The following is a 72,089-nucleotide window of genomic DNA, read 5'->3' as shown; positions in this document are numbered from 1 at the left end:
ATGATTGTTTATGTGCAGGAAGGTGTCCCTTCCTGCACATAAACAATCACTAATGGTGTTTTGTAAGTCCTATGTGTGCTGCATTGTGCAGCACACATAGAAGTTGGAAATCGTAATTTTTTAATGATTGTTTATGTGCAGGAAGGGACACCTTCCTGCAAATAAACACTCATTCATGGCAATTTGCTGTTTCTATGTGTGCTGCACAATGCAGCACACATGGAAACAGCAAAAACAAGGAGAAATTAAAAATGTCTCCCCATTTTGCCATGTTAAAACCCAGTCTTCCGTTGTCTAAATTTTGGCGCTGCGTCGCTGCCCCATATTTACGCCACCCTTGAAAGTAGGAGGCAGCGTCAGAATAAACAGGTGTTTTGGTGGAATGCCCACCACAATACCCATTGCCCGCTCCTTTCAAGCTAAGTGCAGCTTGAAAGGGGGCCTTATTTACAAGATGACGTTAAGCCACGTTAAGTGGCTCTGATGGGTAAACAACCTTTACAACGAAACTTTTACAACGCGATGCCATTACATCGCGGTCTTTACAACGCAAGTCGTTACAACGACTTGCGCTAGATGGCGCTCTAGGACAAGGAATAGTATAATTTACTATCCATCACCTTCCCTACTGTACGTAGACTGGAGTTGGAATAGTAAATTATACTACTCCTAAGTCCAGCGCCCTCCAACGCAAGTCGTTGTAATGACTTGCGTTGTAAAAACTGCGTTGTAATGTACCGCGATGTAAATGTATGCGTTGTAACGTCATACATCCGCTGTGATGGTTTGCCACCATCGGACGCCGCCGACGCCGCCGACCAACCCAACATGGCCGCCGCCGCCGAGAAACCCGGAAGTGCGGTTGGCGGTCTAGTGAATGAGAGCTGGGTGGACGCGGCAGTTGAAAAGGACTGGTGGCGTCGAGAGAGTCGTCGGATGTTGCGGAGTGGTTTGCGGGAGAGGAGGACGCCGAGCAACCCAAAGGTGAGGACGAGCGAGGAGCGCAAATCCAAAGGAGCAAGACATCAGCTTCAACAGCGGAGGACGGACCACACGGGACCCATACACCGGTCGGGTGGAAGAAGAGAAAGAGCACGACTGCTCAAGGAGCACTGCCCTCGGGACCACTGTTCTCCCCAACGGCGAGGAGGCTGGGTCTCCCATCACCACGGCCCAGGAGGGTCGTGGGAGCAGGCAAGTGCCGGGTGCATGTTCCGGGCTGGTTAAGGGGCTGTGGGCATGCCTAAAGGGGCACCAGTGAGAGAGCACTATCGTTCCCTGAGCACTAAAACACGCCACACATTCGGCTCTGGTGATGGTGCACATTTTTCCACTTCACCTATGTTTTAGGCCTGTGACAGAAAACAGTAGCCTGTGCCCTCTTTTCTTTCTTTTTTTTGCTTTCTGGGTCAACGCTTGCCTGACTGAGAGGAGGAACCTGGGACCAGGTGAACCAAAGAAGCCCTCAGTTGTGGACCCTACAAAAAGCAACAAACCAGTTGTTCCCTCTGTTTGCACACTAGAAGACCTCTTGCCCTATGTGACATTAACATACTGCGAGTAATAAAAACCGCTTTGTAGTGTCATACTAGTTTTCCACTAAAGGGGGCGGGCAAGGAGATAGCCCCGGAGGCCCCAACCACAGTGGCTTAAAGTGCCTTGTAAATATGGCGAAGGGATTATCGCCACAGGAACATCACAAAAAGTGATGTTCATTTGGCGATAAGCCCTTGTAAATATCCACCATACAGTCTCCTGTGTTAGAGACTATATGGATTTTCATCTGCTCCTACTGAACAATCATCCCATTAGTTTTAAATTGTCTGAACTGCCGAATAACTTGCTTGCATTGCCAGCTTTGTTTTTGTGGAACCAAAGCTCATTCTGGGGTAAATTCTCAGATTAAACTAGTCATTAACTTTGAACATTGTAGCTGCCACTGTGCAGATTAAAATATTTTCTTTCACACAGTGGTCTGAAATGTTGACAACGAATCTCCAGCAACTCTTAACTTCAGATCTATGATATTGGCAAGAATATGCTGCAGAAGAGATGATTTAGCATTCACAAGGATTTTGTGTAGACAAGAGAGGCAATGTGAGTCAATTAAATAGTATTTGACTCTGGCTTGTCAATATGAGTTAAATATTGGGTCGTGGAGGACATGATGGTGTTGCACGGATTCTGCTGGTAACTCAGGGCGACAAGATGTCAGAGTGTAGGGACTGAGTCTCTCTACAATGTCAGTGCTTGTCGGCCCAATCCTGGCTAGCTCACAATGCCTCACCTGAACTCCTAACCTTCCCAGAGTAACAGATGATTTCGGCTACCTCGAACACGACCTTCTAGTCCCCAAGGGAGCCATGGAAACACAGTTACTCCCTTTTTGTTAATCACTTATTTCACTCATGCATGCCTGTAGTAAACAGAAGAAAGACAAAAAGAAAGTTTAGAATACATTTATTGACTCTATCATAGTCTTATATGTACCAAATGTGCTGCGATCATTAGGCATAAGCAGCTAAACAGAGTAGTTAGCATTACTAACAGACTGTATAGGTCAAATATCCCAACCATGGCAAATTAGATATCAGTCTAGGTCTACCCATACTATGTAAGCACAGGGGTATATTCTCTGGGATTGGCATAGGACCCCTTGCCTAGTGTATGTAGTTAAGTGGTCCACATTACGAGTGTAAGCTTAGTTTACGCAGGGCTTCATGTCAGGCACTGCTGTTGTTCCAGAACTGTCCTTTCTGCTGGAATACTCTTCTCTTGCACCCAAGTGGATGAAACACAGTTTATACAATAAAACTATTGTGCTGGAGATGCAGCTGTGCGGCCGTGTTATGTCTAAATGTCAGAAGCTGTTGCTGAACAAGCAAAGAAAACAGTACACTATGTTGTTATGTATTCCCAGCAACTGTGTACAAAATGTGTAGATGAAATCCCAAGAAGAGTCCCTGAATAACAAACAACATGTACAGTGTTTCTCAAAATAATATCGCAAAAACAAATGTGTTATATATGACTTTGCAAAGAGTGCAGAGGCAGCCTAAAATGTCTAAAACGGAGAACTAAGGGAGAACCAAAGTGGGCCCAGAAGGGAAATCACTCCAATTGAATGCTTGTTCTATGCAGTTTAGTAGAAAAGATTGAAGCCTTTTGGCCCTCAGAGTTTAAATTGTTATCTGGGATCTTATTTGAATTTTTGTTTGACACCTGCTTAAGGCCAATCACATGACTGCTGTCATGCATTGTAGGAAATCTTTGGAGACTGTGGCCCAGATTTATTAAGCCTTTACATTGCCATTGAAATGCAGGGCAACTCAGATGCTTATTTAGGATTTACACTGCCTTGCAACACCTGATTTGCATGGCTTTGTAAAGAAAAGTAACCCAATACAGCGGTTTGTGCTGCGTTGCATTACATTTCTTAGAGGTAGGTGTTCCGTGGGTGGAATAATTATGCTAACTGCAGAGAGGCCTAATGAGGAGAAATATGTTTATTTCTCCTCATTACTTCCTCTTTCTACTTGTGATGTATTTTGCATCATGCATATAAAGAGGAAAATTAAACTGTGGATTGCTTTTATGCAGGAAGGTATCCCTTCCTGTACCAAAACTATCCTGGCAATAATGCAGTCTCCCTTGCAGCATGGCTCAAGGGTACCTGCTTTGGTGGTATGCTGCCCCAAGGGTGCCAGCAATGGGAGCGAGCTAAAGCATGCCATATCTTTGTAAATATGGTTCTCTAGAGCTCTCTCCCACTTGCCTTGCTGCTCTGCATTGCATACATTCTTAGTATAACTGTCCCCAGGTGTCAGAGGAATTGACATAGCTTGTACCAATGTCTTGGCTTCAATTCAGCAAGGTGGTTGATGCAAACCTTGCTGCTCGACCGTTGCTACATGGCGATGGCATGGATGTATTAAGTGGATCAGCAGTTTGCATAGCTAACTGCAAACCTACTGATAAATTGCTATTTTTCGAGTTTCCTAAGGACGTGCCCCAGATTGTAAACTGTTGTGATTGTGAAAGTATTCTTCCACTTTGCTTGTTGTGGGTAAAGCATGCGTACAATTACGCATGAAGAGACAGAACGGGGCTCAGATTGCCATGATTCCCCCAGAGCAGTTGGCTACCACCGCTCACACAAGATTGCCGAAAGATAACTGTTGACTGTCACTTAGACCGGATTCGTTCTTGATGGTTGAGTTTCTAGGTGCTGTGGTGGCTACAGTTGTAGTGATTGACTTGCTATGAGACAGAATGCTTGATGGACCATATTTGCGAATTTATTTTACAGAGGCGGAGAGATGGGCCTGCTAATTCAAGCATGAGTGCAACTATTGATGGTTTAGGTTTAAGTGGAAGCCTCAGGTCTACTGTCACACAGTGAGCACACATAAATGGTTTAGCCAGGGTGTGCTCAAAGACCAAACAGTTTTCAGAAAGGGTGTTGAGTGTGGGGCATTTAGATCTCCGTAATCAGTAAGTGGTTGAACAATTATGAGTATTCAAGTTGAGCATCCTAGGACTGTAATTTATAAATGTATTGCCCACAAATGCCCAAGGGACTATATTCTCATAATTGACGGGAGAAATATCAAATAAGGTTTGTTTTATGCTCCAACTATACATTGTCTATCAATGCAAAGTCCACTGAGTTCATTCAGTCTTAATTTTTACATGAAATAAATCGCAACGCTTGGCTTCCCATGTAGTGTAAGCTAAAGAACTGCAAAGAAATCACTGCCTGTACTAAGTGTCACAAGCATAGCAACCTCCTCCTCCGAGCCTTCGCTGTACCTTATGTTGCTGGTTTCTTCTTTTCTGCCATGCTGTATTCCTGGAGTGAATCTGACTCAGTCTATAACTCTCAACATCTCAAGTGGCTCTGCAATTCCACTACCTAAATGTTCTCCTGTGCCACAGTAGTCTCTCATCAAATCGGTTTGGAGCCACTTTAAAAGCTGGGAAAAGAAGGGGTCCACCTGATATCTCCTGGAACCCTCCACAGTGGGAGAAATCCCCAAAGAACTCTCGTTGGCGCCATGTGGTGCCATGAAAGTGGTCCATCGCCTGGCTTGTCTCAGGTGTTTCGGCCCTCCATTGATCCACAGATGAACAGAAATCTACACCATAATCCTCTTCACATGGGAAAGGGGGTGATAATTATTCTTGTTGAATAGAAGAGAGTTGTCTGCTACTTTGAGGGACTTTGTCCAGCACAGTGGTCTGAGCTCAGATTGGCAAACCAGTAAGATGCTATTCTTAGTGGTCTGATCCTGCAGTTGGGTGGCAACTGTTTTCTCTGAGATTTTTCTGATAAAGGGGGAGCTGGATGATGGGTCAGTGGTTGGCAATTTTGCTTAGGTCCAGAGTTCATGGGTAACTCAGTCACAAGCATTGAGAAAGTAGCATGGATTTCCTACTTTTTTGGGCATCTCTTTTGTTCTCTGCTGTTGAAAAGGGAGTCATAATAGATTATGATTGTCAAAATGTTGCCTGTAATAAATATCATGTCTTAAATATTCCCTACAAAAACATCGCCTCAATGTAGTTAAAATCGAAAAATCTGCACACAAACGCCCAGTGTTTTTGTAAACGATATTTACCAACACACTATTTATGTCAGGTGATATTTCTGTGTGTGAGATATATGATTTACATGGGATTCCGACTTAAAACCTTAAAGCACAAAGCTTGTTTTGCGCTGGAAAATTGCCTGAAAGTAATGGAAAGCAGCGCAACATACACGTAACAGCTCATGACTGAGGAAAAACACTATCTATTAACAATAGTTGACAGGGTATTGCACCAAAAAATAATACCACTTTAAAGCAGGTGTAAAAAAGAGGAATGCTTTTATTTCTCCAAACTTTTCTCACTTTGCATGTGTGCTGCACTGTACAGCACACATCGGAAAGTGGAGATGTTTAAAAGTTAGTCAAAACATAGGTTTTTGTGCTGAAAGGATACACTTCCAGTACAAAAACGTTGGTAGACATGCCACAGACACCTCTGCGCTATGGTGTAAAGGTATGTATGTGGCTGCTAGGCAGCCTAATTGTGCAGTAGCAATAGGGACAGAGCAGAATAGTGCCATATCTAAGCAAATATGGCACTTTCCTGCTGTCTCTCTCTCTCTCATAAAATGCAGCGCAGATATTTTGGTTGCTGCGTTGTGTGACACCTTTGTAAATCTGGGCCTTCATTTTCCAGACTGTCGGCTTAAAATCTTTATCAAAGGTTGAAGAAAAGTTGACAAAAGAACAATGCACTGGCAAGGCCCTCAGGCCAACACCTTGTGAGTCCAAGCTAGATAAAGCCACCGTATTGTGCTTGATCCATATTGCTGATTTAAAGCCCTTTACTAAAGTAATATCTGCTCTGTCTTCTATTCAGGCCATAGGTGATCTCATATCACGCGGACAGAGTTTACCCCTACTGCTTAACAAAAGTAAAGGTCTTCACTATTTTGCGGCCCTACATATAAAACACATACATATTAAACATTCAGGTTTTTACAATTGACTAAAGAAATTCATACAACCGTAATCAGTTACCTGCGAAGTTAAATCAGTCCCATGTAAGCCATGTGACTTCTGAATTATTTATTGACATATTCGCCTTTTAGGGATCATTATGGTGAGTTATGAAAGTAATCAAGGAGAGACACATGGTTATGAGGGTCGTCAATCATTGGAGATGTGATGCTCCATCAAGGTATCTATGATTAATTTCATAATGTAATTCTTAGAGTGAGATATTACAATAGGAATTAAAGACAAAAAATGCCCATACTGGCACATCAGGCATAAGAATCCACACTACACCATTCTGTTTGATGCTCTAACAGGCGTCTATAAGAATTGATAGGGCGCCTGCGGAGTAGCACGTTCTCCATTTGATTTGAAGCCAATGACGATTTCACTTGTAATTGGCGAATTATGAATGTGGGTCCAATTATTCATTAAATCAGACAGATAGTGACATCAGATTTTGTTTGCTATAGACAATTTAAGTTCAAGGACACTGGGCAGAACTGATTCTGCACCCTAGTTCTATTGCTCATGATAGCAGTAGAAGGCAATGAATTTGTCATACAGTCTGAAAAGAAGGCTTCCACCCAAGTCTCAAACTTCTCAGTAAAAAAAGGTCCTTCCTAGGAAGAGCTGCAATGTGCAGACGCAGAATCTCATCTGTTGGCTGATTTAGGATAACCAAGACCAGAGGAGGAGAGGGTCTCTCAAGATGCTGCTGTTAAACACACCAAGGCATGACTTTGTTGAAAACTGTAGTGTGGTGGGCTAGGCGTATGGCAGAAAGTCTTTAGATAAGCAGACAAATGCATAATGCGTTAGAAAGCTAGGAATAGTAATTTGGGCATTGCAATTAAAATGCCTTTGACAAAATTAGCACCCTTCTCTAATACACTCTTGAGTTGTGTGAACCTGTATTGTGAGTAAAGCCTGATTCTTAGATATCTGCAATGTTCAAAATAATTAATAAGGTGGCATTTAAATCTAGAGCTTGCATCTAGTTTTGTACTTTGAGGGCCAGATTTTCCACACAAGGGGCAGCAAGGACGACTCAAAACCTAAGTGAGCTTTATCAAGCCACACAAGGACACCTTGAGTGTCTCTGCATGGCTTGATAAATCTAGAATAACACAAGGCTGCTCAAATGCCTGCCTTGTGTTACTCTGTGGCAGGGAGGGATTTCAGGGGTGGCACATGGGTGTTCCCACTCATCCACTCATGGATTTTGGCGCACTCCCAGATTTACCATTAGTGGTAGACCTAAGATTGCATCAAAATACTGCGCCTCCACAGGAGAGGCGAAAAGAGGAGAAATACATGTATTTCTTCTTGTTTTTTCCTCTTTCTATATGTGCTGCATTCTGCAACACACACAGAAAGATGAAAATGCCTCTGAGCATTGTTTTTGTGCATGAAGGTGTTCCTTCCTGCACAAAAACAATCCTGCCTACAACTCAGGTCCCCTTGCACCATGATGCAAGGCTGCCTGCATCGGCGCCACCAGTCAAAAGTGCACCAGTACTAGGAAAGGACAGGAATGCACCATATAATGGTAAATACGATGCAGTGTTGGCTTGCTGCGTTGCGCTGAGTGAAAGAATTATACATTTCCCCCTAAGCCTTTTAGATTTTTGGTCTGCGTTGCTTGCTCGGGCTTCAACTACAAAAGTGTTGCAGGCGGTGGATAAGGATGTACTTTTATTGGTGCATATTCATAAAGAACATCATCGTAAATGTGATCGAGTTAGTCAATACTTATTCCGGTGGACCATTGTGGTTATGCACCAGTACCAAAGACAAAGGGGAAGATTTACAAGAAACTAACTCAGCGCTGTGCTGCAAGTAATTTTGCTGCACCGTGCTGCGTTAGTTTCGAAGCACAGGGATGCGACATATTTACAACAATATGTCGCATCTCTGTGCTACCCCCTGCACTGGCGCACAAACTGCTGTCATGTGTCTGTCCAGGCACCCTTGCATCATGGTGAAAGGATTCCTGCGTCATGGGGAGATTGTTTTTGTGCAGGAAGGGGCACCTTCCTGCACAAAAACAATCAATTGAGATGATTTCCTCTTCCAATGCGTGCTGTAGAATGCAGCACACATTGAAAGAGGAAAGAAACGAGTTCCTCGTTCCACCTGTCTACGCCACCCCTAAGATTTTGTAGCATTCTGATGCATTTCCAGATTTACAATTGCTCATAAATCTGGAAATGAATTAGTGGACATGGGTGTTGCGAGGAAACACCACCAGCAGCACCCATGTCACGCCCCTAACACGCAAAGTGTTGCATGAAAATAGGTGATATTTACAAGCACAAGTAAAGTCATGCAAGGTGGCTTTACCTGTGCTTGTAAATATCACTCTTTTTCTAAAGACAGTGGTCCCCAGACAAAAAGTAGGTGAAAGACAATAAATATAGACTTAATCTATACTATATTGAAGAAATCTGTCCAGCCAGACAGCTATTTAATATGCAATCAATCCAATATTTACAAAAAGTAAACAAGAAGCAGTTTCAGTGGGACACAAGCCTGCATCCAACTTTAGCAAGAAAGATGTACAACTTAAAGTGAAGGGTTCAGGCAAGGGAAAATGTTTGCTTTCAGCATATTTCTCATAGGAAAAGCAAATTATACAGTAAGTTCAATTACACAAAGGTCCCTGACCAATTACGAATTGGGTCTCCTTGTCTTTTTATAATATGTAAATATCACTCAGCAGGGTGCGTCACGCAACGTGGCGCAACGGCGGCACAAGTGGCTTGTAAATCTGCCCCAAAGTTACTGTAAGCCAACTTTCTCAGCTCTCTTTGTTCGATGGGAAGACTGCCCATTGTCTGTCACGTCAGACGTTTTCAAAAAGAACATCCCTCACTCTCAGCAACTTACAACTGCAATGCTCACTATTAGTCTGAAGCTTATTAGTGTCCACCTTCACGAATAGCCAGAAAACAGCCCTGTTCTGGGAGGTCTTCCCCTTTTGAAAGATCCCCACCATATGAGGGAAGAACCCTGTTAGGCATCGCTTGGTACAGACACACCCTTTAATGGGAACAGACCCAATGACTCTGAGTTACTGCTTCACCTTCCATGATGGATAATGAATCACTGAAGAGATAGCCATCTTGCTGTAAATAATTCTAGTATCTCCCTAAACACTCTATCTCTGTCAATGTGCATTAACATGCAATCATGCCCCAGATTTCACTGCGCGCAGACATGGGCTGGACTGGCCGTAGCGGGCACCGGGCAATCCCCCGGTGCGCCGCACGGGTGGGGGCTGGTTTTGGGCCCCTGGGGACCGTTTTTGTTACAGGGCCTTTTAAAATCGGCCCTGTCACATAATCGGCCGAAAACCGGCCCGGGCAAAGAGCACCCGCGAGGGGGGGGGGGGGGGGGAAGGGGGGGGGGTGGCCAAGCACTTTGCCAGGGCCGGTTTTGGTTCCCAGTCCGGCCCTGATGCAGACTACTGGAAGGGTCTCATAAACCCAGTTGAGTAAGAAGGAAGTATCCCAGTCTGGCGAGGTCACGGAGCACATCTTATAACTTTGCTTTTATCCCGGAGCTCCCGTCTCCCTCAATTAGATGTTTTGAACTCCTTTTGGAGCTGTTCTCTCTCAAACCAATGGTATTATTATAGTCTAGTAGCTCTCTCTCATTCCACAGATTGCCTTCTCCTCCTCTTGGATTCAGCTCCCCACCTCAGCACACTTAGACCAAGGTGCTCCCCCAGTAGACTTGCCTTTCAGTACTTACGCAGGTTGTATCCTTTTCCTTCCCTTCCTTGTCCCCAATATTTGATCTCGCCGGACTAGGATACTTCCTTCTTACTATCCTTTTCTTCCTTCCATGTAGCACTCATTAAACGTAACCTGGTCCTGAAGATGACCTTAATTGAATACAGGTCGAAATGCTGTAGACCTTTTAGTGCAACTTTGGACGCAATTTTTGTGGTTTACCAAAATCATTTACCTTCTGTAAACTCCTTTTTTATAATGAATTGGAACAACAAAAAGTTTCTTGTATATATTGGCTATCTTTTTCTTTTTGCGCTATATATTTGCTGTTTTTCACTTGTCGCTTGCGCCGTTCACCTTATTTTTCACAAGCACAAATGTGCACAAGACTGTACGGGTTACACGTACATTTAATGTAATAGAGTGTTGTCATTGCATCTTTCCACCTTGTCTAAATACAGACCACTCCTTGCATTTGTTGCAACAACCATTGGTGCATCCATGTCTTCTTCTTCTGCAATTTATGTGCATGCTTTCTGAAACTGTCTTTAAATAGTACTTGTTGAGACCTTATTTGCTGTACCAGATTTCACTGAAGCTGAATCGCAAGATCTTCAGAAATACCTGCATCCAATCCAATGCTACCCCCTAGATTTTGGCCAACATCATGAAATGAAAGGGGCCTATTAGGACATGTTAAGAGCTGAACTTACACTTCCTTCCACCAAGGCAACGTCATTTTACCAAACTCAGTGCCCACCACCAACAGCAGTCATCATCCAGCATTTGGTCACCTCTTCTGCTCACCACCGAAAAAAAGTTTTTCACAGCTTCCTTCCCAAAGATCTAAGAAGGACAATGGCAAATTCTGTTTCATTAGAACACCCGCCCAAACACATCTCACTTCCCAGATCTCCCTCATTCTGCTCAACATGTGCCTTCTACCAACACCTTCTTGCATAACCCCCACTATATCATGCTCCTACTTGCAACACAAATACTCCCATCAACCACATAAACACCCCATAACCCCATGTTCACCTACTCCAAATAGCCTCCTCAACAAATATGTCACTACAACAAACACACAGCAACCATGCTGAAAACACTCTTCATTTCATGCTGCTCCTTGATCAATCTGCAATCTTACATGCAGCAGCTACAACAGGCTTCATCACCACACATAGAATTACGCGCAAATTCATCACACAGGCTTGGTTCCCAAATTTCTTTACACGCGTTCTCTACTTATTGGCCCCCAACGAACGCAGCGTTCAGCACATTAACCAACACAACATGACAGGAGGAGTCATCATTGCCATCATCAGATCATCATTGGACTACACACTTCTACCACAACCATACAACAGTCCCTTTAAGCTCCTCTCCTGCCACGTCTCATTCTATTCAGATCCCATCCATAAATGCCACCTTCTCCTCAGAGATGTCCCACCTCAGCAGCACAGACTCAATCAGATCTGAAATAAAACCTTACTCTGTGACTTCAACTCTGCAGGTACCTCAAGAACCAATACCACAAAGAAAGCCTTCCCAGTCTCTTTGAAACACTCACATGGTTCTATCCAAGAAGCTTGAACTTCCTTCTAAATCAGAGCAGGCAAGCTCCACCATACCTGTACTTGATGAAAGATGTGTAATGCCTCCTTCATAAACAACACCACACCCACTTGCAATCCACTGGAAGATGGACACCAGCTGAAGATCTCCTTCTTCTGCCTGCATTCCTTCACACAGTCACTACCGCTTTACCTCTCTCCTCAGCTAATCATACTTAACTACCTTGCTTTGCAGGTAGGTTCATGCTGCGTAAATCAATGCATATCAAAGACAGTTCAAACACTGACAAGTTGGCAGGTGGTGACACGCTGACACAATACCAAACGACAACATAAACAAATACACAGTGATCAGGGAGAAATCAACAACACAATGCTCTATGTTTTAGGCAGAAAACCATCATCCAATCTATATTACTGAATGAGAAGCAATAGCTTTTACTTATTTGATGGTCCATGTTATTGTTGTTATACCACTTATTATTATTCTTCTTCCTGGTATTAATATTGTTATTATACTACATTTGTAGAGTTTTCTATACACACATGGTGATCCTTGGTAGCTGGTGCAAGGTACTCTTGCTCGAGCCTTGTGTTTAATAGATACAGCATGTGGTTCCGGACTGCACTCATGCCAGCGTGAAACTGAGGCACTTAGACACAATTAAGATGTGCTACTGTGTCACTACCAACTTCGCATCTGGCCTGACACCAGGACCATGGCAGTATCAAACCAGAATCCAAGGCCCTAACCATCACCTAGTGTTATGTCCGTCCAGATGGTTTCCAAGGATGAGGCCCAGCAAATATGTTGCTAAGATGGTTGAAATCACGCATATCACTAGGGGAGCACACATATGAGCCATGGTTATGTTGTGCCACTAAAAAATGATTCCCATAAACAAGCCAACACCTAGTTCAGACTGTTTATTGTCTCATTCGAATTTCTATTTGCTGCTTGACATTTATTTGCCTCTCTTCCCTGAACCAGTTTTTTTGTGTTTCGGTTTTATGTGCCATGTTAGTTAAGCTTTACAGATATACTAGTAGTGGATATTAATGATTTGATACATTAATTCAGCAAACAAAATCATATTTTGCTAGCTTTCATGATCAGATGTCAGTTCATCAGGCTGTGAGCCATTCAGGGTTTGACATCATTGAGCAGAACCTTTATTCTCCACAAGTCTTACCTCAGTTTCTTTAAACCCTTTTTATGTACAGGAAAGGTTAGAAATTGCAGCCAGTCACGGCTGGCTGATGGTTACAGTGAGAAGTATTTTCCCTTTACAACTCTCACCACCGTGGAAGGACACAGCGATGAAGAATGCAGAGCCCATTTTCCATATGCTACATCCTAAAGAAGAGTGATCAATGTTAGCAGCATTATCTGGGTTCATGGAAGACATTCAATCAGCCGCCTATATAAGTCATCCATAAAACAGGAATGCGCAGCACACACTGGAGTAGGTGGAGGAATATGGAGCAAGAGAGGTCCTAGGGCACACACATAGTGTGGGCACTCTTGGGTTCCCCTCTAAAAGGCTGGTGCATCTAGGGCAGGGTCAGCTTCCTGCTGTCTTCGCTTCTGTGCCTGCCACAATCCAGACATGACATTGAGGGGTAGCCAGCCACTTTGGTGTGCCAGGTTATAACCCTAGATATAAAGTCTAACTGGCAAAATGAATTCTGTGGCTACCAAATGGGTTTATTAGGTGGCAAGTCATCTTAGTTTAGCAGATTTAGGGGGATATTTACAATAAAATGTCGGAGAGCTGTGTTACTCCAAAATTGGTAACTCCATGCTCCGACACTTTCAAACTCAGGGATGAGCTGTATTTACAAAAATATGGCACACCCCTAGGTTTTCCCTAGGGCTGGCACTAAAAAATCTGTTGTAAGGGTGCCTGCGCTGCTGGGGGGATTGTCTTCTTGCAAATAAACAATCTTTAACAGTGATTTGCTGTTTCTATGTGTGTATCCTCGTAGCGCCATCCCAAGAACAGGCTTTAGCTGGTCTTAGTTTTTGGCCCTACCCCATCATTGTAAATATGGGGCAGTGTCAAAAAGCAATGGGTGTTGGTGTGGACACCCACAGCAACACCCATTGCTTGCCCCTTTGCCGCAGCAGGCTGCTGTGTTAAGGGCCATATTTACTAGGTGATGTTAAGCCACGCTTAGTGGCTCAATGCCACCTTATAAATATGAGATAGAGAGCAATGCCACAAGAGCGTCAGAAAAAGTGATGCTCCAGTGGCGTTAGGGCTTGTAAATATGCCCCTTAGTTTACCAAAAACGTGGTGAGTGCTAAATGTTGTTGGTATGATCAACGTGGACAGCCTTACCCTACTCTAATGTGATGCATACGTTACGATGTGCTTATGCAATGGCTCAGGTGGGTATTGTACTCACTGGGGTGCAATGAGCTTGTTAAGTGCTATGTTTATTTGGAATGCACAAACACTCAGAACTAGTGGTGGTTAAGGTACATTCCGATTAGGTTTAACTCTTTTGAAAGTATGTATGGAGCATTGTTGACATTGGGTGGTGATTCCATCAGCATCAAATGCAATGAGTGAGTTTGTGTAGCCTGCCATGGCATGATGGGCATGACACTGGCTACTGTAGTGTCAGGATGTGGTGGCATAATTGTATTGCCAGGATAGGAACATGCTAAAGTTGTGTGTTCCAATGTACTCATAGATGTGCAAACTGTATTGGGAAACATATTTGTTGAGATGCGAATGGCTGAATGTGCAAACACTGTGTCTATTTGGCTTGGGTTGGCATATGTGCACAAAGCCCCCACTATTTGAATGTGACTGGAGGGCTACCACAAAGGAATGTCTGTCTCACATAATTATGTAACATCACAGTCACACACAATAACTGTGGGAGATTTCTTTTGTATTTAGAGGCACCGCACCAGTTTGCACCAGCTGATATCCTTTTGTGCATGATGTCCTCCTAGCAGCTCTGTGTCTATCACAGTTTTACATACAACAGGCAACATTGCCATTAATGACGCCGTTTCCGGGGTCCTGCTTCCTAATAGCTAATCCTGCTCAATTCATGGGATTGTGCCCACTGTAGGGATGTGTGGCGTGGATATTTAGCAGAAAGGATATAGCTGAACATTAAAGGATGGATTATGCGTCACCCCGCAGACGGCGCCTCCCCTTCTGCAGAGAAATTCTTCTTGTTGAAAAAGCAGGAGGAATTCCTGTACAGAATTGGGCCTGGAATTGGAAAGAAGCATCTGGTTATCCGGGGCCTAGCGAGTCAGCTTCCTCCCTGGTGCAAAACAGTTGTAAATTCCCAGTGCAGGGTGAAATGATGAGCTGGGAGTGGTGATTCCAGCCCATTGAATTCCGAGACCCCTGTCCTGTGCAACTTGTAATCGGAGCAGATGGAGCGGTTCATGAGGTCTGGGATGACTGCTTGTCGAAGGCAGATGGTGTGATGACCTGGTGATATGTTCCTGCAACTGGCTTCGATGCACTGCTTAATACATGTGTGCACGCGATGTTATTCTGCCGTGCCTTGGTTTGCGTCTGTTTTTCCCACCATGAATGACTGCCCGTCTAAACCTCTGAAAAGGAACGCGTGCGTGGTGGAATCGGCGCAATTGGTATAGGGAAATGCCGTAAACACCCATCTCTTTTCCAGAGGTATGAGGGGAGGAATGTCTTCCCATGACATGTAGTCTTGCACAATGCACGGGGAAGAAAGTTGGACGAGAAGGATCGATCGGCAACTGCCCTGGACAGTGAGGGGTTCTGATCTGCTGCCAATGCCGGGTGCTTTTAGGAGTGGGTGCCCACGTACTCAGCAGGGGTGTGTGTGTGTGTGTGGTGTGTGTATGTGTGTGTTACGCCTCTATTCTTGTTGCATGCGTACTAGTGTAGATTCTATTATAGACTCATCAAATGAATCTTGCAGGTAACGAAAAGTGTTTTCATTCCACTGCCTATGCGTTCTCTATTTATTTGAGTACATGCAGTTCAATGCGTTTTATCCAGTTGCTTGTCTCTTTCGCATACGCTGTGACACTCCATGTCTTTTTCCCCCTCTATTCTTTCTCTAAAAGTGGCTGCTAGATTCAGAGGGCTCTTAAGTGAAAAGAAAATAACTATATCCGGGTTGCATCATAATAACTAAAAGAATCCAAGAAGTAGTCGAGGCAGTCATCCATTCCCATGGAGCACGGAGGGCGCCTATTATGCAGTCATAACTGTATTCTCATTATAATATGACATGTTTCAAATAGTTGTGGCAAGGGACCTAACGCAGGTGAAAAACAATCATGTCATTTTCTCCCTACGAAAGCAAATCAGAATTGTCGTGTTTTCATGCCAGTTTACTAATTCTGACAGACTTTGTGCTCTGGGAGCGGCTACTTGTGGTTCGTGGTGCTGTCTGAAATCCAAGCAATAAATAAATAAATACAGCTTGCAATGGTAGCGACTGAATATAATCCATGTGCTGCGAAGTATGACCTATAATGGCACATCTCTGAGACGTGAGATGAAATCCACAAGGAAGTAGGCCAGGCTATTTTTAAAGTTTATTGCTCTGCTAACTTCCGCACTTCCTCTGACGGGAAATGCCATATTGAGGTCATCATTGGCGTGACACACATATTCATCATGATTAGGTTAGAAGACTTCGATGCTTATATTTTAAGACTCATTTCTGTATGTGATCACCTAATAAATATGTATACCAAAGGCATCACTACCAGTGGCCTATCCGTGGATGCGATAATTATTGCTTCTGTTAAAAATAAAACCCGATGTTCCGGGGATCGCATATGTAACAGCTGCATTAATTATCGGCTATGGCAAGTCCTCCTCTGTAAAACGGGACAGAACCTGCCTCTTTAGTACTTACTGCAGCAAAATCCGCATGTCCCGGTATTTTACAGGCATTTTGGGGTATATCAACAAGGGCTTTATCTCTGCTTTTTTGGCTTTAAAAGCCAAAAAAGCAGAGATAAAACTAGCGCCCTATCAACAACAGGGTGCTAACACGCAAATTTGCATGTTAGCACCCTTTTACTCTACGCTTCCCCTTGCATCTCTAATGAGATGCAAAGGGGGCGTTCCAGAGTAAAATAATAGGAGAAATGTCGCTAAGCGACATTTCTCCTATTATCAAGAATGTCGCTAACCCTGTTAGAGACAAAAAAAGCAGCGCTAACCGCGGTTAACGCTGCTTTTTTACGTCTGCTAATTTTCAGACTTAGCCATGATATCCTATGGAAGGAGGATATCATGGCTAAGTTTGCCTGTCCCTATCAACAAGGTAAAGTGTGATTATCGCTGGGTTTCCAGCGATAATCTCACGTTAGCCTGTTAGCGTGTAGATTTTTATCGCTATTGAGATAAGCGTTGCTAATAGCACGCTATCTCAGCGATAAAAATCGGCGCTAGCCGGCGATAATTATCCTCACGCTAAGTGCGCTGAGCGATAATTATCGCCGGTTGTTGTTGATATGCCCCTTTGTTCTCTGCAAATTTACCTAGGGAAATTGCAGGGTGCCGTGTTTGTGGTAAAGCTCAGAATTGTTATATATGTGGTAAAAGGAGTTGCCGTACATTTTGTAGACCACGCATAAGTATTGTAACACAATTGGTGGAGTATAGTGGAGCAGCACAATATAGGCTCACCCTTACACGCCATAGAAACACAATATTTACATGCACTTATCACCATATACTCTGTGGTGCACATGCATCAAAAAAGTCAAAAGTGATTCTTAAATTGTGATTTTTAAGGAAACGCAATTAAAGAACCGCTATTGCCTGTGCATGTAGGAATCACAAAAAAATTAGATTCCTACACATTCCTTAATTGCGACTAGCAAATTGTGACTCGCAACTAAAGAATTGCTTCCCATTCCTTCCTATGGGCCTAGAGGCCCATTGGAATGAATGGGAATTACATGCACAATTTGCGAGTACCCAACAGGTACTCTCAAATTGCGCATGCAATTTTAAGGGTGCAAGGGTGCCAAGAGGACACCCTGTTCCACCCCTGAAATTTCAATTTATCCACATTTTGCGCACACACATACCTCAAGGGCATGTGTGTGTATGTAACATGGGACTTTGAAAAGAAATCGCAAATTACTATCAACGTTAGATTGACGGTAATTTGCGATTCCTATTTGCGAAATCGCAAATGTGTACTGTTTAATGCATTGCATTTAATGAATCACAATTTGCGATTCCTTAAATGCAATCACAATTTAAGTAATCGCAAATTTAGCGATTACTTACATTGCAATTTTTGCATTTGGGATAATGCATCCCAATGCAAAAATACCGGTCGCAAAGGGGCAGATTCTGCAAATCTGACCGTTTATGACCGGTTTTAATGTTGGTGCATGTGGCCCTGTGTTCTTTAACTTTATTAACGTGGAGTGAAGCATTCAAATATACTCCTGAAATGTATTCACTGTAGAAACTAGAGATTTATAATCATAAGCATATTAATGTTTAGCTTAATCATGAAGAAATGCAATTCTCACTTGTATTTACACTCAAGTTTCAAGTTGTATTGCATTTGTTGAAAGTGCATTGCATATGTAACCAAGAATTCATTTATCTATGTTTACATTTATTCGTGTTGCATTTATTTTGAAGTTATACGTTCGTATATAAGCATGCATTCGAGGTGCACATTGCAAATGATTAAACTAGCTTAGCATAACTAGACCTATTTCTTATCATGGAATATATTTTGTTTGCTCTGCATGTTTCCCTTTTGCAGGTATGGTTTAAAGGCTTCATTAGCTAGAGAAAGGAGTATTGTGTATTAGTGATAAGGAGGCATGTGAGAGAACATCTTGGCAGAGATGTGGAGAGCTAACGAGCTGAAGAAGCTTCTTATTTATTGCATATCGGGAACAGTGGTACCCTCAATCTCATTGTGAGGGTCCAGGTTTTGTGGGATGCGAAAATCTGGAAATGTTGCCATCAAACAGTGTGAAGTTCAACACCATTGGTTCTTGTAGGAGTGGTGCGAGATATGGCCTATGACAAGAGTTTTGTGTGTTTTAATTAAGGTATGCACTGTTACCTGGAATGCAGACTTGAACCCAAAGATATCGGACATTTTGTGTCTAGGTTTGTGATGGGAATGAGGCTTGAAACAGCATGTTGATTCAGCAGCACTTGATCTGTTGGTAGAATAGGTCAATTGATGACATTTTGAGATATGCTAAATATCGTAGTGATGAATTGGAAATGAAGCAGAAAAGACTGAAAGAGAAATTGATGGTGGCACAGATGAGAGCCACACAGAGAGGGAATCTGAGTCAGCCTTTTGCAGGGAACCTTTGGTCTATAACAGCAAGTAACTCCTGTGATGCAAGGTGGGAATGGGTTCCCACAGTAAGGTAGAAGTTGTGGCATTCTGAATGACTCAAGTACTGAGGGCCCGATTCACTGAACTAACTTAAGACAAAATCCTAAACTTAGTACCATTTTGGTATTCACAGAAGGCACTTACTCATTTTGGTATTCACAGAAGGCACTTACTCATTTCGGTATTCACAGAAGTTAGGAGTCCTAACTTTAGGACTCCTAAATGCCTTCTGTGAATACCGAAAGTCTTAAAGTTAGGATTTTTCTCAGTTTAGTAGTAGTATAGTTAGGACTCCTAACTTTAGGACTCCTAAATGCCTTCTGTGAGTACCGAAAGTCTTAAAATTAGGATTTTTCTCAATTTAGTAGTAGTAAAGTTAGGAGTCCTAACTTTAGGACTCCTAAACTGAGAAAAATCCTAATTTTAAGACTTTCGGTATTCACAGAAGGCATTTAGGAGTCCTAAATTTAGGACTACAAACTTCTGTGAATACCGAAATGAGTAAGTGTCTTCTGTGAATACCAAAATGAGTAAGTGCCTTCTGTGAATACGAAAATGGTAGTAAGTTTAGGATTTTGTCTTAAGTTAGTTCTGTGAATCGGGCCCAACGATTGTTCTGGCAACTTTGAAGAGAATGGATCCTTTTCATTATTACAAGTTGGGGCATTGGAAGCAGGAATGTTGTCTTAATCGTAGTAACCAGATTCAGAATTCAAGTTTTACACTTCCCCAGGGTAATAACCCCACAGAGTCACGAAATGTACAGAGACCAAGAATGTAGAATTTTAATGTGCTCCAAGCTCCAGTGATGCAGGTTCCACAAGCCTCGATGCCACAGCAAAATACAAATGCTCCCAGATTTTATTCAATATAAGTCCCAAATGTAAATCAGAATTCTTAACAAAATCACAGTGTGTTTCAACAGATTTCTATAATTAAAGCATTTGAGGATTATGGTTCTGACCAGTCATTATTACGGTGCCTGAGGGGGGAGGAAGATTTCGTTCTTGGCACAGTTTTAGGTAGACCAGAGTGATCAATTAGTGGAAGGTGAGGTGAATAGCCACCCGTATCATTTTTGATTGTTACTGGTGGTACCCACTTTTCTGTTAGAACAGTGGAAGTTCCAAACCTACCCTGCTTGGGAAGAATAATCTAAGTTGAAGGAGTGCACAAACAAACAAATGACAAACCCAGTAGCAGAAGAAGTACCTGGTAAAATAGTGTCCTTTGAGAAGAATCACCCTGTGAATCTATTAGGCCATGATCTGTTGTGCAAACGGAATTGCACCATCTACTGTACCCCAAAAGGTGTGGAGTTTCAGGCTTATGATGGAGATGTTGCCTTCACATTGGCAAGGCATCATCCATACATTATATCATATCCCCTGATGACAATTGATGAATTACCACTAGATCTTAAAGATACTGTAAAACTAGAAGTCTAGGACTTTTCAGGAAAAGACATAGGTCTCATCAAAGGAATACAAATAAAACCCAATGTTGAGTACTCAAGAACCTCACAATATAATTTGACTCATGAAACTATAGCTGGGATCACTCCAGTCATTGACTCAATGATACAGAAATGCATTTTGAAAGAGATAATGGGGAGTCCATGCAATTCACACATAATGGGCTTGTGAAAGCCTAGTGGTAAGTACTGTGTAGTCCAAGTACAGGGAAAAATAAACATAATCGTTGTTCCTTGTTGTCCCATGGTACCAAATCCAGCTGTGATTTTATTTCAGATTCTATGTGAGGCTGAGTGGTTCACTGTCATTGATTTGTGCCAAGCCTTCTTTTCCTTACCATTGCATGAGGACAGCTAGTTCCTCTTTGCATTTCAGTTCCTGAATTGTGTTTTGGCATGGTGCAGAGTCCCACAAGGGTATACATAGAGTCAGTCAATCTTTAATCAGATTCTCAAAAATAATCTTGAGTCCTTAACCATGCCCTGTCTCTCAGTTTTAGTGCTGTATTTTGATGACCTGTTAGTTGCGTAGAACACTCAAGAAACTTGCAAACAATTGGCTTGTTGAACCATTTGGTTGAGGATGGACATAAAGTATCCCTGATTAAGTTGTAGTATTGTCAAAAATAAGTCCTGTATCACGTACATCACATTGAGAAGGGAGCAAGGTATGTGTTACAGGAAAGAATCTCATTGATTCTGAACATGAATCCACCAACTACTTAGAAGAAAGTCAGGATGTGCTTGGCAATGGTGTGCTACTGTTGCCAGTGGATTCACAGGTTTTCCCTAGTGGCCAAGCCTTTGCAGAGGCAGACACACAAGCGATGGGTCTGATCCAGTACCTCAGGATAACAGCTCTTCGGTTGCCTTCGTAGAGTTGAGAGAAAATCTCTGTTGTGCCCCAGCACTAAGAATGCTGATTATAACAATGCATTTGCGCTTTTCTGAAGTGAGAGGGAGGGATGTGCTCTCTCAGTGATTACACAGCTTCATAGAAACGCCTTAAGGTCAGTGACCTATTTCTCGGTTACCCTTGATCTCGTGCCTGCAGTGCTTCCTGGATGCCTTAAAGCTGTGGCAGTGATGGATGCCAGCATAGAATGGTGTGAAAGTATTGTGATGGGTCATCCACTTACTGTGTTCGTCCCCACTCTGTTGAAAGATTGTTGACCCGTACCCAACATTTAACAAACAGCCATCTGGCCAGATTTGAGCATATCATACTGGCAGTGGACAATGTTACATTAAAAAGGTGTGCCACCTTGAACCCTACCATGCTGTTACCTGTACCCAAATCTGAGGGTGAGGATGGAGGAGTAAAGAATGACTGTCTTAATGTCACTAAACAATATACTAAGCCAAGACGAGCCGGGTCTGGTGGTTTAGTGGACTAATGCATCCACTGCATGGGCCTGTGTGCGACCTCATGTTTACAGGTTCAAATCCCGGCGGGTCTACAATAATAATAATAATCCACATTTTGTAAAGCGCGAACAATTACCCGTAAGGGTCTCTAGGCGCTGGGGGCCGTAAGGAAGATTAAGCAAGCTATTGCCCAGAGTCACATGGTGCTGGGCTAGTCTGCTGCCGGCGATCAAACCCAGATTCCAGAGGCAGTCACCCTGGCCGCGGTGCCACACCTCCTCCCTACCCAGCCTTTCATCCTTTCTGGGGTCGAAAAAATGAGTACTATTGAGTTGGGTAACAATAAACATCTGTTATTCAGCACCAAGATGCCCCTTTGGGGGTGAACGTGTACTTCACAAATACACATAGTATGTTATATTCAAGACAAGCCTCTGCCTGAGTCCAACTTTGTGCTGTTTGTTGATGAATACTGTCTAAGAGACAAAGAAGTAAAATTGAGCGTAATCAAAGCCTCCTGGCTTCAAGGAGTCTGTTCTGCACAAGTGGCTGAATTGATCACTCTTACTAGGGCGTGCTGTTATTTGTACAGCTGAAAGTGATGATAGTCAGTAGGGCTTTGATGTTCACGATTTCAGACAGTTGTGGTCACAGAGCGTTTCATGACCTCTTCAGGTTCCCTCATACGCAATCTTGAAGATGTGAGGAGACTACTTGAACATTGCAGTTGCCTGCCAAAATTGCAGTTGTGAAAGTTTCTGCTCATCGTAGTTGAGATGACTATGTGACAGTCAGCAACAGGGATGCTGACGAGATCTCACAATACTGTCCTCATGGAGCTTGTACATTTAATGGTGAATACAGTAATGAAGGGGAAGATGAGACCAATCCAAACCTTTGTTAATGACAGCTGACACATGGGCGGAGGTCAAGAGATGATGAGAATTCAGTGTCATGAGATGGCAGATCTGTGTTGGCAGGTAGTCTGTTACCCCCAATGGTGAGACATTACCATGGCCCAGCTCACATTGGTAGGGATGCTATGGTCAGACAGTTCCGACAAATGTGGCCCCAGATTTAGATTGATGACTGTAGGGTTGTGTCACAGATGTGTTGTACATCAACAGATGAACGAAGGGAAAAGAACTGCAGTGACACTGAGCCACAAAGTAAGAGCAAGTGGTCTCTTCAATAGGATGCAGTTGGATTTTATCGAAAAATGCCTGTATGCAATGGGCTAAGATACGTCCTACTGACTGCATGCCTCTTTTCACATTGGGTCGAAGCCTTCCCGACCAGAATAAATGACAGTCTTACCGTAGCTAAATTGCTGTTGAGGGAGCTCATGACACGGTTTGGTTTCCCGACTTCGCTGAAGCCAGACTAAGGGACTAATTTTAATAATGAGGTCCAGAAGATGTTCTGTGCAGCATTGCAAGTGGAACAATGACTACATTGTACTTATTGGCCTGAGACTTCAGAGATCACAGAGCAAGTAAATGGTGCACTGAAAGGCAAGCTAGCTAAAGTGTGTGCTTTGACATCTTTAAAGTGGCCTGATGCATTGCCTTCTGTGTTGATGAGTATCCACAGCGTTCCTGATCGGATGACAGGATTGTCCCTTCATGAAATCTTCATGGGCATAGCGATGAGACTGCCAGCAGTGCCTGAAAATGTGCTTGTGAACATTACAGATGACATGATTCTTGATTACTACCAAGTCACTTTAGTAACAGACTGCGGTGAAGTGTGGAGGTCTCCCTAACTGGATGTATGCCATCCATACTCGCAGAGTCAAGTATGTGCTTGATGATGTGACACCACCTCTACCAAAAGTGCTAGTGGTTACAGAACCAAATTGGGAGCAGGTCAGACAAGCTGGTGGGGCCCAAGGAGAGTCTGAATCAGCATGTTTGGCCTGAGGGGGGTCTGGATGAGTCCACAATTGAAGTAGAGGCTGGAGAGTCTCGTCCTGTTGTGTTGCCTTAACCAGATTCAGACCCTGACGAACGGCCTAGTGATGCATTAACAGTAGTGGGAGCTAAAGAATGTTGGCTACAAAGGCAAGAGAGAGAGAGAGAGAGAGAGAGAGAGAGAGAGAGAGAGAGAGAGAGAGCAAGGTTGCCAGCGGAACGTGTGCCACCAACCATTCCAGAGGATTCTGACTTAAGTGAGAGTGAGGGAGGAGGGACTGCACTCAGGAGATCAAAAGAGCTAGAGGTCCCCATCGAAGGTACTTTTCACCTGATTGGACATACTTTGCCACCAATAAGGCGGGATACGTTTTTTGAAGTTTTGGATTCTGAGAATAACAGTGCGGATCCAACTGAGCCTCCTTGAACTGAACATTGTGGCTGAACTGTGTTTTGAATTTACATTGTCACTAAATAAAGTCATCCGATTTATCATTGAAATGATCTCGCATTGAATTTGAACTATGTGCCTACTAGAGACAAATAAATAGACTTTGTTGGGTGTTCTAAGAAGATCACCTAGGCCCGAGTCTGCTGAAAGAGCGCAAGGGTGTCATTTAGAAGAATACGGAGTAGGGCTAAAAAAAGATTCACAAAGACTTTGTAAATAGTTTCATTTCACATTGTTGAACTTTGTTCTGCCATTTGCACAGGTGGACACTGACAGAGAAGACTCTGGTTGTGCTACTTTCCACCCAATGGTCTGGCTTTAGAGAAGTTATGGAAACTAATAATAAAATAACCATAACAACCATAGGAGGCGTAGTCTGAGCATTTTATCACTGCCAACCAGTGCTAAAGTGCATGTACTCTCTCCCTAAACAGGATTTGATTGACTTATCCACAATTGGCATACTTAATTAACCTATAAGTCCCTAGTAGAGCGCACAACATGTGCCCTTGTCCTGTAAATTAAACACTACTAGTAGCCCTGAAGCACTGATTGTGCCACTCACACAAGTAGCACTTTAAACATGTCTCAGGCCTGCCAGTTAAGAGACTATGTGTGGTGCTCACTGCCATGTCGACTTGGTTTTTAAAACCCTTTGCCAAGCTTTAACCTCCCCTTTTATTACATGTAAGTCAGTCCTAAGGTAGAATCTTGGTAGCCCATAGGCCAGGGTGCTGTGCAATCAAAAGGTAGGACATATGCTTTTGGTTTTGCATGTCCTGGTAGTGAAAAACACCTACATTCAATTTTTTACTACTGTGAGGCCTACCCCTCCCATTGGTTAACATTGAGAATTCCTTATTACACTTATAAGCTGTAACTCTTAATTGAGAAGGAGTAATCTGTCATTTTTCATATCATTGGAATGGTAATGATAAATCCTCTTTACTGGTAAAGTTGAATTTGTCATGACCCTTTTGAAAATGCCACATTTAGAAATATGCCGTTCTTCTGCTCTTAGCCATGTGTGACTACAGCCTGTCTACGATACACGTCTGGGTGGGTGACAGCTGGACTTTGTGCATTCCCTCTAGACAGCCACACACAAAGGGAGCTTAGCTGTGACTGAGTGGTCATCCACGTCCTGATGGGGCATCCTGGGCAGGATGGGAGGGAGGAGCTGACACTTACACCTGAATAAGTGGTGTCCTATCCCCATACAAAGGGCCCTCTTTAATGTGTCTGTAGCCAGAGCTGGGAGGGAGGGCCTCTGTGCCCTTCAAATCCCTTCTTTATAGTCACCCCCACTTCAGAGGCATCACTGGATATACGGACTGGATTTCTGATCCAACCATGTCAGTACACTACTGAACCTGTGAAGAACTCTGCTAGGAGGAAAGACTGCTGTGCTGCTACAAGGACTGCCACTCTGATGGACTGCTGCTCTGGAAGAATTGCTTTTCTGTTGTGCTGGCCTGCTGCCTGCTACCCTCTGCCCTGCTGAGGAAGTTCTAGACCCATCTCACATGAACCCATCGTGACTCCAAGGGCATTCTTGCTTGCCCCCTGTTATAAGTTTCAGGGACACCAAAGACTTCTCATCAACCTTCAACAGCACGTTGACTTTGCTTGCTGTACGTCTTGCCCTGTCAAGTGTTGCCAAGCCAGTCCTGGACCCTTGGAAGTGAGTATAAAGTGCTGCAACTGCCAGAATCCATGCATTGACGATGATGCGTCGATCGGAACCGGCACATCTGCCTCAACGCCTTTGCATCGCTGCTACTGCATGGACTGCAGTTATTGCATCGCTGACTGCACAGCACATCGGTTCCAGTTTCTGATGCTTCTCTGACTTTGTGCGGCTCGGTGCTCACGCATGGCCTGCAGCCCATGGGCTCGATCGTCTCCTTGCTTCCGCATCTTAACACCGTTGATGACGGATCTAAGGTACTTTGCAGTGGGCCAAGGCTGCTCCCTGGATCTGACCTGCACTCCATTGTGGTTAGCCTGAACTTTTGGATTTAACCCAGTCTAGCTGACCTGATAGCCCCAGTTAGAGCTTTAATCTTTTAAGCATTACAATCTCATTTGATCTTTAATAATTCATCACTCCAGGTATACTAATTGGATTTTTTTCATTTTGGTTAAAATGCAACCTGTTGTTCTAAGCCGGTGTGGAGCACTGTTTTGAAGTGTTGCACAATTACTTTACACATTGCCTCTTAAATTAAGCCTGACTGTTCTGACCCAAGCTACCAGAGGGTGAACACAGGCTAATTTATGGTGTGCATCTGACTTACCCTGACTAGGACTGTGAATGTGGTTCCTGCTTGGATATGGTGCATACCTTTGCCAACCAGAAACTCAATTTGTAATAGCGATATACAGTTGTTGATCTCACTGCAAGGTTACTCTAAAAACAAAAAACTCCTCTAATGTGTCCATGCTGGAAAATGAATAAAATACTGTTCTCAGCAGGTAGGAGGTTCATAAAATAATGATTGATTGCATGAATGCACATGTTAATAGCAAGCAAGAACAAAGGTTTTGAGTATATAAATACAAATGAGGGGGCGTGGTCTCGCGCCACGAGAAGATGGCGGCTAGGTGCTAAGCTCCGCTCGAACGCGGAGCCTTTCACGGAAATATAGCCTGCAATCGGTCCTCGGAGACCTTCGGACGCCGGATTTGAGATGCTGAAGGGTCGGAGCGACGATTGAGGTCGTTCCGACCTTGGTTACTGCATTTTCGGAGCCGGCGGTTGTGGCGGTGATTCTTTCTTCATCAATGGCTGCCATTTTGTGCCGCTCGCATACTAGTACCAGATGGGAGGTAATCCGGCGTTTTTTACTATAAACGCGCGGCAACAGCTTTTTTTATTGGTATTTACATGCAGTATGGCAAATCCTTATCTGCAAGTTTAACTCCACTATGCCCTGCAACAGCTGGTGAATCTGGTTTGCCTTTCCTCACCTCATCTTCAAATTTCAACATGTATTTTTTTAATTTAATTATGGATTTCCCTCAGAGGTGTTGATATTTGCATTTTTTTTTGTCCCATTCTCTGATTCTCTGACTTTTTTACTTAGCATGTGCTTGCTTTAATCTTTTTGTCGCATTCATGTCACACTTCCTAGCCTCTTGATGGTTTGACATCTTCCTTAAAACTGTTACGTTGTTTTTCATGGATATCTGTCATTTATTATCGGAGTGCTGACGGAAGGTGACGCTCTTTCATTTTTCTTTTTTTCACTGCACATGCTTTCTTTTCTTCTGGAGCCGCGTTGAGTGGTGATGTGTTTTCATTAGCTTATGGGCAGGCAGAGGTCTTTATTGAAAATCATTTCTCGACCTCCGTATCATTTCAAGATGGCTAATAAAGCTCCAATTTCGGTCAGAGCCTCGTCCTCAGGTACCAAACCCAAGAGAGCCAAAAATGACCCTCCCTCACCCATATTATCCTCTCAAAATCCTGTTCTTGATACTATCTTGGATGAGGTGAGGGGTCTTAAATCTTTCATGACCGCGACTAACGAAAAGCTCCAACAAATTGAGGATAGATGGATTAGTATGGAAGCTAAGGTGTTAGATATGGAGCAACGCATTAGTGATGTACATGATGTTGCTACTAAAATCCCGATTTTGGAACAGGAAATTCAACGTCTCAAGCTTCACACTGAGGACCTTGAAAATCGTAATCGACGCAACAACCTGCGCCTTTATGGTCTGCCAGAAAATCTTGAGGGGCCGGATATGCTTCTCTTCCTAAAGAAATTCCTGACAGAACTTTTAGGCCTTTCACCTGAACCTTCATTAAATATTCAACGTGCTCATAGACTTGGATGTTTTCAACCTAATGCTTCCAAACCTAGAGGTATCATCATGTTGTTTTTGGAGTTTACTGATTTAATGCGAGTCCTCTCGGCAGCCAAAGCAAAACGTCACCTTAAATGGTCGGGACATAACATCTTTATATCACAAGACTTGTCTAATGCTACCAATGCAAGAAGGAAGGAATTTCTGGCTCTTCGTCCTCAAATGAGACAGTTGAATATTCGTTATGGCGTCCTCCATCCGTGTTTGTGTAAAATTACTCATGAAGGCTCCACTCAATCTTTTGATGACCCTCTCAAACTGAAATCGTTTCTTCAGAACCTATCTACTCTTTCTGCAACTGGCTCTTCCTTTCCTCTTTAATGTTTTTGTCTCTTTCAACTTTCTCTTTTAGTATGGCTGTTTATAATCTTTCTATTTCTATATCTTCCTCTGTCGTTTCATCTCTCCTTGGTGCTGTTACGCCCCATGCATCTGTTATTGTTGTTTTCTTTTAGATATGGATATCTTTCCTTGATCTATCTTCTTTTCCTTCCATTTCTATTTCTTCTTTCTTTTTTTGCTTTTTTGTATTTTCCTCGTACATGTTTCTTCATTTTTTCAAGATTCTGCTGTTTGCTGCATGTGTCCATTGGTACTGTTTGTTGTTATATTGTATATTTCTCCTATTCTTCTTATTTTTGGCGTTTCTTTCTTTTTAGCTGTATCCCTGAAGTGTATCACCTCCTTACATGTTTTGCCCCTCCGTTCCTCCATCATGTGTAATTTTGTCACGTGGAATGTTCGTGGTCTTGGAAATCCCGTCAAAAGACAGAAGGTACTTTCTCATTTATCTAAATTAAATTCTCAAATAGCTTTCATTCAAGAAACACATTGTACTGAAGCGGAATCACTTAAGTTAAAGAGACAATGGGTGGGTCAAGTTGTGTATTCTCCTGCTTCTAGTAAAAAAGGGGGTGTTGCTATAGTGTTTCACAAGTCACTGTCTGTACAAATTTTATCTACGCAAAATGATGTTGACGGACGATGGGTAATGGCCAGGGTTGTTGTGCAGGGTAGGGATGTAGTCTTATTGAATATTTATGGTCCGGTCAAAACAGATCCCAAATTTTGGCATAGCATTAAGATTTTACTTTCCTCCATTGACTGTCCTAATATTGTTATTGCTGGTGATTTTAATCAGTGGATTGATCCCTTTTCTGACAGACAATCTAAATGTAAGTTTCGTCCAGACAGATCCCACAAGGCTTTCCAATCCGCCATTGCCTCTCGTCCATTATTTGATGTCTGGAAGACTTGTAACCCTGAATCTCTTGAGTTTACCTTTTTTTCCAATGTTCACCAAACACGGTCCAGGATTGATTATATTCTAGTTAGTAAACCCCTACTCCCATCTATTCAGTCATCGGAGATTGGGTCAATTTTTATCTCTGATCATGCACCAGTCCTTACTATTCTTACTATAACCGTACACCCCTAAATTCAGCCGCTGGAAGCTTAATAATATTATATTATCGGATACTATTTTAATTACAGAAGCCACTACCTTTATTAATGAGTTTTTTAGGTTTAACAATCCCATTGAAACCTCTATTTCCAATAATTGGGATGCCTTTAAGGCCTCTTTTCGGGCATTTACCATTTCTTATGTTCCTAAGAAGAAGAAAGTTGCTCGTAATAAATATTCAGCTTTAGTACAGCAGCTTAAATTACTGGAGCATAATTATTTCACCTCCATATCACCCTCGGTACTTCATGAGTTGATTAAGGCCAAATCTGAACTTAACAAACTTGCGACAGTTGAGGCCTGCAATATTCTCCTTAAAGTTAAATCTAAAGATCATGGTGGTCAAAATAAAGCTGGTAAGATGTTAGCCAACTACTTAAAAATTAAATCTAAACGTAAAAATATTGGTCCCATCTTAAATGAATCCACTAAATACTTTGCGTCCTCAGATGAAGACATTGCTAATATTTTTCATGAATATTATGAATCACTTTATTCTGATGACACAAATCCTTCTAATCAAAATTTGGATATTTTTTTTAAGGGCCTTCCCTCTCCTCCATCTTTGCCCAATGAATTCAACTCGTTGGAGGGTGAGATTACTGCCCAAAAGTTAACTAATGCCATCAAATCTTTAAAAAAATCAAAAGCACCAGGACCAGGTGGCTTTTCGGTTGAATTCTATTCTACCTTTGCATCCATTTTTGTTCCTAAACTTTTGACACTTTTTAATTCCTTTATTGATGATGCTAGGGCCTCTGGATCTTTTATGGATGCTTTAATAATTCTTATCCCTAAACCTGACAAAGATCATTCCCTGTGTAAAAATTATCGCCCTATTTCATTAATTAATTTCGATTGTAAGATATTTGCTAAGATTATTGCTACTCGTCTTGAAAGTCTTGTTCCATTATTAGTCAAGACTGACCAAGTTGGATTTGTTAAGGGTAGATTAGCTGCAGATAATGCTCGAATGTTTGCCAATATTGTTTCTCTTGCGAAAAAATTCCAATCTCCTCTTGCAGCGTTGTCTCTAGATGCCGAAAAGGCTTTTGACCGTATTAATTGGCAATTTATGTTTAGAACCCTCCAATGGTTTGGTTTTGGTCCGACGTTCATTTCCTATATTAAAATATTATATTCCTATCCACGGGCCTGTATTTTTGTAAACAATCATTTTTCCAAATCGTTTTCTTTATCTCGAGGTACACGTCAGGGTTGTCCCCTTTCCCCCTTGTTATTTGTTCTTTGCCTTGAACCATTCCTTGAGCGCGTTTGTGTTAATTCTCATATATCTGGCTTCACCCTTAATTCTTTAGAAACTAAATTATCGGCATATGCTGATGATATATTAGTATATATGTCTAATCCTCCTATTTCCCTTCCCCCTTTCTTGGATGAGGTTCGGTTGTACTCCAGTATTTCTGGATATAAGTTAAACCTCTCTAAGACAGAAGTTCTACCTCTGAATTCGCTATGTTATCAATATATGTTTAATGACACTAATTTTACTTGGTGCCCTACAAAAATTAAATATCTTGGTATTTGGTTTTCTGCTTCTCTGCCTACCACAATGAGATATACGTTTACTGCTTTAATAACTAAAATTCAATCTCTGCTCCTTGTTTGGACCCCCCTCTATGTCTCCTGGTGGGGTAGGTTAGATACTATCAAAATGATGATTGTACCCCATGTCCTCTATGCTTTGTCTATGTTGCCTATTCGAATTCCCTTTTCATATTTTGCACAAATTAATTCTATTTGTATGAAATTTTTATGGAATAAGAAGCACCCACGTATTGCCCTTACAAAACTTAAACGCCCTAAGTCTGAAGGTGGAGTACGTTTTCCCGACTTTAAAGCATATCATTCAGCCTTTCTAATTAAACAATCCTTTGCTTTATCTTTTGATTTTGCTGATACCCCTATACCTAAATGGATTGTTTTTGAACGCTCCTCTTTAAAGGATTTTTCTTTTCAGAATGTAATGTATATGTCTAATTGTACGTTCATCTCTAATAACCCTATTTTAAAATATTCCCAAAATTTAATGTATAATACATTCATCAATGGTTTAACTCCTTTTCAATGTTTTTTATCCTCTACTATTTGGTATAATACATTTCTCAAATATAAGGGTAAATCATTCTACTACAAACATTGGAAGGAGAAGGGTATTATTTTTGTACATCAATTAATTTTCCAACACTCTGTTATTCCCTTCCTTGATTTGCAATCACGTTTTCATTTACCCGATACTTCTCTTAATGAATATCTTTTAATTTCCACTGCTTTGCAATTACAGTTAGCCTCCTTTGACCTTCGTGCTACCCTACCGTCTCTTACTCCTCCAACACCTTTATACAGTCAATTTCCAGTGCATAGACCTAAAGCCGCTTTTGTTTATAAACTATTGTTGTTGCATATAAATGAAAGACCTAAATCTCCTATTGAACTTGCATGGGAAATAGATTTGTCCCTTTCATTCTCTATCTCTGTTTGGGATAAATTATGGTCTAAGTTATTTAAAGTTTCTGCGGCTGCTCGTATAACCCAATCTTTGTATTTTATTTACAATAGAGTTGTTATTACCCCTGTTTGTATATCCAAGTTCTCCCCTTCCTCGTCTCCACTATGCTGGTCTTGTTCCAAGCATACTGGCACTTTGAGACATCTAATATATGATTGTTCCAATGTTTTGACTTTTTGGGAATCTGTTTGGTCTACTTGCATGAGTATTTTTAAATGTAATCTTACATTATCATTTTATAATGTTTTTCTAGGTTCCTCGTCACCTGATGTAGATAACTCCACTTCTATTTCTTTACTGTTTGATCTTTTTATTGCATTGGCATTTAAAGTTATTTTATCATCTTGGAAAGACAATTCGAAAATATCCTCGTTGTTGTGGTGGAATTTTATTTGTGATGAACATAGGATTGCCAATGTCTCTTCTTCTGTCCTCTCTCAAAAAATTAACTCTGATCTTCTCTGGTTACCTTTTACATCTTATCTTTCTACACATGCGCCTATGCCCTAAATCGCGTTGTTATTATTATCTTATGTGGTCTTAGGACATTCTCTATTTATCTATTTATTTATTTATTTTTCTTGTTTCTCTCCTCTTTTATTTTTCTTTCCCCTTTCCTACCTCTTTGTCTTTTCTTTTTCTCATTTATGGTATTTCTATATTAATTGACTTTTTGCAATTTGTATATACGATTTTTTATTTTGTGAATGATTGTATTTTTTTTATGTTTGTTTTTTCTTGAAAACTCAATAAAATTCGTAAACAAAAAAAAAAAAATACAAATGAGATGTTAAGGTTCTCATTGTAGACCATAAAGGAGGTTGATGGAGGAAACACAACTTCCCAGGATCGAAAAACACATTGAGACAAGTTATAGAGCACTACCATTGTCAGTAAGAATAATCAATTTGTCAACTGATACAATGCATTCTTTCTACTGTAACTCACCTGTGTTTTCCATTTATGTGGTATCCTTTGAGTATATATTGAGTATATACTCAAATGTTCAAAATTAAAGAGGCATTAAAGTGGTGATTTTTTTTAAATTCATATATTTAAGGTTACATCAATTGCCAGATACAATTTTGTGCTCTGCAAGCAGAGGTCTTCCGACACAACCCTTTTTTGAGCTCACTATCTCACACTGTTTCCAGTTTCCCTGTCTGCCTCATCTCCATTACAGTGCATCATATTTTTTTAGCCCCTCTTTCTCTGTGTCCAAGATCTGTGGTTTTGTTCCCATCATTCTCTCCATGCACGTGTCCCTCTCTAGCATTACTTTCTCTCTTTATTTCCATATCCCACATAGGTTTTTCTGCTAGTGTTTCATTCTGTCCCATCCCTCATAGTGTTAGATAAATCTGAAGTGAATGCACTGTGGACGTTAGACTGACAATGAAATCTCAATCACACTCCGACATTGATTCTTAAACGCACATTTACAGCAGAATAGAGAAGCGTGTCGTTAAGCAAACAATGCTAACACCAGGCTTCTCCATTCTGAAAATGCAGGGATGTACCTTATTCACAAGAATGCAGCTCACCCCTGTGTTTCCCATAGTGCAGGCGCAGAGTTCAGCTGCCTAGCACCTATGCAGGCACACTTGCACCCTAGTGCAAGGATGTCTGCGTAGGGGAGAACAGTGTTTATGTGCCGGAAGGTCCCCCTTCCTGCACATAAACAATCTTTAAATGCTGTTTTGTAACTTCTTAGTGTGCTGCTTACTATAGCACACATAGAAGTTGCAAAACAAGATTTTTTTTTTTAATGATTGTTTATGTGCAGGGAGGTGGACCTTCCTGCATAATCATAGACAATTTGCTGTTTCTAAAGGTGCTGCACAAGGCAGCTCACATGGAAACAGCAAAAAAGAGGCAAAATGAAGCATTTCTCCTCGTTTTGCCGGTTTAAGACTCGGTTTTCCCTGGTCTTAATTTTGGCGCTGCCTCCTATTTATGCTGCCCTTGTAAATAGGGGGCAGCGTCTAAATCAATGGGTGTTGTGGTGGTATGCCCACCACAATACAATGGAAAATATATCCCCCACGTGACAATGTAAAAACCTTTTAAAGTGCTAAATCCTCTTACTCCTCATACCTCATTCATACAGCAAACTCACGTCACGATTAGGATTTTTTTCCATTGTATTGTAGTTAACCCTGTCCCCTACTGTTGTAAGGGTAGCTCTCAAATTATGTGAATGGAATGTTCACCACAACATCCTTTGCCATCCCCTTTCACGCTAAATACAACGTGAAAGGGTGCCTTATTTACAAGGCAGCGTTAAGCCACGATAAGTGGCTTAAAGCTGCCTTGTAAATAAGGCGAGGCCCCTTTCGCCATCACAACGTCTCTGAAAGTGACATTGTGGTGGTGATAGGGGCTTGTAAATATGCCCCTTAATTTGCACTACAAGACAGGTTGGGGGAAACCATGTGCAGTTTTGGTACACTTCTTCCTGCTCCCAGGCCGTTTTAGACTTGTAAGTGACCTGTGCTCACACTTCTGCGGCAGAAGACTAGTAGTCCTTGGAAAGGACAAGAGAGGGAGGTCCCAAAGAGAAGTGCAAAAGCACAAATGTTAGCGCTGGAAAAGAGAGGACGTGTTCTCACCAAACTAACTGCTCACCTCACCTGCACTTACAGAAGACAGTATCCTGGACAGCGCTCTTACAGTTTTTACTGAGGGATAAAGAGCGAATTTTAGTGATCTGTGCCCTTGTTTCTCCATTCATTGGCTACCTTTTGTCAAGCAAGTTCTGGAGGCTCGGAATAGCTGCTCAACAGAATTTCAGAACAGCATCAGACGTAATGCCTGATTTTGAGTTTGTATGGCTAGTACTTTGTATCCAATGTGATGGGTATCCCGCCCATCATATCAAAAGTGCCATCAGATATAATGTGCTTGAAATAAGGGGGACATCTTATTGTTCAAGTTCAGACACAGCATTTGTTTGACAAACTCTAAATCGGTCCCTTAGCCTTAAAGAAATGTGAAGCTTGTCGGTTCTTGCTCAGAAAGAACCACAACAAGGCTGACCCAGGTCTGAGTCAATGGGAATCCTTCTGAAGTTGGAATGGAGCACAGGCTTGTGTTCACAGTCTTTGGAAGTTACACAGCCAGGCCCAGGTTTACTAACGCTTTGTGTCGAGTTTTCATTACTTTTGTAGCACAAACCTGACACAAAGTGTTATGCTGGTTTTTACTATCCAACGCAAATGAGAATTTGCATTGGATAGTTTCCCAAAGTAACACAAAGTTGTGCCATGAGCTACTTTACTTTACTTTTCATCAAGGGATGTTCCATGGGTGGTACATGAGCATTCCCATTCAACCATCCATGGATTTTGACACAAATCGATACCTTCAAACATTTGCTGGCAGTTATTTGCGCCAAAATCTTATGGCTCCTTGAGGCAGGCACAACAAGGAGAAATATTTTAATTTCTCCTCTTTTTTCCGACTTTCATATGTGCTGCATTGTACAGCACACATACAAAGCAGGGGAAGTATTAAAGCTTAGCTTTTGTACTGGAAGGGCCACCTTCCAGTACAAAAACGATTCCTTACAGAACGCATACAGCCTTGAACAATGTCGTGAGAGTGTATGTATTGGCACATGGCAGCCTAAAGTATGCTGGTGCAGGGAGAGAGGAAAACAGCATCATATCTTAGTGGATTTGGCGCTGTTCTGCTCTTCCCTTTCGTACAGTACAGCAACAATTTACGTGGTTTTTCCTAAACCTGGGCCCCACCCACTGACAACTAGTGTCACTGAAGCGAAACATTTAAAACCTCAACCAAGCATGTTGACAGGTAGACACAGGTGCAATGACTTAAAGAGAACCCCTTGAGCTAGTAAGCGTGCATCTGAAAAAAGAGTTTCTGAATATTATGAAATGACATATGCAATGAACAAAGCGACATAATAACTTTTTTAATAGCAATCTTTTTCAATTTTGAGATATGCTGCACTCATGAAATATCATTAGGAGATACATGCAAGTCTGTTAACAAGGTCGTATATATACAAATAAAGTCTTAATCAGTTAAGTGAAAGCAATTAAACTTAACAACGAAAATAGGAAATTCTCCCATCTATCGGGCATCCTGTACCAATTAAATTTCTCAAGCTTGTCCATTCATATTGCATTTAAATTTCGTAATACACGTTACATATTCAGTTGAAAGCCCAGATGAGACATTGTTCAATTTAAAAAAAAAACTAATTTTGAAAACAGGTTCTCTTGACATTTCATAACTTTATCTGTGAAGTAATTCAGGTGCCCTTTTGGAAAGTAAATATTTCAAATGTTGACTTATTTTATTCTGTTCCTTTTAGAGCGCTTACCTTTCAATCTCACATTTGCTCAACTGTGTTCATCTTTATTGAACATCCCCAGTAGCACTTCCCTAAGACCTTTGTGAATGCTGGGAAAACATTTATACGAAGGAAATATTAATAACATCAACACAAGAAATCACTGCATTTTGATTTTGACCTCAAAAGAGTGCACAATATTTAACTGAGGATTTTGCTACTCACTAGATGGGAATTACTTTGCTTTTGTAAGTTCAAAAGGTTTAAGAAGCAGAAGAAAGAGCTATAGAGGGCAGGCTCACCCTCAAACCCTTCTCAGTGCAAAGGAACTGTTTACAATGAGGCATCAACCACCCAACTCATTAAGCTGAAGGGCATGGGAAGTGGCTTTGCATCGCACTCCAAACAGTAGTGAATGCAGGGCAGATGCCTGCATGGGACAACGGACATCTATCTCAGCATATACCTTTGCAGTGTGCTGGTATTACGACTCCTGTTCCTTCAAAAGACAGACATCACATTGCCACAATACGTGGCACTTTGTGAATTTGATCTCTGGGAGATAATAAAGGGGCATGGATGGGCACAGGGTGGAATAATACTTGTTATAATAGGGGTTCACCCCTGCCCGGGGAGCTGCTCCAGCACCCCTATCTGGGGACAGCCCTTCTTCAGGAGTACGGTCGGGTGGACGGGTGGGTGGACGGGTGGATGGGTGGATGGTTCCCCTGCCAGAGCACAACTGATTTTGAGTCACACTCCAGACTGTTGGGGTAGCCCACCATGCCCACTCAGTGTTAGAGGGGCGAAGTGCCACTTATGGAGCTAGGATGTGCATGGTGCTGTAGATGCACTAGTTTTCTGATGCCGCACAATGCATTTTATAGTCTGATTTTAGGGGGCAGTTCCTTAAGGAGAAGGGACAGGGCAGGTTTTGGTGCCATACGTCTCGCAGGTGCAGAGAAGAACCCATTTTTACAGTGAGAGATCAGGACATCCTCTTATCAAGGGGTCTTGGGGGCGGTGTGCTGGTTTCTGTCCCTCCCCCGTTTGAGAGTGCCCTCGCTGAATGGCACAGAAGGGCACAACGTCCTTTTTCTGGGGTCATGCATCTGTTTTACAATGCATGTAAGTCAGTATCAGGAACAAAAGGAGTATCACCGAACTTGGTAAAGTGTGCATGAGATGCCCTTTGCACTGTACATTGCGTTTAGCAATCGTTATTATCATTTTGTACCACTACTACCACAGCCCAGCTCATACAGATACCAGCCATGGTGGTGACAGAGGTAATAACAGAATTAATATAATAATATCAATTACAATAATAACAATAACAACAAAAACAGCAATAATAATAATACTATCCAATCTGCCGGGCACAGGGTCGAACCATTGGTACCATGTCTTTTACGGATTTTAGCTTTCATCGTGGCACAAGCTGTCAGAAATAATTTACTTTGTATCTATTTTGATTAACTCTCCATATTATCATTAAATATGCATTCTGTTTGGAAAGGCTGTAAACCTCTCCAAGAGCCACCATTCTTGCACACGGCCTGGTGGGACAGGGGCTCACCCTGGGCTGATTTTTCACGCCCCAACGGCCCCTCCTCCCTTTCAGTATGCACCTCTCAGCTGTTTGTCTTTTGTATTTTTTCTTGTGTGTTTGTGAACCTAAAGGAAAAGTGTGTGGACTTGAGCTCGCTCTACACCCTCATACATGACATGCTTCTCATGGGCGGTGGGATGAGGGGCTTGGGGGCGTCTGCCTGCCCATCTCCTGCCCTATAGAAGCACATAGGGTAACAGCTGTAGCCTGCTGTCAGGGGCCACTTCCCTTTAATTCCATTCACAACCCCGGTGCCCGTGACATGTTCCAGAATGAATATGCGCTAGGACCAAAGCGCCCATTTCTTTTTTATGTTTAATGACATCATTCGTTTGTTTGTCCAACTTCCAGTAAAGTGTGTCACAGAAGTATGAGAAGGTGGAAGGAGGAGGCCTGGACTGGGACTGCGAGAGTCACCAGAGCCCTTGCAAAAGGCCTGTGGCTTAATGTAGGGGTGGAAAAAGTATAAAAGCCATTCACACCTCTAAAGCAGCCCTAGTAATTCAATACAGGGTGCAAGGTATGCAATGCCTTAGAGCTGAGAAAAGATTCACCTTTTTAGGTGTAGGTAGAACATAATGTTTGGTGTTGCTTTTCATTATAAATTGTATTTTCTGCTTTTTTAAAGAATTTAAACCTACCATGGGTACTCGCCTGGCACTAAAGAGGCCATGGTGCAAGTCATACAGGCCCCTCCAGGTGCCTGGAGACAGAAATCCGAACCATGTGCATATTTTACCCACACCTCGGATAAGGCTGCGTATGCATACACACACTTCCCTCTGCTAGTTGAGATGCCCCCTCCCCATCTAAACTGCCTGCAGATATCACCAGGACACTGCACCATTGGAGTGGGCAAGGGAAGTCACTTCACTCCACTTCACTTAACTCCATTTCACTCCGTAGATATGTCAGAGCCCCATAACACCTTTCACGTTTAGCCGCGCATTTTAGCAACACAAGGTGCTGTCCTCACCATGCACTACCCACTGTAAGACTACGGACGGACAGATAGAACATAGGCAGAAGGAGGCTCCAGAGCTAATGAGCGGAAATCTGAGGGGGCCACTATTATTTGCTAGGGTTCTCCCAATGCTTCAATCCTAGGCCACCTTACACAATAGCAATCCCATCCACTTACAGATACCTCTCACAATATGTTCAGCCATGGGATTGGTTTATATGCTACTAGGAAGTGATAATGACATCCGAAGATCAGCAATGCAGAGAATCTGAATCTTAGGGGTGGGTGCTGGTAAACTCCACTACATGGTGATGGATGGACTTTTTGCCGAACTCCGCTATCCAAGTAGCATGCAGATTTGTAAACTCTGCTAACTCCGCCAGGGTACTGGAGTTTATAACCCACTCCTAATCTCAGATCAATCAAATATTCCCTTGATACATTCAATACTTGAAATTCTGTTGTATGTCCATTCAGGTGCAGAATACCTTTTTAGTGTCTGTTGATCTTCTTCTGTGTCATTTACACTGCTTGACTCAGTCTCCTCAGAATTAATGGGTGGTATGTGATCAACTGACACACTTGATCTCAATTTTGTTGCCAATCAGCATTGTGGGTTACTCTTCTTGATCCTGTACGTGTCTCTTCACCCGGATCATCAATTTGTTCTGATGTTGTCTCAACTGTTTTCTCAGGTTGAGATAGATCTGGTCTCTTCTCCAGAAACTTCAATGTCACTTTGTGAAATCACAGGAAGTTGGATTGGTGCAACTGCTTGTAGTCCTTTACTCCTTTCTTGCTGTTATTTCTCAATTGGTATTGCTCCCTGCAATTGACTAGCTTGTGGTGATTCTGTCACCTGTGTCCTTGGTTTTGTCTCAAAGAACACTATTTATTCATAAGTGCTTCTTACTCTCTGGGTGTGTGATGCAAGTACCCAGTTTGGTACTCTGGCATACTTAACAGCAGTGTCTGTGATGACAATCACCTGGAAGGGGCGTTTCCATCTAGGCTCCAAACATGAATTTCGCACATCCTTCTTGATCAACACCTAGTCACCAGGAATAAGGTGGTGATACTGCTCTTTGTGTAGATTTAAGGTAGTAGCTTCAAACTGGTGAGAGACAGAACGCACCACTTCAGCCAATCCTTTGCAGTAATTGAATATCATGTAATCTGTGATGTTCAAAAATGCATTTGCAGGTACAGCAGGCAGTCTCATTGCACAATCCAGCAATATCTAATGAGGAGATAACCCTGTCTTCCTGTCAAGAATACTTCAGAGACTCAGCAACACCAAAGACAAAGCATCTGGCCATTTCAGTGATGTTGAGGCACAAACTTTTGCCAACCAAGGCTTTATTGTTCTATGTAGCTGTTCAACAATTCCAGAGACTTCTGGTCAATAGAAACAGTGTAAATTCGGCCCAATCTGTAATGCTGCATAAAGCATCCTTAGTACCTCATTGTTGAAATGAGTCCCATGATCTGACTCCAGAGAAATCGGTAATCCGTACCTACGTATCAACTCTTGCAACAGCAATTTTGCTACAGTGAGACTTTCATTTCTCCGTGTTGGGTAGGCTTTCCACCCACCGAGAGAAAATGCACACTTTAATCAGGACGTATCTCAACCCATTGCAAACAGGCATTTCAATAAAGTCCATCTGCATTCTGCTGAAGGGACCTCCTGATCTCCCTATATAACTTAATGTTACTGGTGATCTTTTCCCCACTGTCATCGGTTGACATGCGACACATCGATGGCACAGTTCTTCTGCAAGCATCCTAAATCTATGGCTGAACCATTTCTGCCTGAATAATCTCACCATTGCATCTCTTCCTAGATTTGTTGAGCCATGAAAATGTGTCATAGGCAATAATAAACTGTCTGGCAACACTGTTTTTTCATCTGCTGACATCCAAATGTTAGTTACATTTTCTCACATCCTGCTTTAATCCAACCCTCCTATTCTGCTTCTGAAACATTTTCGTGCAATGTCTCGAGCTCTTCCAATGTATCAGCTATTAAGAACAACATATGAAAACTGTTTCCTCTTTAAATTCGTTTGTGTAAGTCACGTTAAATGTGCATGCCACAAGAGCACAATATTTGATATTTATTAATTTATAAAGCGCCTGAATCACCCCATCAGGGGTATCTCCGTGCTGTGACTGCTACCATCAGCCAGGAAGACACACATGAGAACAAAGAGGTTTTTAGCAGCTTTCTAAATTTCAGGTAGTCAGGGCATTGATGTAAATGAATGGGGAGTTGGTTCCAGTAGAGAGGGGTTAGGTGGGAGAAAGCTTTACCACCCAAGCAAGCTTTTTTAAATCGTAGGGTTTTAAAGTAATGATTTTGACCCTGACCGAAGGGACCTGGAAGGCAGGTACCTAACAAATTTGTCTGATAGGTTGCTGGGACCTAGGTCATGTAGAGATTTATAAACAATACAGCAGATCTTAAATGTAATCCTCTTCCACAATGGAAGCGAATGCAGGTGTTGTAAAAGGGGTAGGGAGGCTGTTCTAGGAGGGGCATTGGCAACTAGGCGGGCCGCAGTGTTCTGGACTACCCGCAATTTATTTAAGGAGACTTTGTTGGCTGAGATCAGCAGGGTATTGCTGTAGTCCAGGCGGCTTAACACTGATGCCTGGATCAGAGTTTTCTGCGTGGAAGAGGGTAAGAAGGGGAAGGCTCTTCGGAGTAGACTGAGTGTGTAAAAGCATGCCCCCACAGTGGTGGTGACATGCTCTCCCAGTGTTAGTTTCTGATCTATGCGGACTCCCAAGTTATTGACCACCTTTTTCGGAATAGGAGTGGGGCCCAATTCCTCTGGCCACCAGCATGGAGTCCACCTCACCACCGCTTCCCAAAACAGCATAATCTCCAATGTTCCTGCACTAAGCTGGAGGAAGTTGTCACTCATCCAATCAGCAATCACTTCATACCCTCCGAAAAGGTGGCCTGAGTATTGGGATTAGTTTTGTCAAAGGAAAGTAGGAGCTGAGTATCATCAGCATAGGAGATTGGAATGAATCCTAAATTCCTCAGTCATCCCGACAAGGGAGTAACATAAATGTTGAATAAAGTAGGGCTCAGGCAAGAGCCCTGAGGTACTCCCTTGGTCACTCTTGTGGCCGTGGAGCAAAAAGGGGCCAGATTAATCATCTGGGTTCTATCAGACAGAAAGTTTGAAAACCATATCAGCACATTCCCTTGGAGGCCGATGTCCCGGAGTCTCCTAAGAAGAGTCTGGTGGGAAATGGTGTTGAAGGCTGCAGATAGGTCAAGCAGTACCAAAAGCACTGCTTGAACATTGTCCAAAGATATTCTGATGTTATCGGTTACTCCTACCAGGGCAGACTCTGTTCTGTGTCTGGCCCAAAAGCCCGATTGAGAGACATCTAGATATTTCGAGGCTTTGACAAATTTGGATAGGTGTTTGTTAATATGGTTTTCCAGAAGCTTGCTTTGAAGGGGGGGCAGAGAAATGGGGCGATAGTTGGATACATCATCCATGGGAGCTTTAAGATATTTCCGGATGGGAATAATCTGAGCTGCTTTCCATTTAAGAAGGAGCCTGCCTTCCTTCATAGAGCTGTTGAGAATGGAGCGAATAGGGGCAGCTAGTTGCTTGGAAAGCAGGGAGGTGGTCCTAGTGATGATAACATCTAATAGAGACCCAGATTTAACTTTCTTTAGTAGTGATTCTACCTATTCGGGCGTAAGTAACAGGATGTTCCCCAATATCAAGGTATTTGATATAGTCGGTGAATAATCTATTTTAGGACCTTTCTGTGAGCCACTGGCCACAGTGATTTTATTAAGATTGTATCGATTTTCTGGGTAAAGTGATTTGCTATGTTATCACATAAGGTTTGGGATGGGGCCTCTTTGTTGTCACACGCCTTTGGGTTTGTGAGAGATTTTAGGATCTGGTACATGCTTCTAGGGGTATTCCCTGCTTGTTCAAGTTGCTGCGCAATGTAAATTTTGCGAGCAGTTTTTAAGTTATTATGGTATTGAGTCAACGCTTCTTTATATATTTCTTTGTCCTGTTGGTCATGTGTGAGGCACCATTGCCTTTCAAGTTTTTTACAGTGACCTTTTTCTGTCCGGAGGTGGGGAGAATACCAAGTTGTCTGGGGGTGTCTGGTAGAGTGTGGACACTGGTTCAGGGGGGCTAGCTGATCAAGTGTGGTTTTTATGATAGTATTGAAGCAGGCCAGGCAATCCTCCACACTATCAGAGTCAGGATACCGGGATAGCGGAATTAAATCCTGAAACTGGTCAGGCTTAAGTTTGTGCCATTGTCTATACCACCTGGTGGGGTGAGAATTAGGGGCAATGGAATCCGTGGGGCTACAAAGTTGAAATTCAGTCAATGACCATGTCAGGGGGCAAGTTGCTCCACAAAGAATGTTCAGGGAGTTGGTTAGAATTAAATCCAATGTATGCCCTGCAGAGTGAGAGGGGCCGTCATTGATCTTGATAAGGTCAAGTGTGACCAGGTTTGCCAGATATGAGGAGGAGTCTTGATTAGCAGTATTTTCACTGTGTATATTAAAATCTCCTAGAAGTAAGAAATGTCTAGTCGAGATGACATGCGGGGAGATAAGTTCCATCTGGTGGGAGGAGAAATCTGACAGTGGGTCCGGGGGTCGTTATACAAGAGCTCCTTTCCAGCTATGTTGCGGATGTAAGTCTATTCTAAAGACTAGGATTTCCAGAGTATCATTACACAATTGATCTAAAACGGAGATTTTGATAGAATCTTTATGGATGATAGCTATACCTCCCCCCACCCTGCATGGTCTGTCAAGTTTTTGAATGCAATATCCTTCTGGAAGTGCCACTGCAATTGCAGGGTTTGAACTGGGTTTAATCCAGGTTTCAGTCAGCAACCCAATATGGGGGTGTTTGGAAGAAAACAGGTCCCAAATTTTGACTGTGTGTTTGGGCAAGGATCTAACATTGACCGGGAAGCAGTTCCAGCCTTCGTTATCATGAAGGGTCCGGGAGGAGCCATTCTTTTTGTTAGTATAGTGGCTTTGGCTATTTCTCTGACCAAGTTTTATACCATTGGTCGGGGAGTGTTCTGGTTCCATCCTCTGGAGTATATTACCAGGATTTGAGGGAAAACCGGCAAGGGTTCTGGCTCCTGGCGACGTCCAGGTGCGGACGGGCACAATCGGGCTTGCCTTAGGCACGCCCGCTGCGCGCGTCTGCTGCGTGTCAAGCCAGGCATCAGTTTATCTTGTGAGGTGGGCAGCTAGACTGCTAACCTCAATTCCAGTTTCTACCGGAAGTGCCCCTGGGTCACTTCCGCAAACTTGAACTCCTGCCACTCAAACAGGGAAAATCTGTGGTGGACCGGGGAGAAACGCTGTCAGTTCACAAACAACTGGTAACAGTTTAAAATACATAAAAGCAGTAATGGAAACAGCTAAGCACAAAGTTACAATACTTAATAGTTGGAGCCCTTAACAAGAGCACTTCACTAGCTGCAGTACCGAGCGTACTGATCTGAGAATACTTGGTTGTCTCTAGCGCGTTCGCTGTGCGTTGAGCCAGGCATCAGTTTATGTAGTGAGGTGGGCAGCTAGACTGCTAACCTCAATTCCGGTTTCTACCGGAAGTGCCCCTGGGTCACTTCCGCCAGTGTGAACTCCCTCCACTCAACGGGAAAAACTTGTGGTGGACTGAGGAGGAAGGCTGTCAGTGCACAAACAACAGGTGAGAGTTTAAAATAGATAAAAGCAGTAAAGGAAACGGCTCAGCACAAAGTTACAATACTTAATAGTTGGAGCCTTTAACCCATTTACCGCGGCGCAAATTCCGCCGCGGTGCGGGGCGTTCGATTGAGTTGGCGAGGCCGCATCGGCCAACGGACGTGCGCAGCACTACTGAGGTAGTGCTCGCGTTGGCTGACAGGTGCCCTTAAAGGGTTAACAAGATCACTTCACGAGCTGCAGTACCGAGCGTACTGATCTGAGAATGCCTGGTTGTCTCTAGCGCGTCTGCTGCGCATCGAGCCAGGCATCAGTTTATGTAGTGAGGTGGGCAGCTAGACTGCTAACCTCAATTCCGGTTTCTGCCGGAAGTGCCCCTGGGTCACTTCCGCAAGCGTAAACTCCCTCCACTCAAACGGGAAAAACCCGCGGTGGACCTGGGAGGAAGGCTGTCAGTGCACAAACAACAGGTGAGAGTTTAAAATAGATAAAAGCAGTCATGGAAACAGCTAAGCACAAAGTTAAAATACTTAATAATTGGAGCCCTTAACAAGAGCACTTCACGAGCTGCAGTACAGAGCGTACTGATCTGAGAATGCTTGGCTGTCTCTAGCGCGTCCCAATACTGTGCAACTTTGTCCACATATCTGTTTCCAACGGTGACATATCTATTGCCACATTCTGTGAGCTGTCATTTAACTACTACGATTTATGTTGGCATTTGCAATGCTTCAAGCACTTTCCTTACATGTTACTTATTCCTAATGGGTGCACCGCAAGAGGTCATGAAACCTCTTTGTGATCATAACTGTCCAAGATCATGGACTACACCAAAGCCATATTGGCTATCAATAAATACAGTCACTCTTAATTGGGCTTTAATATTTCTCAGACATGAGCCATTAACAAAAATTACATAATCAGGTTCAATCAAAGTTTTGTTTTTTATGACTGGCCTTGGCTTGGTGCATAAATCTGTGACATCTAGACAATCATGTTCAGCTTCATCTCCATTGAAGTCCTCAATCACAGGTAAAAAAGTTAACGGGTTCAAAATTTGCCATTGTTTTAGAATGATATTTTCAGCAGCAAGGATCTGTTGCTCATGGTTTCTAAGTCTGCTGTTTGTCATGTACTGGGTTTTTGTTCCAGTGAGCAATATTTCTACAAAATGTGGGACCATAATAGTTAAAGGATGTCGCATCACTATGTGCCCAACCCTCTTAATACTGACACCGACCCCAGCTGCTGATTTAGGGCAACTGGGCAGTCCTGTGGCTACAGGGTCAATGGTAATCGAAAAAGGAGCCACAGGTCTTTGTGTATCTGAGTAAACACTGAGAGAACGCAGCCCTCGCTCTCGCTGCAAAATAATGTGAACATCATACTGTAATTAGGCATTCCTAGTGTTGGGGCATGATAGAGACTTTCTCCCAGCTCTATAAAAGCTTTAAAATACTTGTTGATCCGTGGAAGAGAATCATGCATATCTTTGTGTGTCAGCCTTAGTAAAGGCTTAGGGCCTCATGTAGGTGGGCTTGCATTTACCACTTGATAAATACCGAATCATACCGATTCGGTATTTATGAAGTGGTAAATGCAATGTAGGTAATGAGTCGGTAAATATTACCGATTCGGAACAATTCGGCAATTACCGAATCGGTATTTACCGATTCGGTAATGAGGCATACCTTCCCATTGATGGGAAGGTATGCCTCATTACCGAATCGGTAAATACCGATTCGGTAATGGGGGAGAACATGCAAGGGTGGCAGGGTGTCACATTGACACCCTGTTGCACCCCTGATTCGGCCATGTGTGCACATGTGGCACACATACATGCCCTAAGGGCATGTATGTCTGCCACATTGCACACTTCTAAGCGCTATGAAATGCTTTTACACATCCATTCTTTATTTACCACCAACTATTAGTTGTGGTTTGTATCCACAGTTGCCAACCATATCCAAAAACATTCAGCCTTCTCTCTCTGTTCTGGGTGGTTCATCTAGAGGATGTCTCCACTCTCTCTTGTGGCATCTTTCTCATTCCTTTCTCAATGACGTTCTCAATGGACTTCTCTTAGACAGTATTGCAGTTTACCTGGAGACACCTTATGTCCATTCCCAGGCAGGTGATTTAATAGCGCAATTGTATCCTGGCTGCAAGCTTTTCATGTATTTGAAGCCACATGCAGGTCATCGATATTCTGCACAAGAACTGATCTGTAAGGCATCTGCAAAGATTCAAGATTCTTTTTCAAGATGTGAATAAATATTGATGGGCTCTCTGTATACCATCGTGGAACTCGGCACCATGCCAAAGCCTTCTCTCGGAATACAAAAGAGAGGAAGAGCTAGCTGTCCTCATGCAATGTAATAAAAAAGAAGGCCTTGCACAAGTCCACAACAGTAAACCATATTGCAGTGCATGGAAATTGGACAAGGAATTGGTACCACGGAACAACATGGGACAACAATGCCGTTAATCTTTTGAATGTCTTGTATAATCGGTGTTTACCATTAGGTTTTTGCAAACTCATGATCGGAGACCTGCAAGGGCTTCCAACAATTTCTTTTAGAATCCCTTTCCTCAGCATGTCTTCAATTACTGGTGTTATTCCTGCAACTGTCTCTGGGGTCAAATTGCATGGTAGTGTTCTCAGATATCTAGCATCAGCTTTTACTGTGATTCAGTCAGGTTCTATACCTTTAATCAGTCCGAACCCTTTCCCTGTAAAGCCCCATACTTCTGGGTTCACTGTCTCTTTTAAATCAGAAGTTAAGTCATCAACTGCTCTCACTGGGTATGAGCCTACAGCTTTTTTCTTGTCAGGGCATTTTAAATTCAACATCGCAACAGGTCCTCCCTAATAGGTTTACATGACAAGAATTACAGACAAAGAATTGATGATTTCCCTCAAATAAACCTATTTTACAGGGGCCTTTTCTGAAACTGGGGTTGTTATCTTTTTTTTCCAACTCATACAACTTAGATCTTTTTTCCTGAGAGGGGTAGGTATGGGACTTCTGCTGTTCTAACAGTGGATTGGGTTGCTTTGGTGACGATCAAAAATGACACTTGGTGGCCATTAACTTATTCTGCAGATGGTCCACTCTGGTATACCTCTAAAACTGGCCATGTGCGAAATATTCCTCCCCCTCAGGCACTGTCATTGGGATTGTTGGAACCTAAATTGTCAATATCTTGCATTGGGTACTGTTGAAATTGATTCTGATTCTGAAATAGGTTTGGATTGTCCTTCGGCATCTGATTCACATTAAATCTAGGAATTCCCATATTCTGTGAGACCATCAGGGCTTGTGAAACTTGCATCATTAGAACCTGTTTCTGTATTGACACTTGCATTTGCTGAATACACTCTTGATTTCCTCCTGGCATTTACAAATTTCCATTCATTTCATCTGGGTTCAGTCTACACTCCCTCTACCAATTCCCAATTTTACTACAAAAAATGACAAGGGTCTTTATCTTCAGCGTTGCAACATCTTTGCCAGCATTTGGATAAATGGGAACACCTCTGCCTCTACCTTGTGAAACACCGACTACTTCCTGAACACCTTGACCCTGCAAACCAACACCTCACATTCCACAAGAGTTTCCTGCAAACAACTAATTGTGAAAACCTTTCTGAGCCAAACCCCTCTGAGCAAACATACATTTTTCCTTGAGCCTTTTCAGTTTCATATCTTACCCATCGCTGCAATATTTTGCATACCTCAGGATCTCATCTATTAGTTTTGTCTGAGAGCAAATCACACTTTGTTGTATGTGCATACTGATCTCTGGTCATAATCCAAGTGCAAATTGCGACACAAAAAATCTCATATCACTCTTGTTGGGATATTTATGTCCACTGTGTTGTTGAAACACTTGAAGCAACCACTCATAGTAGGCATGCACTGATTCTTTTGAATCGTGTGAGGATCTTTTTATCTTTACCCAATCAATATCCTTTTGTGGAACCTTAACTTTCAGAAATGTAATCACCTCATCGTATTTATTCATTACCACGAGATGAGATTCAGCCATTGTACAGCAAATGTATATGCGGCCCAGAAATCACTTGGCACTACAATATCAAAGAATGTATTCAAATCAGTCCACAGCATGTTCGAAATTTTAACATATCTGTCAACTTGTGTATACCGCTGTAAAAGCTTTTGTCTCAATTTTCAGAAAATTATTCATAAATGCTGTGAAATAGCCTCCCCTCCAAAATACATGAACATCTCCTTCACCTGGTATTTCTCTCAACAGAAAAGCTGAGGCTTCTCTTCATCTAGGGAACCTGACGGTGGCTTATTATTTGCATCAGCTGATTCAAATTGTTTCTTTTTTTCCTCATGCTTCTTTTGCCAATTTGCCCTCTAATTTCTCAAAATCACTATGAATGCATTTGACTAATTCAGTAATGTGTAATTGCATTCCTGCAGAACACATTGTCTCAATCACCCAATGTACCCTCAAACGTTTCTGCAATGAGACACTTTTTGAAAGATCTACTTCATATTTTTGGGCTAATTTAGTTAGTTTATCAAGAGTAACTGTAGCACACCTAGTAATTTATTTGCTCAAATATATCAGCTTTTTTTCTTGGTACTGACTTACATGCTCAAGATCTAATCATCCTCTGATTATTTCTTCCAGCTCTATTTTAACCTCAGAACATTAAGCAGTCCTTCCTTCTCTGTCTCTTGTGCAGTGGGAGCCTGATTTTCTGATTTTGTGCCTTTTTATTCTCTACTGTTTCTTCAAACTATGGGGAAAAATCCATAATCAAATAGGTTATTTGCACCTTGTGTTATTGGGGTCATAAAGACAATCCTTCTCCTTCCCCTCAATGACTGAAAAGTCTGAGGTTGTGTCCACCAACAATTTGCGATTTCTTTGATGTTGGGATAAATCCTGTAACAGGTGCTCCACCAACTGCTCCTTGAACTACTGTATTTGAAACAATATTTATTGGAGCAGCTGTTATGCGAATCTTTAATAGCTGTGCCGTTACGACCCTAGTAATAGGTGCCAGCATAGTTACAATAGAAGCAGCAACACCTGGAGGTATCACTGTAGTAACATTCTCAACCTGGGATGGCACAACATTTGATACTGTACAATAGGCTGTGTCATCTGTTCTGGCATTTCGATCCGAATTAGGGTCTGCAAAGGCTGTAGCCACTGTCGCATTAGTTGTCAAAGCACCCTCAGTGTTTGTTACCAGGGCTACATAAGATGGTGGACGCTCTGCTAACAATTCATCCAAAATTGCATACCCTGAATCACTATCGATATCTGATCTCTTTCCATCTTTTTCATCTTCATATTCCTGATTTTTATACTTTTTCAACTTCACAAATTTTCGCAGTAGTAATGGCTGAGTACCGTCTAGTCCCCTAAACTATGGCTTTCATCCACCTCTGTTGTTCCTCATCCCATCGAGCATCTGCATATTTATCCACTGCTATTTTAGATCTATTCTGGTATCTCTCTCTCTCTCCATATGATGTTCTGTTTTCTCCCAAGCATTTAATGCTTCATACTGTGTAGGTCTAGGTAGTAGCTTCATTTCATATAACTTTTCCCTCGATCTTTCAATAATTCAAATGTACTATTTCTTGGAAAACTCAATGGACCCTATTTTTCTGTGATCTTGCACCATTGACGAAGGCATAAAAATGTATGCAACCCCATATTCGTTGTGATGTAATGTGCTGGTGTACCCTCTGGTGGTGCCTCACTTTCCAATACTGGAATTGTTACATCCCCTCTCAGAAAACTCTAACAACTTCTAAACCATTTCATTTTTACAATAAGTGTTCAAAAATGTACTCAATTCAGTGTCAATCAAATCTCTTTCTCCATCCTGCTATAGCTTTTAGTATTTAATAACTAGTTAACCAATCTCAATGCAGCACGTGCACAGCAATTGACCTATGCCAGTGCGGCACTCAGTGTCATCATCAACCAGTAGCAGCACGATAGTACACCAACCAATCAATCTCAGCATGAAACACTATGGCGTATGATCTCACTCCTTGCAGTGGTTCACCATCCTTTACATTGCTCTCGCACACAATTCTAGAACTCTTAGCAAACGTAAATAAGCATATGTGTCTGACTCTGCACCCTGCGCCACCAGAGCATCATAAAAAGTGACATACCGGTGGCTCAAGAGGCATGAAAGTAAGCCCCAGTGTGCTTTATTTGTATTCATGTTTTGAATACATAATTACCTGTCACTCTCAATCATCCCTTTATCATTCACATGTGGATAGCGATTCAGCCTCTACCTGAGGGTTTGCAATGATTATTCGTTCAGTGTTGAGCAATCTACAGAATTACAGAGTTTGGTAAGAGTTAAATGGTTTTATTATTCAAATATTTAGTAAATCATCTTTATTAAGGTCACAAGTAAAATCCATTAGCTTTAGTCATTAGAATCTTATTAGAAATCAATATTCAATCAAATAGCAATCATTAAATCTCATTAATGTATGTGCATAAAGCACAGTCCATAAAGCAAAGAATCCCTATCCTAGAAATGGGGAAACACAGGTGTCAGTCAGAACCCATAAAGAGTTCCAACTCAAGAGAGGGGGAGAATTCATAAAGCATAAAGCTTCAGCATTAATAATAATAATGAAATACAGTAATGATTCCGTAAAGGTCAAAGCAAAACTTTGCACAAACAGAGGTTCAATAAAATCAGTAGAGTCTCAAAGCAGTGTGGAATTGAGATAAAGAGTGGTAGTGTCAGGGGTAGAGAGGTCTCAGTGAATAAGGTGAACCCACTTGCAGAACACGCACTAGTATAGTCAAATGAAAATATTGTTTCAATCTTTATGTTGCTTCTTTTCTCTTCTGTCAACCAATTGGCTTCCGATGCACTCATGGGAACAGGATCACTTCCTGTCTTCTCACAGGAATACAATATGCCACAGACAGCATTGTCGAGTGACATATTTCTTATCAAATGCAATGTGAACTCTCTAGGAGTTTCACTCCATTTATTCACTTCAGAAATGCTGCATCTTCATATGCGAACCTCTTCATTACCTCAGCAAATTGCAAATCGCTAAACATTAGTGAGCAGTGATCTTTGTATGAGTAGAAACATTTTTGCAGAGTTAAATGAAAACATTTATGTGACTATTGTGTATTGTGCAAAACATGTCCATGAAAAGGTGAAGAAATAAATATTTTATGCGCATTTCAGCGTTTCTAGTCATGTTGAGGCATAGTACGAGTACATATGGTTGCCCACTACAATTTTGCATTAAATATGTGTTTTCTTTTTATTAAATCCTACACGTTAATTCTGCACATTTTCTTGATATTAAATGCGTATTCATTACACACAACTCTCTTCACAATAAGTCGTAGTGTGTCTCTGTAATGTAATGTTGTGCCATCCTGTTGTCCAGAGAGTCCAGTCCAGGTCTTCTAACAACCAAACAGCTGGAAACAATGGCATTCCATCTCTCTCTTTGTGATGCCTCAGCCCCTCTTCCACTTTTTAAAACAGATACTCCCTATGCCTCTGGAGAACCCTAAAGGGAGTGAGACTACCAGGAAGGGGAGAATAACTTTGCTATCTATTGAGCCAAGTTTCAAGAGTTGTGACAACTATACAGTAATGAAACCAATCCCAGAGTCATGGCTTAAATCCATGCCATTGAGGAGATTCCATCATGAGCTTTCAACCTATTCAATCAAAAGCTTTCTTGGCATCAAGGTTAATCATAGATATTGATGTTTTTCTTCTGGAAGCTCCATGAAACACATAAAGTAAAGTTCAGAAATGATCAGTTATAAAATAACACCTAACATATCCTGGCTGTTTTTGACTTATTAATTAATGCATTAAGTTGTTAATGCATATGGGTTATACTTTCTAAAGAAAGAAAGTCCTTGGTCTTTTTCTGGGATTAAACAGATCAGTGCTTCCCCCAAAAATCCTAATGTTGCATTACTGAAACTACAAAACTCAAGCAGGTCCAGGCACATTCCCCTTCCCTAGTGTGGTATGTTAATGTTACATCTGTATTACTATGGTTACGGTTGTATGATGCAGGTATAGTTCTAGAATGGAGGAGATACAGTTCAGTTAGAGAAGAATGCTGTGAACGAAGGATGTACCTGCTTGCTCCATTAAACTACTTATCTTCATGAATCATTCGTGGAGCTTTATTACAATGGCGACGATCGGGATTTCAAGTTAAACTGGAACTCGTAAATAGGAATACTCCCCCCTTGAAGTTTCTTAAATTTTTTTTTTAACGGCAAGTTACAGAAACAATTACCCTGAGGAGGAGAATTAATGTCGAACATTGAGCGGATCTAACAAGGAGTAAGCAGAGAAGAAAATACCGCTCAAGCAGTCAAGCAAGATAACAAGGAATTTTGTTTTGCTGAGAGGAACCGAATTTCGAACTTCCACATAAAGGAATTATAACATGATGTATTCGTGAACTTAAGGAATGAGGAAGCAACGCGTGTATTCGGCAACATCTTGAAAAATACGTTCTCACCGTGAAAATCAAGTAAATTGCAGAGACAGCGTAAGTGTATCCTTTAAAGAAGGCAACGTTCCAAAGCTGATGTTCAGCGTACAGACTCCGCAACGAGGGAAGAACGTTTCAACTTCTCACGTGAGTCAAAGTCTGTTAAGTAGCGCGTGAATGAGACGACTACTCCGGTTGCCTTAGAGGATGAACACTGACGTCTCCACGCGTCGCGTCACCACGTAAGGTCACGCAACGTAACCTTACGGAGCCGCCATGTTGGATTTTTTTTTTCACATCGAGAATACACGCGAAAATGATCAGATAAGCAGGAAGCAGTCACAAGACAGGAATCGTTAACCATAACGGTACTGTACTTCATTCTGGAAGAAACTTTGGTATATTCTTAGTTTAAAAGAGTATTTTTTCGATGATGAAGCTTTATTACACCTAGCCTTTTCATTACAGAATAGATATCAACCAGTTCTCTGTCCTTTTCAAGGACCGGCAAATCTAATTTAATTTATGTATTTTATATTAGGGCACCAAAGTATTTGTTTATTATATTTTCAGGAAGAGAACTTTCATGAATATACATTTTCTGATAGTATTTTGTAAAACAATATGAAGTTTCATAAACCTTAAATAGTTCAGTCACCATATTCATTTACAAAATTCTGAACATGATACTTCTGATTTTAATCTTTAAGTAGATGGCCAATAACTTGCTGGATGTATTTTGGCCTTCACAGTATCTAGCATTTACTTCTAATAGGGAGCCATACGGACATTAAGTGATATTTTGTGTAATTCTATATTACCCTTCATAAGTGTTCCATGGACTCCTTAATAAAGATTTAAGATTAGCTTAAGAACCATCCTCATCTTTGTTCTTTTTAGCAGTCACATAATTTTTAAACATGGCCTTAAAAGAGCCTCGTATGACATTCATAGAGAATCTTTGTGAATTTGTTAAGCTCAAACAATTACACTACAACTTTTTGAAAACTTTCAACAAATATTATATTTTTTGGGAACTAATTAAAGCGCAATCTTTTACGATGAGAATTACTTTTCAAGATTTCAATATTTACAACAACTCAGGCATGGTCAGAAAATAATATTGCACCTGGTTCAGCATTAACTAAAGTTTTAGTTTGAGGTTTTCTAAGAAATTTGTAATCAAATCAGGATCTAGAATGCTTTACTGGGGAGAAAAAGGAACTTCCCTAATACACAGATGTAATTGTATCTGTACATTAAAGAAATCCCCTTGCATAATAGCTATTAAACAAATTTTGCATCTCTTTATGTAACTATTATACACTGTAATGGCTATTAAAAATGGATCCATCCATTGATTATAATCACCTCTAGACACAATATTAAGATCAGAGAAAGACATCTTCTTAGCAGACACATTTTTCCAAAATTGCAAATCAGGACCAATTGGGCCAAAGATATTAAGAGTTTCCAAAAGGATCTCATCTACTTTTAATTCTACCTATAGCCATCTATCATCCAAATCAATCTTTTGAGAAATAACCTCTAGGCATAAGGATTTGGGACAAAGAAAGCTTGGTTCATTTTGGGCCTCATTTATGAGAAAAGGCGCATTGCTGTGTAAAAGCAGCGATGCAACATTTCTCAGTGCGCGAAACCTAGGATGTGACATATTTACTGTATGACGCATCACGTCGCAAGGAGTTACAGATGCGTCAGTATTACTGACATATCTGTTGGTGCAAAAGTGGTGCATTGCTGGGGTTGTGTAGGAATCGTGATGCAACTCCAGCAATGTCCCATGTGAAAGGACCTGCGTTACCCTTACGCCTGCCATGAGGCAGGTGTAAGGTTTTGACGCATTGGCGTCCTAGAAGTGGTGCTGCAAAATCTCATAGATTTCACTGCGCCACTCCTACTACCCTTTCTTGCGGGGGAACTCCCACCCTGCATACATTATACCTGGCACAAGTATAATGTAGCGTTCGGGTTTACGAAGTAACATATCTGCCTAGATGGCACATTATCCATGCCTTCCTGCATCACAAAAAGTGGTGCAACGGTGGCGCAAAAGTGACGCAGGGGCTCTTGAATAAGCCCCTCTATTTTCACTGCTGGGAAATAACAATTCTCATTCACTTTCTTACTATTCTTATTGGTAAGATGCATTTCTTGCAATAGTGCTACTTAACACTTCAATATAACTAAATGAGATAAAGCTCTTAATCTGGTTACTAATTCCTTTGCATTCCATGTAACTATTTGTTAAATGTGAATTTAAATAAAATGTGCATTAGTACATAAACCTGCACAATGCAAAATAAAAAAAAAGTAAGATTCTATGTTTGAAACATCTCATAAATGAGTACAAATGAAACAAAGAAATGGAAGAAAATAACGACAGAAAAAGTGAAGAAAAAGCCATGAATATATGATGAATTGATTCTATTTCTTGAATAGTAGTCCGAAAGAATGTTGGATTATTCATCAGAGCGTTAACTCAGCTGGGTCTGTATTGCTGGACGTATGCAATAAGATTTTCCGTCTGTGATCACCTTCGCTCTGCTAAAATATAGTTGGAAACAGATTTCTAATATAGTTAAGAAAAATGAATTTTTTTGGTTTCGTAAGCTGCAGTAATATCTAATGCAGGTTGTATTTGCCTAACCTTCAGGGGCAGCTCCTCAGCGAAGGCGGAGGAGCCTCGCCCCACTGCTCTGTGAGCAGGTGAAACAGGAAAAATAAAATGATAATAACACATTTCTGTTATTATTTTATTTTTCCATCCTTGTTCAGCTGGTATGGGGCTGGGCTGGCCAGTGTCAGAGGTACAGGAGGAGGAGTGGTGACACTCTGTAAGTGCGCATGACGATTTGGCATGCAGTCTTGACACTTTGCATCTTCTCCACCCAGGGTGTATTACAGCCTGGGTGGGGAACATGCCCGGGCTTCCAGTCCCTGCCTGAGCGCCAGACCACAGCACTCAGACCAATCAAAATGCTGCATTGCAGTGTTGTGATTGGCTTAGGGGAGCCTGGAGGCCTGGGTGTTTACAGTACCTGCTTCCTGCTTTTGAGTCCTGGAAGTGGGCGAAGAGGATCGAGAGGCAGCGGAACACTGGTAAGTGATTTTTCTTTCTTTTCATTCCCTCCGCGTGCCCATCTGCGACCTAGTCCCCCACCGCCGTTAAGTACCAGCCGCTACTGCTAGCCTTCCAAATTTAAAAAATCCATTCAGGTATTCACAATTACCAGCAACTATTCAAATAAACTCCACTGACATTCATTATATTACCTTTTCTTGGAGGTCTTCCTGGGGTTTACTACTCAGTGGCTTGCCAAGTGCTATTCAAAAGCACGGTTTCGAATTATCTTTTTACGACCTTATAGTGTTCTGGTCAAAATTGTCAGCTAGTAGGAATGTGAATGCCACACAATTTTAGTTATACACATGTTAAAAACACTTTATATCGATTACTGATCTGTGTAACCTATGCATATCCCTCCACTTCATACATGGATAGATTTATGGGGGGTGCGGGCATCTGGTCCAGGTGCGAATCACATGCATCTCAGATCTGGATGAGAGTGAAATAAAAACTAAACATGGCAACAAGAAATTAAATAAATCGTCAGTGAGGAACTGAGACTATATATGCAGAACATTTTGAAGTATTTGAAGTGTTTAAGAGTATAGGTGCTTAGGGAATGTAATATATGATGTCTCGTGCAATTATCAAAATATATAGGTCAAGTCCTAAAGACCCCATTCTGCTGTATTGAATCTATTTAGGTCAGACTGGTGCAAACAATCAGCTTCATTAGATCGAGTCATTCGTATCTAAGCTGAAAGTGGCTTGGAGAGTGAGACATTTATCACTGCAGAGCATGTGGTCCTACAGGAGCCATGATTATATATTTTGGTATTCAAATTGTACATACAACCTCTGACCATAATTTTACAAGATGGCATGTGGTTTCAGAAAACGTTTTCCTGTTAATCAGGTATGTATTCGCAAAAGGGGAGGCGACATCTCAGTACCCCTTCTCCTTCGTGAATGTAGAAAACACATTTGATGAAGAGTAGGCAGTGGTCTAGGGGAGAGCAGTTCTGCTCTTTCCTAGCACTGATGTGCTGTGTGCTGCCAAAAGCCAACGCAAGCACCCTTGTGCCATGCTGCAAGGGTGTCTGCGTTATAGACAGGATTGATTTTGTGTGCAGTAAGAGAGTCCTTCCTGCACAAAAACAATCGTAAAAGACAAACTCCTCTTTCTATGTGTGATGCAAAATCAAACACACATAGAAAGAGGAAGTAAAAAGGAGGAATAAAGATATTTTTCTTCATTACACCTCTGTCGGGTAGGCTCACCATTTTGGCACAAACCCGGTTTGAAAGTCATTGTAAATTAGGTTTGCATCCAAATACATAGATGAGGGCATAAGAATACCATGCTCCACCCATGTAACGTCTACCCATTGCAAGTAATGCAGGACACGCACTATGTGCTGCATCACATACTTTGGATTTACTAAACCACACAAAGTCATGCAAATTGTTTTAGGAATTCTGTTGGTGGTGGATCCATGGTTCCGTGGAGGGGCCTACCTCTGCTCTCAGATCTTTGAAAAAACAAACAGATTACGTGTAAATAAGTAAATAATAGTAGTAGGAAAACAACAAATAAAATGAAAAAAGCGAAACAAAATTTGGTAGTAATAAGTTTGTGTTATCTTTTAGTCATTTGTTATACAGCTTTGATCCGCATTTCCCTTGTCTCCTGCCTTCCTTTCTTTCTGCGGGTAGACTTTCCAATCAACAGGGTCATAGTTATTGCCCATTTTTGAATGACAAAAACAAATTTTTATAATAGTTTTTTTCTCACCTGCGAGCCCCGGAACCCCCCCTTTCTAGTGTTTTCAGGTTTGAAGGATGTTTCCCTTCCTTCTCTTTTCTTTATTTTCTCTTTCTCTTTTCAATTCTCCCCTCAAAATGTGTCTTGTTCTATTTTATGCCCTCCTTCCTCCCTGCAATGCCCTCGCTGACATCTGCACACCCTGCTACGCACCTGAGTAGTCATGACCGTCCTGCGGGCTGTGGTCGACCAGGTCACGGAGAGGTGGACCCACAGCTCCTTCCTCCCCTTCGCCTTGGCTGTGCACTGCTAGCACATCAGGCTCTTTCCTTGGACGGTCATTGGCAACTGCACTCGTCTGCTTCATCCTTATGGTTTTTCCCCCAAGGACAATCTATATCTCCTTGGCGTCTTCTCCTGTGTCTTCTTCTTTCTCCTCCTGCATGCACCAAGAGAAATAATCCTCTTTCAGGCTTATGTAGTTTATGCTCTCTCTCTGTTCTTTCCACGTTAATCTTTCCACCATGTCTGCATTATCTCTTTTTGTTCAACCGTCTTCTAAGTCTAACATTTTATTTTATTTCCTCCCATCAGGTGGATAGATGACACAGATGGGATGTTGTCGCCATGGCACTCAAGGTTCTAAATCAGGTGAGCTCCTGCCACACACATCATGTTTTATGCCCTCCTTCCTCCCTGCAATGCCCTCGCTGACATCTGCACACCCTGCTACGCACCTGAGTAGTCATGACCCTCCTGCGGGCTGTGGTGGACCAGGTCACGGAGAGGTGGACCCACAGCTCCTTCCTCCCCTTCGCCTTGGCTGTGCACTGCTAGCACATCAGGCTCTTTCCTTGGACGGTCATTGGCAACTGCACTCGTCTGCTTCATCCTTATGGTTTTTCCCCCAAGGACAATCTCTATCTCCTTGGCGTCTTCTCCTGTGTCTTCTTCTTTCTCCTCCTGCATGCACCAAGAGAAATCCTCTTTCAGGCTTATGTAGTTTATGCTCTCTCTCTGTTCTTTCCACGTTAATCTTTTCACCATGTCTGCATTCTCTCTTTTTGTTCAACCGTCTTCTAAGTCTAACATTTTATTTTATTTCCTCCCATCAGGTGGATAGATGACACAGATGGGATGTTGTCGCCATGGCACTCAAGGTTCTAAATCAGGTGAGGTCCTGCCACACACATCATGTTGATACCATTTAACTTACCTTTGATTGGATGCTTCAAAGATTACTGATTATCATGATAATCACACTATGAAACCTCAGTTTCAATCACATCACCCACATTCTCATTGCAAGCTAAAATTCAATGCCCGGTAGTCAGATTGATGAAGCAACAAAATAGCAACCCAGTTTACTATTTTTCATTTTGAAATGTAAGAGCACTATTAAATTATTAGATTACCTCAGAGTCACCTAATAGGTTTTCACTGTAGTGAGCCGTTTAGACCTAAAATAAACTAGATTAAACACTTCCCACATTCTTGTAATTCTTGTCAATATTTATTTGTTGTTTCTCACGTTTTTATTCTTCTCTTCCATCTATCTCACCACATCTTTGCTGTTAGAGTGCTTGTCACAAGTACTTCATATCCCTGTGCTTTGTTTCTCATGATTTCCAAGTATGTCAATGCCAGTTACCCATCTCAGCTATTCCTAATGGTTTATTCAATGTGAAATCATGCTCCCACCACATTTTTTACTGAACATTTTTTTTTAATGTGTGCACCATCCATTAGTTACCATTCTAAATGACGCCTGTACATTTCCAATTCTTTAACGGCCTTTCAGACTCACTACATATCTATCAATTATGTCCTTTGGCCCTTGCTTTATCATGAAAAATATATAAAGTTCTGAAGTAATATTTTCCATAGCACAAATATGTTTTTCTGTGTTTCACTCTCATATTGTCATCACATCAGCCAAAGCAAAGTACTATGCCAACACCATCAATGAATCCATCAACAGAAGCAGAACGCTGTTCAAGACAATCAAGCACTGCATCAACCCCCTGCCGGACGCACTTATTCCTCACTCTACACAAAAGTGCAATTCCAGTTACCTCTTCTTCAGTGAAAAAATGCAGAAGATGTGACAGAACATCAATGACTCCAAGCCTGTGCAATTCTTACACCCACGCCTTCCTGTAGAATCCCAAAAAGCTGTATCTCTACTAGTTCTCATTGAAATACTCAACTCAATCAAAGCAACTTCTTATGAAGATGACATCTTACCATAGTTTATGCCTTCCTTACACAAGGCATCTTCCCAGAACCCCTCAAGACAGGCCAGGTCACCCCACTCCTAAAGAAACCTACAGTAGACCCTGATGACCTCTCTAACTACTGGACCATTCATTGGCAAATTCATTGAAAAAGCAGTCTATGTTCAATACCTAGATCACATCAATGTTAATCATATCCTGCATCACTACCAGACTGGCTTCAGATGATGCTGAAGTACTGAGACCACAATCTTACACATCATAGACGATCATAGCGAAACTGGGGATCCAAAAACAGGCCTGGAAAAAATGCTCAATTCAGCCTTGCTTGCTTCCTCTTTTAGCTCAATCTCTTTCCTTCTATGCATTCTCTCTCTCTCTGTCCTCGCTTGTCTCCCACACTGATCTTTCTCTCCACCTCCCTCCCTCTCTCCATTTTTCTCTCTCTCTTTGAGCCCCCATGTGCCTGCTGCACTTTATCTTGGGGAGCTGGGGAAAGTGACATAGGCACTAGACGCGGCCCTGGGCTTTCAAATGCTGGCCTCCAATGGCCTGAGCACACCGGAAAAATACCCAGTGAAAATAATAGCTAGTCCAGCACTGTAGACAATGCTACCTCCTAATATTGCTTGACCTCTCAGATGCGTTCTAAGCAACTGCCCATTCCACACTCATACCCACTGTAGAGTCTTGAATGAGATTCTTCGGAAATGTCCTTTACTGATTCTCCTTCTATCTGTGCAGTCCCCAGAGTTCCATACTATCTCCTGTCATCGCCAACCTTTACATGGAGCTTCTTGAAGCTCTCCTCATACATAACAGGTACGCCCTTTAATAGGAGCTTAAAATGAGATACACATTTGGGGTGCGTCAAGCAAAGGTCCATGCTGCAAGCTGGTTGTCTGGTCAGATTTAACTGGAAATATGGGGTTTTGACCCTCAGTCCCCTAATAAAGGCTTACCAAGGGAAAATTCCCTGCAAAGGCTGTATGGAGCAGTGGTACTTGCCCTTGAGCCCTCTTGGGATTAGAACTCATCGGATGGGGCAGTACTCAGGAGGCTTTTGTCGTTGCCTCCAGGAACCATGGTTCGGGTGTAAGGAGAGTATTGAATCTGGTTTCCTGGAATCTGTTGGCAAACTCCTGCATCCTGAGATTTTTCAGCAAGCTATCATTGGATAGTGATACCCCAAAGGTATACAAATGTTGTTGGGATAAAATGTGTGGTGGTGAAAGAAGAAGGGCAAGGAAAGTAAGATAAAGGTTAAGGGATTTATAAAAATGCACTCTCTCTGGGGACAATATTATCTTGGTCTCCCTTCCCCAGCAAACTAGCTTTTAGAGAAATTGTCTTTCCATACCTGGGCTATCTAAGGGAAAGTCTTTGATCAGTGTCTCATTAAATACCCTCGGCCAGGACACAGTCTTTCTCTATTTGGCCTAGACTGCCAACCCCAGATTATGAAATTTTAAAAGTGAGAGTGGGGTGCAACCCAATCATTTCATCCCGTAAATGGTGCAATGTGATTAGGAATGGTAATGGATTTTGTACATGTCCTCTGAATGTAAAATGCTCTTTGTCTCATGTACTTATGGATTGTGTTTTTTATATTTCTGCTCGTATTAATTTTTTAAGATGCTTATTTTCAAAATATCAAACATATCAAAGGCTGGAGGTGATGTAACTGTTGTCTGAAATGCGTTATTTTGATGTTGCAGTGGGAATTGCACTATTTATACTGACAGTCAAAAAGAGTTATACGGATGGTGTGAAAAATGTTTCAGGGAGCAGCAGGTTTTTAAGGTAATTATAGAATGTAACGTTGTTGTATTGTTTTAGAATGTTTTATGGATGATTCATATTTGGTGTCGGAGAAATTGTAACTAAAAATCCCCTTTATGGTAATGTTGGATTTCAAGTTACAACTTTGAAAATGCCACTTTTAGAAAGCTGGTTGCATGCAGCCTACTACTGCCTGCCTGCCTGAATGGATCATCAATTGGCAGGATGGGTGGCAGAACTGGGCACAACCCCACTTGCAACCGAATGGGCTGTGCTCTGTCTTCGTTTCGAAGACGATGCAGGACTCCGCATCGCAGCTCTTCGAAGTCGCCACTGCACAACACTTCTTCAACGTGGGATCTCGCAATGCTCTGCAACCAGAATTTAAGGTCCTAATTTAAGGTCCTGTGACCAGATAACCACAGCTGGCACTTTTTGCTTCCAGGCACTGTTGTTACTTAAAATGTTGAAATCACATAACTTCTTTTCTACTGATTGGATTTTTACATTTTTATCCTATTTTTCTAAATTGGATTTGTCTTGTGTTGTGTTTTCACTTTATTTATGTTTGCAGTGCTGCATAAATACTTAAGCTAAGTTAAGCCTGAGTGTTTTTGTACTAAGATATCAGATGGTCAATCACAGGTTAATCTGGGGTTTGCTTATGTTTCGCCCTGACAGAGATTGTGGTTGCTGCTTGAGTAGGTTTTTACCCCCTTCAATCAGTAACCCAATTTCTCACAGCGTCTCATCCAGAACGGAAAGAAATATAATCATTATTATTATTATTATTATTATATGTTCTTATATAGCGCTCAACTACCCTTGGGCATCTTGGCGCTTGCCTTGGGAACCCGTCCTGGTTTTTCCCTGTGAGATAACCCGTACTGGGCATCCCCAAGGTGAAAGCCAGGCATCCCGCCACGGGGGGGCCGTTGTGGAGATTAAGCAAGCTATTGCCCAGAGTTGCAGCGTGGGACCCATGATTAGAATAGGCACTGAGGCGAGAATATCCAGTCCGCGGAATTTATAGCCCGAGACCCTGCCGCGACGGGAATCGAACCCTGGTCCCGGACCAGTGCTCTGCATCGAGGTCTGCCGCTCTAACCATTGAGCCACACTTCTCCATATCACCCCCATCCTGTGAGAACTCCTTCACCTTGCTACACTATCTTCAAAACCAGCTGCATCATTTACAAAACTATCATGACAAGCACCCTTGCTTATTTTCATAGGAGCTCACCATCCCTAGGGAATCTTAGCACACTGGCAGTCAGAACACCATCAGACTGCATATTAAGAAGAGTGAAAAAAAAGAAATAGAAAGCACTCATGTACAGCTCTCCAATACCTTTTGGTTAGGTTAAAGTTATAGAAATAGCCTTAATACATGTCCCTCTACAAGCGTCCTAAGCACAAGTAATACTTCTCTTTCAAAACAATACAACAGTGCTGCATTTTTGAGTTTGTTGCAAAAATCTCTCTTCCCCCACACATTAAAACTATCTATCAATGTTTCCCGTGGTGTGGCTGATTTTCACTCATAAGGGAGAAACTCAGAGATGATGTCCCTCACTAAAAAAGCAAACTAAGCTAAAATCCGACTAAAGAAGGTCCCATACAACATAGCACAACAAAGTCTTTAGATATACTTTGACAATACTAACTCAAATAACAAAGTAGTCACTGTGATATTTCAGCAAGCTTTCAAATGTTGGAATTCTATTTGTTATATATCTAATAACAATAAAGTCAAAAGCTGTTACCCTAATCAGACCTCGAGAAATTGGAACAAAATGTCGCAACAGTTCAAAATAGCAGCTAATATGGTGCATTCAGGGAGAACAATGATGTTATTCATCGCAACAAAGTTCACAGGTGCATACACATCAACAGTTGAGGGTGCATTGTCTGTGAACTTCCTACCTATAACCCGCATTGGCATTAAATGCATTTATCGTATTAAAGTACTACAACTTCTTCCAGGCAAACTAAATTATTTTTTTGCTGAAATGCTCCAAAACATGAATCGTGTCCAGTATTTAAATATACATTTTTTTTATTTGCTGCTTCAAATTTCCCATTCACCATCTTAAAATGGGAATTTAAAAAAATGGCTGCTGCGTCATGACCTATGCATGCTCACACACCATAACTTATACATGCACATTCTTCCGCATGCTGGGGCCAAAAGCCAAACTGCACCCTGTATCATGACATATGCACACACATCCATCATCACACTGGGCTCCATCCCCTATATGTGCTTGTGTGGTGATGCGTATGTTCATAATCACATCATACATTGAAGTTTGTTGTTGCTCAGTCTGTGTATCATCAGTGTAACCATTTTTAGATGTTACCCTTACTGTATCGCATGACTCTGTTTTTGAATTAAATGGTGCACTTAATGCATCTTTCCGTGGTATGGCATTTTGGGGGGAGACTAAAGGGGCTGGTGTCCCACCTGAAAATCCCTGGTCCACCCCCTCTACCCTTGTGCCACCACCACCAACAGCTGCAGCCAATAAAAATATGTACTGCCTTCTCAGCCTACAAACAGCAATGTTGTTCCTGTTTACATTTCATGTTTTGCTTACTCTTGCATTCCATAAAACTATATGTTTTTCCAGGATGTTGTGTTTCTGCAGATTTTCATGTGACATGTTACTCATTTGAAATACAAAGGGGACGATTCCGATTCAGGTCGGAAATCACTCCGACCGAGTCGGATCCGAAGTGTTTTCCGACCGAGCCGGATCCCTACAGTCCGACCGAGCGAGTACGATACGCACGTATGCTGTCGGACTCGGTTCGGTTGGACTCCCATAGAAGTCAATGGGAGCCGGTCGTATGACGTGTACATGGGCTCCCATTGACTGAATGGGTACGTCTCGAACAAGTGCACCCCTTTAGTGGGTACGCGTCGGTGCCACCCGCACCATACATTCCTGTTTTGGGGAGACCCATAGGTCTCCCCTTGTGTCCAAGTCGTAGGGCTGCGGGTGTCAGGGGGTCCGATGCGGACCCCCAAAGTCCGACTCCGGGAGCTTTTGTGAGCCGGACACTCCGGCTTGCGCAGGCTGTCTGACGCGTGCATCGTACTGGCTTGGTTGTAAATCGCATCCATTGCATGCCACGGTTAGCTTCCGACCGGGACGTACGGAGCGGTTTGGACCCGGAAACGATTCGGTCGGTGAATTTCATGTAGCTCGCATCGTTCTCGCTCACTCGTACAGCTGTACGAGTTGGCCGGAAAACACGCGTACGGCACGTAGTTTTTCCGGCCGAACCCGATTCGGTGCCCTTCTGAACGAGATCGGAATCGGCCCCATAGTGTGAAAAGAACCACTCCACTGAAGCTGTATGCGTATGGGTTATGGGTTGGCCACTATTAAGAGCTGTGCCGTTCAGGCAAAACCAGTACGAATTTCTCACAGTGCCTGTCATTGGTACATAAAGGGGTTCTGATTACATATTCATCCAAACATTGATCTTTTTGCAGAGCTCACAGAGCAAAAGTCATGTCTGCCAATTATAATTGTGAATATATGCCAAAGTGTGTGAAGGAGGCACACAGCTGTCAAAATGTTATCAGGAAAAAGTTAAAGAAAATGTTGTGCATATAGATGAGTGTGTGGAGGATTGGTCAAGGAAAGGAGATACAGGGAAGTAAGTGCAGGACAGATTGAACAGAGAATGCTGAAGAGGATATGCAGACTGAGGCCCATATTTATCATTATTTGATGCAATGCAACACAACGCAACGCTGCTCTGCATGAGAGGAAGAGGGCACAAATGTGCGATATCTGTTAAGATATGGTACATTTCTGCTCTCTGCCTGCGCACAAACTGCTGCCTGAAACTAATGCAGGCACTCTTGCACCCTAGTGAATACCTTCCTGCACAAACATATTCTTCTGAGGCTTTTTCTTCTTTCTGCTTGTGCTGCAAAATGCAGCACCTATAAAAAGAGGAAAAAACGAGGAGAAATAAAGATGTTACACCACATTACGCCTCCCCTGGGGAGGCAAAGCATTTTGCCACATTCCTAGGTCCACCAGCACTGGTAAATGTAGGAATGCTTCAGAATCCATGGGTGGATGAGTGGGAACACCCACGATTTTCTCATGGAATGCCTCCCTTGTGAAGACAAATTCAAGACAGCGACTTACACTGCCTTGCATTACTCCTGATTTACCAAGCCACGCAGCGCTACACAAGTTGGCCTTGCGTGGCTTGGTGAATCTCATTATAGGTTTTGTATTGCCCTGAAACCCCTTGCATGGCACCAGGGTGATGCATACCCTTGCTACATATAACGCGGAATGTTCGTGAAAGATATGAGGTGGAAAAGAGCATACATGTCTTACAAGGAGACTACAGAAGAGAGTGGTTTAAGTAGGAGAACAGAAGTGATTGAGACACAAAAGCCTTACCCCTTCCACAGACCATAGTAATGATTTCACAGTCTGCGTAAAATGTTTAAATGGACATTTTAGGTTTACTCAAAATGGGATATTCACCCATATGAGGAGAGTATGTCTTTTGCAAACAATTGTGTTCACTGATCCTGTTACTGTCTGCATTAATCCCTGTGTCATCCAAATCTGAATTATTTAGTCCTGTTAATTTTTTAACACGAGACAGAGCAGTGTATGGTATTCCCTCCTTGAATACTATAAACCCAATGTTAATTATAGCATAATGTATTTTTACACCTTACGATTTGTGAATTGAAACCACGTAAGCCAAATAAGTAATTAACTATTCTCTCCAAAAATATAAATCTTTCCGTACAGAGCAAGATCTTTTTTTTGCTGCTTAATGTAGTCAAATTTGACCACAATTAATTGAATTTCTTTATTTCATTCAGATTTGAAAAAGTCTAAAATAAATCCCATAGTCCTTTTAAAAGCCCTTTTTCTACGTGTAAATTCTGATGTAAAATTACACGACAGTATTTTACATAGATGTAAATCTTTCTCCAATCCTGCTGTAAGGGAGACCGTTTTTTTCCATATTTTGTAATTTTGTAGCTAAAAGTTTTCTGATAGGTATGTTTACTCCATGACTCTCATCTTTGTCTTTAAAAGGGTGAGGGACAATTTCTTGTTTTTTCAGATGTAATATCTCATTATTGATCGGAGAACATTATTGAAGAGTTGGAATCAAACAAACCATGAGTTGTCTTTGTGAAAGAAGATAATGAATTATTGTAGCAGGAGTCTGAAGGTCTGGAAACAATGTACCTATCTACTTTGCTTTAGTATAACCTTTGCATCTTTTATGAGAATGCCAAGGCGAATGACTTGTAATATGTTAGCATATCTTTCGTCATTGTCTTCCGTCATATTCTGTTAGTTCTCTGTATGCAAAATTCAGCCAAATGTTGACATTCCCTATACTTTCCAAAGAATTTCGATTTTGTTCTTGCAAACGTTTTTGGAAAATTGGTTTGCCTTTTACAGGTGTAAGTTGTAATAAGTCTAAAAAAACAATTACATGTTTCCCTCCAAACAGGATTTTATAAGACGTTCTGAGTATTCCTTGCATTCGCATAATGATCAAAAGTCAACATTAGGTTGGAAACCATGCTGACTTAATCTATGATTAAAACTTTTAGATCAAATGTTTGATAACTCTCACAATCTTTTATTTAAAGTATTCCAATTTGTTATCATGCTTCACAGAAACAGCAGACAAAGTAATGAAATTTCTTTTTTTGTGCTGCTAATCCAGTAGAAACAGAAATTACATATGATAAATTAGAATTTGTAGCTTTATGCACATACGCAGAAACTACTTTGTTAAGAAAGTTTTTTCCAGTTCCTGCTTGGCCCCTGACATATTGTAATATAGGCTCAAAAGTACTACATTGACATAATACATTTTCATTTTAAAGTCCACGATCGACAGAGTTCTTTATGTTGTATATTTGTAATTGTTCAGAATTCACTTGTGGAACTAAGTAATAAAAAATGTCCACATATTTTTAAACTTTGTCCTTACATGTTGAACCTAGGGGTGGGTGATAAACTCTGCTCCACAGTCGGAGTTGGTAGAGTTTTGGACACTCTGAGTTATGCATGTAATGCAGAATTTGAGCCAAATTCTGCCAACTGTTGCATATATTTTTTCTCCCACACAGCTCGCCAACAGGAAGTTGACGTTGGCAAGTGAGATTTGGCATTCCCATAGAGTGATTTTTGTTTGCTAGGAGGGCACCCAGCGAGATTTCTCCAACGTGGACAGTCGCAGGTGGTCGCGTCCGTGCATAATAAGAGAGAGTAGAAAATGTACTTAAGCGACAGCTAAATCAACTTGAGAAGCAGCGCCCTCAGGTGTGCTGCATGGTGCCATTCACACTGATTTTTCAGCGCGGAACGCGCTCCCAGTACTATAAATCAGCACGAGCACATGCCTAATTCAGGACGTTCATGGAACTCTGTGGAATCTCGCATAGTTTTCATGTAACTGTGCGGAATCTCGTGGAGTTAAACTCTGTGCATTGCACCCACCCCTAGTTGAATCTCCATCGCAACCATGGCTTCATTATCAATTACTGGTTGTCCAAGTGGATCTGAAGTCTTAGAAGTGGAAATGGTAGTAGTTCTATTATGTTGTATTTTGGCATTAATTTTATTCTCTTAAGCTATTTCTTGTTCCATCATTTCTATGTATTTCTGAAATTAAGGTCCTGCAATCTCATTCTTATATACATTAAATGCATTTTCATAGTACTCAAAGGGTCATTTAATGCTAAATAGTAGAATTATTTTTAGGTCGAGCGAACTGTTGTATATGCTTTGTGGAGTTCATCTCTGCCCATTGTTTGCCTTTGCTTTTCATTTGTCTATGCCAGTGTCCTTTAAAAATCCTTGTTTGCTAGTGGTCAGTCTTGCCTCTTTGTCCCTCCTTTTTCTCTTCTGTTCCTCCAACGGAGCAAATACTAAGTACTGTATCATTATGCCATGGCTGTTTATCTGTTCTTTGGGGGTCTATTTTTTTCTTGAGTTCCCATTCTGTTACTGTTTGCCTCTGTTCAGCTTCAGTGCCATAGCTGCTTACATTTTAATATTGCATTACTCCCTCCCAACTCCTCTTAATGTCACAGTTGTGTTAGTGCTGCCTCCTGCTCCGTCGCTTCTTTTTTGTTTTGCCCTGTCTTGCAATTTATAGATGTTGTCCATCAGTTGAGATTCATTTGGTTTTGGGCTTGTTTTTAAGAGGGATTTGACTTGTTTTAGACTGTTTTCGATTTTGTTGGTCTTCTTTTGCAAGATATTCGTTTTGGTCTTCCTTTTAAGGTTATTTGGACTTATTATTTGAAGATTTTCAGGCAGCTAAAGCTGTTTCCATTTTTTTTTTAACTCTGACAGTTTGTTTTGCAAAAATGTTCCACTGCTGAGAGTCAACTGGTCTATGCTTGTTTTGGTTCAGTTCAACCATTGTCAGTATGGATCGGCATTTGTCATTTTGTTCCCTGTTTTCGGGTGTTCCACCATTTGCAGTATGGATCGCAGTTTGCAATTTTCTTTCCGTTTGAATCACCATTCTCATCCATGTATAGTTCTCATCATGCTCTGCTTTGGGGCATCGTAACAGTGGCACAGAGACATGGCGGCTGATTTGAGCATGCATGGCTGCAGAGCCAGGATGCACAGGAACTATTGCAGCCAACAACATACCGCGTACTTGCGCACACTCCCTTTGTTGCCAAGGCTTGCCACGCAGCTGTTTTACACTGGTGTCTTGACTTCTGTGTGAATCTGTATTGGAGTGTATGCACCTTCTAATCTGCAAGCCTCTTTCTGGGCCAATTAATGCAAGCCACAAATCCTGCACTGTGTGTCAAGTGCAGGGCACTGCTTCCATGGTGATTGTGTTCAGGAAAATGTAATGTTGCTCTCCACTTCTCCGCTTCAGTAATTATTGTTCATATTTTATTTATATTATTAAAAAAATGTTGTCCTCCCCGGGCATAATTACAGTATACAATTACACTAAAACACATTTGTAGTAGTGAAGGAAGATAAAAATACTTTTGACAATGAGGAAATAGAAAAAGAAAAATAAGTTAACAGCATGTGCTGTCCATTGAAGCATCTTGGGTTTATATACTGGACTGTGCCAAAATAGCATGGCACTAGGAAATTTGTGTGGAACAGAGGCAATGAAGGAGATGTAGTTCATTGTTCAGAGTTTGTGAATCACTGTAGTTTGTGTATTTAAGTGCTCTTAGTAATTTGCCATGTCAGTAGGTCACAAGAACGAAAAAACATTTTGCTTAGTGTAGAAAGTATGCATATACTGTAACTTGTCCCTCTGTCCTCCTATCCTGACCAGTGATGACAGAGAGAGCGTGCCTTTAGCCGAATCCCCTCCAATCATGTGGGCCTCAGTGCACAGGAATGCTCTGAGCCATGTCGCTGACAGCCTGAGCTCCTCACTGTCAGCTGTAAGATATCGGGCATGTCAGATATCTGTTTTAATGCCATCAGGCGAATGGCGCATATACATATTAAATACAGCACTCTGGTTTTGCACCTACCCATTAACTTAAACTGCGTTTCTTTGAGTCTTGTTTACTGGATCCCCTAAGGCCAGCGCCTCGATCCATGTTCTTTTCCCACAAGGCACGTGTCTGGTGGATTTGTTGATCTGTGTGCATCTCTGGCCTCTAATTAATCTACCAGAGACTAGGAAGAAGGCTCTCGCATGCTGTGAATAAATGCATAAATGTGATGTCAAGTTTATTTCGGTAGTAGATTCGGGAGAATCTATATTACATCACTCTCTCGAGGGGCGTTGTGCATGTGTAACTTTTCATGGCCTTATAAATATGTTTCCCTTTCAGGCATAACTTTGTGTGAAAGGGGATTGCATGAGTGTTGATGTTCCCACAAAACATCCATGGAATTTGATGCATTCCTAGATTTACAACATTTTGTAAAACTGGGAATGCGTCAGAATCCTATGCCTCGCCAGGGGAGGCATAAGGAGGTGCAACAAGGAGAAATACTTTTTTCTCCTCATTTTTACCTCTTTCTAGGCGTGCTGCATTCTGCAGCACGCATAAAAAGATAAAAATGTCATGAATGATTATTTTTGTGCAGGAAGGTATCCCTTCCTGCACAAAAACAATCATTGAAAAATGACGCAGGGGTGTGTGCGCTGGCGCATGGCCGCTGTTTGTGCGCTGGCGAGATGGACAGGAATGTGCTGTATCTTGTAAATAAGGCGCATTCCTGCCCTTTTATTTTGATGCACGGCAGCGTGGCAGAAGGGCTTGCTGCACTGCCGTGCATCAAAATATTGAAATTGAGGCTCATGGAGTTTCATAAAAATACAAAACAAGCCAATGGCCAAATTTTTTAGGGGAAAACGTTGCTTGTGTAGGATGCATGAATACGGTCTTTTCGTATGGCAGACTAACTTTGAACTTAGTTAATGGAGCTGACTCTAAGACATAATTATCATCCACAGTTTTTATTAAGCAAAGAACTGTAATATAAATAGATGTTTTTTAATGTAGCTCTTAATACTAATTTTTGACTCATTTGTAAACATGAGTTTAGGATCAGTCTGACCCCACCCCCACTTTGGTGACAGTGCCATTTTTAACTACCAGGCTAGCCAGTTGTCACGTGTAACCTATATGTAACTGTAATTTTATTTATATAGAGCTTACTACCTCTGACGAGGTGCCGAAGTGCTTTTCGGCGAGTAGGAAC

The sequence above is a fragment of the Triturus cristatus genome, chromosome 6 (genome assembly GCF_964204655.1).
Source record: "Triturus cristatus chromosome 6, aTriCri1.1, whole genome shotgun sequence".
Classification (NCBI taxonomy): Eukaryota; Metazoa; Chordata; class Amphibia; order Caudata; family Salamandridae; genus Triturus; species Triturus cristatus.
This window is presented reverse-complemented; position numbering follows the sequence as displayed.